General features: G+C 39.9%; 1 protein-coding gene across 1 annotated transcript; it reads right to left on the reverse strand.

Moving 5' to 3' along the window:
* Nucleotides 1-7954: 7954 nt before the first annotated feature.
* SDHAF3 (succinate dehydrogenase complex assembly factor 3) lies at nucleotides 7955-45605 on the reverse strand. Its single transcript, XM_054060443.1, has 2 exons — nucleotides 45428-45605; nucleotides 7955-11924 (listed from the first exon to the last, which is right to left on the reverse strand). The coding sequence occupies exons 1-2, from the start codon at nucleotides 45587-45589 to the stop codon at nucleotides 11721-11723; spliced, it is 366 nt and encodes a 121-aa protein (XP_053916418.1). The 5' UTR covers nucleotides 45590-45605; the 3' UTR covers nucleotides 7955-11720.
* Between the last annotated feature and the right edge of the window lie 26484 nt (nucleotides 45606-72089).

The raw sequence follows: 72089 nt of genomic DNA on the forward strand, positions 1-72089 counted from the left end.
GGCTGAGCAGCCAGAGTGAGACTGACCCCCTGCCACCTCCTTTTCTTGTGGTATGGGGACTGCCAGGGCAGAGCCAGGGGCTTTGGCGTAATGACATACATTCAAGAAGGAAAAGTAAGGCACAAAGGAAGAACTCGAATAAAACCTCTGTGGAACAGGAAGACTTCCATTTCAAGCCTTTCTGTCTTGCATCCCTTGGAGTCCTGTCCTGCAGTAAAAAGAGAAAATCACAGATAAATTGACCACAATTTCATAGCTCACTTCTGCTTTTGATGAAAACTCATCTTTTGTTTTTTCACCAACATTTATGCATGTGCCCAGGGAACAGGAATGCTACCTTTAACCAAATTAAATATTGTTCCTGCCTCTAGATGGACATTACAGATCCTTGCAATTTCTATCTTCCAGCAGAGGAGGCAAAGACAGAATTTGTCTGTGGCTTTTGGCATTTTTCTATACCAGCTGTGAGAAGGTGAGCGATGCTGCTACTCAGCTACCATCTGTTGCTGCTTTGACTGGAAGTCCAGGTTCAACCTCACATTGAGCCACTGATCCATCTCCACCATTGGCACAAGAAGTACCAGCCTCACTTCATGGCCACAGGTGAACTTTGCCACTTTCTCCCTTGTATCTGGGATTTATCGGAGGAAGACCACTTGCCCATGTCCTGGATTCCAGTTAGTAAATGGCGCTGCCAGCTGCAAATCTTAGTTCTACAGCACTGATGGGTTCCTTTTCCACTGATTATAAAGGGCATTTTTAGCATCTGAATTGCATGACACATCAATACACTTCACTGGAATATAGTACCTCTATAAATATTTCATAGAAAGTTGCCAAGTTCTATAAATTGTTTCATACAGGCTCTCCTGAATGCCATCAACGCATGGTGCACACCAGGGGCATTGCAAGGCCTGCGGTCCAGAGCCTCGAAGAAGGAGCTGTCTGTCCCATCTGTTGGCAAGGGGAAAAAACACACATAAACCCTTGCTCTGACAAGGTATTCACTAACACACCACCCTGAGGCTCTGTGACAGCTCTGAATTTTCACAGCATGCAATCTGGGCAGGATGACATGAAAAAACCTTTACATTTATGGCAGAGACTATGAGTCTAGTGACAAGCCCCATTCCTGGGGCTCAGAAAGCCTTCTCCTCCATGCTGGAAGAGGCCAACCAGGGATGGTACGGGGCAGGGGAGCACTGCGTGCTGCAGAATGCCATGAGAGTGGCTCTACACCCCCCACTTCCTCTGATATCTGTTTATCCCCACCTCTTACCATGTTCTTCAGGGGCAATCTCAGTGCCTGCCCCCTCTCCCCTGTTGAGCAGATGTGCTTTTATGCAACAGATGTCGGTATTTGCTCTGAGATAAGTTACAGATTTTTTCATTGGCACAGAGTGAGAACTGTTTCTCAAACAACAAAATAACCAGCCTGTTTTGGGTCTTATTGCCAATGTTCATTAAAACCTTAAATTTTTATTTAAAGATGTGGTGTTTTAAGGCTATTGTCATTAAAAAGTTAGTGTAGAGGCCTTATGCAGTGGTCTGAGGGTGAAAAAAAAAAAAATACCTTGGAAAGCTTTGATCTGTGACCTGCAAATGCCTGAGAAGAAGCTGCAATAACACGTGAGGTTCTGAGTTGATGGACAAACAGTTCACAGCAAACCAACATCTGAGCAGCCTGTCCACACTAAAGAGTTTGACTAATTTCCAGATAGGCTTACTCACAGCCCAGGACAGATGGATGGTACAAAGTTTCCTTTCTAATGCCCTCTGCAGCATATTGAAAAGAAGTGAGAAAAATCACACAAATTCCTTGGAGGCACCTACATGTTTGGACTGAGCGGACCTTTTGTGCGGAGCCCAGTGCAATAGGTCTCGAGTTTCCCAAAGCTTCAGATATTGCTGTAAAATTGCATCAATTTAATAACCTTAAGCAAGTTTGCAAACCTCACATAGGCTTGCTCACCTGCAAAGGGGCAGAGCTAAGAACTGTCTTTTTTCCAAGCCAGTCTTTCAGTTTTTCCATCCAAAAAAGCAAATAGTTCTGGTAAGAAATGCTACCTTGAGACTGGAAAAACCACAGTCAGAACAAACAGAGGTGGGACTGGATTGGGTTTGATGCAATTTTCAGTTTCTTCCATTTTTTTCCCCATTAAGGGAAAGGTAAAGGCAGGCTGTGGGCACCCCACTGCAGTCAACACATGCTTCACTGATATGTTGCATAGAGAAGAAGTGAACTCTTTGCAGTCCAAATCTCAGCCCCCTGAGGGCAATGGACAAGTCTCTGCAGCACAACATTAGGATTTCCCTCAGTCGCTTTCTGTGCTGTGCCAGAAGTGCTCTTCCCCACCATGCGGATGATGGAGATTGCTGCCCCAGAGCCCTGAAGCTGGTCACACTGCCCAAGGAGGTGCCGGGGGCAGGGACCATGGGGAACAGCCCTAGGGATGGGTCCCCCTCTCCCATATGGGGACACTCCCCAGCTCCCATCAGCACAAGCACTCTTCTGGGCCCTGGACGATGCTGCAAGGATGCCACATCTAGTGATACTTGATTTAGAAAGAAGCTAAATGAAAGTCAGAGCATGTGGTTTAGCTTTTAGTCACAGCTACAGGTCATGTCTCATGTTCCTGAAACAGTTATGCTATAGCAACACACTGTTAAGCATCATAGCTATTGGAAAATATCAAGTGAATCCCACAGGTAGCATCCATATTTCGTGTTTATAGTTCTCCTTAGCTCCCTTTAGTCAGGGAACAAAGTTTTGTTCTTACAAATGACTACACCATAATTAATTACAAAGTGATCAGTTTGTTCTAGTAGAGGGGGTTATGTGGTAATGCTGAGACCCAGAAGTGGTTATAAATCACACATAGTTTCATGTGACACATGCACAGAGCTGCACCAACATTTCACTACACATATTATGTTCAGGAATAGGCAATAACATTATTCATTTTACATCGCCGTCTTTTTTTCTGGAGCATTTTCAGATTTCTAACATCTTAGTTACTTACAGGAACTATTTCATAGTGGTCTTAAGAAATCTTTGTAACTATTCCTGACCTTCAAAAGAAATAGCTACAATTTTTAGGTCATCAGGTAGTTCTTGCAGTAACAAAGAGTGGAATTAAGCAGAGCGAAACATGAAGAACAGTGAAGCTGATCATCTGGGATTCCCATACCAAAGAGTAATTACAACTTTGTAGAATTAAACAAAACCACCACCACCACCCCTGAGCTTGATAGGAATAACCAAGAAAACAAGCTTGGTCAAGATGAAGTTACTTGGAAATTCATGCCATAGCTTAACTAACACAATTCACAGAAAGAGAGCAAAGCAGGTTTCAGCCTACAAATCTGGGATTTGCTCTCAGAAGCCCCTTTGACTCTCTGGTCACATGTCAGCTACAAAGATTCTTTGCAGGTAAGAGCGGAAGAGACAGCAGCTCCAGCTCACGTATGACCTGTTCTGCCTGGATTGCTCCACAGAGGAAGAGCACCATATTTCACAGCAAGAAGCAAGAACAACTGACTTCAAAGTAGTATCAATTTCTTAACTTACACTTGGTGTTTGATGACTCTCGGGGGTTTGAAAGACCTTCTGCACATCTCCCAGATCCCCGTTCCAGTTCTCTGGATATTTTCTCAGGAGCTGCTTTACTCTCCCTTCCTTTGAGATTGATTTCTATATGGACTTCTAGAGCTCATACAGTTTTTGAGAGAGGGGGAATTGTATTTTGGCCTATGAACTTGCTGCTATTGGTTTCAAAATAACTATCCACACTGTAGGATGTCAATAACATCTAAATAGCTTTTAGCTCTAACTCCAAGTACCCCCTTGACATTCCAGGTCAATATTTCTTCCTTGCTTTGACTCACTGCGTAGCTTCTAATGAATTTTTATTCCGATATCTAATAAAATCCCTACCATAGTTCCTGATTTGGGAGTCAGCTGTGGCTTTGCAGAGCTGATGTGAATAGAGAAGAAGTAGAGAAAATGGCGAAGATAATTCCATCTGATTTACTCGTCCTGGAGCATCTCCCCTTGGTAGGCTGTTGTTTCTGTTTAACACATTTAGATCACTGTCGGAAAGCACAGGGGTTCAGGTATGTCCTCAATCATGAGAACCAGAAGAGGCTGCTGATGAATCTGAACAGTTAGGAATGGGGTCGTGCAGCTGCCGTCTTTGCTCCTTCAGCACAGGACTTCAATGCTTATAAAGCAAACGGGGTGTTTCTCCACGATGCTCTGAAACCTGTTCAACCACTGTGTGGAGGGATGCCTTGTCCCTCCACTTCAGGACTTAAAATCCTGTGACATCAGAACAGCTTTAGTCTGGCAGAGTCTCCCTTTTTGGTGTGGATATGGTATTTTTTTCAAAGGGCAATCTATTATGCGTAAAGTGTGCCATTTTTTGAAGTTTCAGAGCGGCTTTCAAAACTAAAACAAATGTTTTTGCCTAAACAAATACCGACATAATCTATTTACTGTAGCAATGAGATCAGACACACTTCATGCTTTGATCTGCAATAGAGCAGGGTACAGACTTCATGCAGTGTTATCACACCCATACTCATCCTGTGCTCACATGCTTTTGTGCCTCACTACACAGCCATGCAGTTCCTGCAGCAGATTTTGCCTCAGGTAACGGACCAGTAAGGGAAGAACCTCATCCACAGCCATCTAGGAGAAGGTGAAGTCCCAATCCACATCATTGTCCAAAGACATGGATTATAGAGAAAATATGTCTAGGTCTTACTCTTAGGAAGCATCACACTGTTCTCTGAGCATCTGACTGACCTGAGTGCATGAGCTGAGGGGCTGGAGCAGTTGATTTAGACAAAGGACCTGCAACAGACCATTGCTCTTGTGTCCACTACGGCCCTAGCTTCTTCTCTAGCCTCTTTCTAGTTCCTTCTCTGCAAAAAGAGACTACCTTACCACAAAGACTCTTTTTCACTTTTCCTGTCATCTTTGTTTTCTTTTGTGATACTGCTGAGAGGTCATTCAAATTGTAATCTCATATATCAGAGTTCTCTCAGTGATATCTTTGTGTTCTTTTCTTTCTTTTCAGCATAAGATCAAGATGGGAAACAGAACTAAGTCATTACTACATAAACTCCAGTCTCCATAGCAACAATGAAAAGTGTTTTCCTTCCTCCGTTTTAGAATTCCAAACCTGGAGTCTCACCTGAGGCTTGGGCGATCGGCAAGAGGTTAAAATATTTCCTAACTTACTTGCTCATTGTGGAGTTTTAAAAGCAGGCTACTGGGGTGAGTAGCATGGGCCAAGTGAGATCCAAGGAGATTTCCTGAGCTCTAGGGTGAGAGATCAGGGCTTGGGAAGGATGGGTATGAAGCCGCAGCTTCACCTCTATAGGACTTGCATGCAGGAAAGCAAACTCATGTGACACAAAGCACTCAGGGCAAAGAAAATGATGGAGAAGACATAATCTACATGGTGTCATTCTTCCTCAGACTGACCATTCCAGCACTACAGGACCAAGAAGGCAATACTGTATTAACTGCCCTGAGAATATGGGGCTGTGTTGCTATATTCACACCAAAATCAAAGCAAAATGCCTTGTCCCCTATTAATGCTGTGAACACACGCCGCTGCAAGCCTGAGCTCAAGGAAGCTGAGAGCCACGGCCAACCTCCATCACCTGCAGCAACACAGTTCTGGTTCTTCACATGTAATCATGAAATGCTAAAACTGGTGAACAGACAGGCGAAAAGTTCAAGGCGCCTATGATGGGCAAGCTGAATTTCCCAGGATGGACTGGGGAACTTCCATAAGGAAGACTGGACCCCACAGTCCTGGCCAGCCTTTGGCACAAAAACCTCTGCCATGGCTTTGGCACTGTGTGACTGATCAGTGCTTGGCACAGGTCTCTATGGAGGAGAATACCTTAAAGAATCAAGAGGTGCTTGGATGACCTTTCTATTTGTAAAGCCATTTCTTCCTAAATTGTCTTCTTTCCCTGGCAGCCACTCTCCTGGGCAGCGGATGCCACAGCTGTGTGTGCCGTGCTCCTGCCCACACTGCTGCAGTAATACATGTTAGTCACACGTCATTAAGGCATTCAAGTAATTTGTGCAAAAAGGTTGTTGATTCCCTCTCTCTCATAACCCGAGCAAAGTCTCACCATATAAAAATCAGTAATTAATAGCACAATAAGACAGAGAACAAAAGTAATCTGTAACACAGATGCATCCAAACAAACCTTATTGTACCTCAATGCATGCAAAAATACACTTTTTTTGAAGCTGTTCTTCCAAATGAAAATATTAATTTGGAGTAGCTGAGCTGGACAGGAATCACATATTTTAACTCAAAAAAAGAAAAACCCACAGAACAGTGGAGTTTCACCACGTGTAAATGAAAGCCCCAAATGAGTTTTCTTTTTTCCTGTACCTGTAGTACATTCTGGGAGCACTGTACAATACCATCTTAAGCTGAAGTTTTCCAGTGGTAAAAGATTGCACAATTTTGCCCCAAGAGGCTAAGAAACTGTCTTTTTAAGATATTTAGGTCAGGTCCATTTTCCCACCACCCAGCAGCATGTATAAAATAACATTACAGAATCAAATAGAATTAAATAGAAATTCTCCAATCACTTCTAACTGGCATCTAACACGATATTCTTTTAACTTGGATCCCGATCAAAGGTGACTTCATTGATGACAGCATGGTATTGCTAACCTGTACTCGAGCAGTAGAGAGAATGTACTAGTACGGAATCCCTCTGTTAGCAGGAAATGTGATCTGTGATCTGCTGAATTGGTCTGCGGCTCCCTACTACTTCTCTACAGCACCCAAAAAGGGAAAATCCAGGCTCTTTTAGCAGCTCTCTTCAACCCCAGCCAGCTCACATGCCTAGGGGTGGGTGCTGGCAGTGCGCCTCTGGTTGGGCCACACACAGTTTAAACCCCAGTCTGGCTGGCAGAGCCCATAGGAAGGGTCTACTATGGTCAGGAATCCGCTCGGGTTACTCACGGATTCCTGACTGCACCATTCTATTTTTGATGTGGGTCTCTTGTACGAGGGAGGAGCATGGTCACTTTCAATTCTTCTGGCAGACTTTCTATGCTATAAATTCTGTGCATTATTCCACCATAGTAAATCTAAGTGATATCCTTACTTTTGTACAACCACAACAGAGTCCTGCCAGCTTACTTTCCTCTACGTATTTTACTGGGTTTACTGTCAAACTCTCAGGATAAACATATACCACTATTTTATATTCTCTACTCGTTGCTTTTTCCACTCAAAATGAGAAACAGGAACCTTTTGGGAAAAAAGGTAAATACGTTAGCTCACTTAACAGATGATTTAGATTTCACTTCATCCCTCTGGGAGCATAATTGGAATAAAACTGAAGGCTCACCTCTGTTAGCAATGGTGTTGCAAATAGTGGTATTCCAAGAAACTGCTTATTAGGGCTTTAAAGTAGTAATATACACTTGTCTCGCTGTTTGTCAGCGTTTATAACAAGTTGACAGATACGCACTTACTAAAGGTCATTTTATTAAATAAGAGATTCTTGTTTCATAGTCTCAAGTACTAGCTTTGAAATCGTTAAGAGTAGATTAAACATTGAACTCCCTAGCCACACATATACGTTGTGTAGGATCATGTATCACATAAATGGGCTTGTTGAAACACCTGACGCTTACTTGTAACGCAGTGCTACAAGCAGCAAAACCATTCAGTTCTTAGTCATTGGTATGTTGAATTTATATGTTGACTGCTAGCTCTCAGTTTCAATGAACAAAGAATACATTGTATTATACTTACACAAGGGTTGCATCCAAACAAAATTAAATTCTGGGCTCTTCACGTGCCTCAATCCGTAGACACAAACTACTGGAAAAGCTGGAAGGACTCAACACTATTGAGTCTGTTCCCAGGGCAGAACTGCTTAAAATGTTCCTGCCAAAGACAGTGGCTTTGCAGCAGGTAGGTAACCACAAACAAGAGTAGATCATTTACAAATGCAATTATTGTCACTTCTAACATCAGCCATTTGACTTGTGTCAGTCTTAACAGTGAATTTCTTGAAGTTGTTCAAAGGGGAAGACTTAGAGTACCACCATTCCTCACTGTGAGGTTCTTGGATAGCAAATGCTGGCAGGCACACCAAGCCAGGTTCAGCACAGGAACACAAATCAGTAAGAGGTGGGGCAGGCAGTTCTGGTACCAACCAAGACCTGCAACACCTGTGTTTCTGAATCTATACACTCGGGCAGGAAGGATTTGCCTTGAAACCTTTCCCAAAAGGACTGAAAATCAACAGTTAAGTAGGACAGCCCTAGAATGGGAGACAGCTTTTACAGTGATTCAGCTTTCATCCTTCCTCAAAGGTACATGGACACTCTTTGTTCATGCTTGGGGTGTATCAGTCTGCTGAGAGACTCAGCCCTCCGTCTGTCATTATTTTGACTATAGAGAGTAAAAATTGAAATAGATTATAATAGACAGGGCAAGATAGTGCTCCTTCACCAATTATTCAGTATTTCTACCCAGATGCCAATGAAAACTTGGCTACTGGCTGATTGGTGAATAACCAATCTCTCATAAATACATATCCAAGATTGAGAAATTCCACTAATAATTCAAAAAGAGTACATTAAGTCCAAGCAGCTGAGGAATTAAACTTCTCTATAAATTCTACTTTCAATATGGTAAGTTATTAATTTATTTTTAACTAAGAACAATCACATTCTAATTGCTCTGACTGGTCAGCGAGTTAAAAAATATAAACTCACATCATAGAAACAATAAAACATTGAAGGAATGACATTTTTAGTTGTTCCTTTTAAGATGTATAACTTCATACTTTGTATATCAAAACTGTGGTAATTTTTAATGAGACAGATTTCTGACAATTGTTTGCTTGTTGATGTGACTTTAGCTCATGCCTTTTCCAGTCTGAACTTCAGCTCTCTCCAACTCCTACCAGCTTTCAGGCAACCACATAATTGTTGCCACAGATAAGGTTTAACCAAATTAACCAATAAATTTTATCACTTTCTCTTAGCTCTAGAGAGCCAAGTGAATTCACAATCACCAAAATACAAAGGAAATTTCTTAATGGATAAGCTGAATGGAAATAGGTCTTTCAAGGTTGTAGGAGCCTTTCAGTGTTCAGTTGTATAACAGCAATGCATAGCAACTTGCACAGAATGCAGCTTAAAACTTTGTATTTATTTCTGAAGTGATCACAGCTATTTTTCGTTAGAAGGTGATTAGTACCTTTTTTCTAAGGAACAGTTCTGCCATTTGAAATTGCAAGCTGCTTGTATTTTTGAAGTAATTTTGAAGGATGCTTTCCTTTGTTCATTATCCACCAAACCTTGTCTAAAATTCCCCACAATAAAAGTATCCTATACCTAAATTTTTTTTTTTTAAATAATTAAAAAAGCATCTTTGTCTTTCAGCCTTTCTGTGGACAGGATGATATGCCCATTGTCCTCCTCAGCTTGTCATTATTTACACTTGTAAATAAAAAAAAAATCCCTATTGTGTGGTAGTACTGTTGTGATAAGGTTTCTGTGGGGCCACCCATGCCTGCGCCCTGCGTAAGCAGTGCTCGGATCAAAGCATGCCTTAACATTAGAACCATCTGTCTCAAAGCCAGCAAAGTTTAAAGATGTTTCATTCCCATTGTAGAATTCTGTTTAAGAATACAAACATCATATAAAACATGAGCTACCTGTCAGAATGAAAGAAAAAAGTTATTGGATTTACTAGCAAATGGGCTCTTGATGTAAAGATGTTCACCCTCACTTCCAACTCACTCTAGGTCTCATTACAAGTTTAAATTTTTCAGACCAAATAGCAATTTTTCATTATAAATTTCTTTAGCTTCTAGAAATGTGCATTATATAGGTCCATACATGAGTAGATAGGTGCAAAACAAGTATTCTAACTAGTTTCATTAAACAAACAAGTTTCATTAAATGTGTTGATAAAAATAACTTGTGCTCTAAATTGCAGTATTTGAAATAAATTTGAAGCAACTTAGATATTGATTGGAAAGCAGGCACACGTGTACCAGCAATCAAGGACTGGAAACAAACAGCTGTCAAACACCAAAACATTGCTTATGGTATTTAAAACTGAGTTGGTCTAGTAATGATAATTTCTGGTTACTCTATATCTGACGGAAGTGCAACAGAATACATTCTTATGCCCTCGACTTTGGAGCTGGATTAGTTTTGTACAGTTTTGAGGTTTAGAAAGAAAAAAAGCTTTAACTGCATACCAATTCAAGCTTCCTAAATGCATACCCTATGTACTTTCCACTTTGATGTTGGAGAAAGACCCAAGTACGCAGCAGGCCAGAAGGGAGCTGCTGTTCCTTCCAGCTGTGGAGGCTGCAGCAGAGGAAGATGTACTAAAGCAACTGTAAGCTGCAGGGGAGTCTTAAAATCAACCTTTTAACAGAAATTAACATCCTGCAACCTAAAGTCCTAGCAAAGAATTGGGAAGAGAGGTAAGGGAGAGGGAAGCAGACTGCTCCCCAACTTGCCCCCAGTTTGGATCCAGGAGCATCGCTTAGGCAAACAGCACGTTGCTACAACTTGAGACAGATGGAAACATGCTTACTTGTCAAAGCTGTTATCGCCCCAGAAGAAAGAAATTATGATGTCTTGAACATGATGTGGGTAACATACAAGGAAAGGTTCAGAAATAGAACAAAACTAATAATATAAAACTAGGTTTGGAATAGGAAATTAAAGCTGTCTTCTGCACAGAAATTGAGGTGGTTTTTATTATAAGATAAAAAAAAAAAAAAGGATCTTTCTTTAGTCACAATAGTATTACAATAGGCATGGATTGTCCTGATGAAGAGTTAACCTATTACCCATAAATCACTGACGTTTGTTATACAGTACTATGAACAGGATAATTTCTGTGATTGAAGGGTTTACAACTTCTGGCCTATGTAAGATATTAAATAATATGGGATGCCAAGCTTTTCAAGAGTCTTTGAATTCCAAATACAGCACAATCAACTAATGGTTTTTATTTTTTTTTTCATTTTAGAGACTAATAACAATCTGAGTCTAGATTTGAAAAAATGCAGAATTTTCTTCATAAGCCAGTGGTTCCTTCAAGGTCAATTTAATAATGAACTAAGTCTTTTATTTTAAAAGTACTTTTCACAATAAAGCTCAAGAAGAAAACCAACTTTCAATTTCAACAACAGCATGTGTTTCTAAAACTTCTAATTTCTTCCCATTGAAATGAGCTCACTCTAGTAATGTACTTTTGTTCTTTTTCTACTGAAGTCACATCAGAAAACCAATACTAATTACATCTTCTCCATTAAGGCCATTCTCATCTTCAGCCTTCATCCATTACAGTGATATACAAATAGAAAGACATTTTGCTCTATAGGTGCTAAGATGAAAACAAAACAACTTTATTTCAAAAATTTCATTTTACTTTTACCAAATCCTTTAAGTCTCCACCTTCCATTAGGAGAAAAAAAATACTGCAATTAACATAAAATTGTTGTGATTATTCCATTCTAAGATTTATTCTTGCATAGAAAGCCAAACAGCCAGAGAGACATCTGTTTCAGACAAGTTATGTCATCAGCAGTGCCCATTATTTCACAGAAACCACATTCAAGTCCAACTGGAAAAGGCAATTTCAAAATGCTTTTGTATGAATTAAAATAATTTGTAGAACCTTTTAAGTTTTGTGTCCTGAGTCTTTAGAAACTGTGATGTTTTTATTAAGTTTGGTAGTCTCATCCATCAGTTCCTTCAGCTGTCCGATCTGTTCATCACGGAAGTCATTAAGTTTTTCTTCAGTGAGCTGAATTCCATACATAGTCTTTTCTCTCAAGTTTTCTTTGCCCTCGTTAATTTGTTGCTGTATCAGTGCTGCATAGTTCTAATGAGGAAGAAATATAAAGGTCATGACTAATGCAGGATTCAGGTCAACTTTTTTTAATACCATTTTAGTGTAATGACATGCTCTTACTCAACCTTCTACAACAGTCTATCAATAACAAAGAACAAAAAAAATCCACTTTTTGTAAGACAAGTTATTAAGACATTTCTAGTATGTAAGTCAATTTTAAGTAGCTAGTTTAAAATGTGTATCACATATAGAATCACAGATTCAGAGACTGGTTTGGCTTGGAAGGGACATTAAAGATCATTCAGTTCCAACCCCCCTCCCTGCCATGGGCAGGGATGTGTTCACCACCAGACCAGACTGCTCAAGGCCTCATCCAGCCTGGCCTTGAACACTTCTAGGGAGGGGTCATCACAACTTCCCTGGGCAACCTGTTCCAGACAGGTACTGGAAGGCTGCTATAAAGTCTCCCTGGAGCCTTCTCTTCTCCAGGCTGAACAACTCCAGCTCTCTCAGACTGGGAGGTTACCAGTAACTTCCCTCATAGCAGAAGTGCTCCAGCTCTCTGATCATCTTTGTGGCCCTGCTCTAGACCTGTTCCAACCGTACCATATCCTTCTTATGTTGGGAGGTTCCAGAACTGGACACAGTACTCCAGGTGGGGTCTCACGAGAGCAGAACAGAGGGGACAAATGCCCTCCCTCGCCCTGCTGCCCACACTTCATTTGATGCACCCCAGGATACAGTTGGCCTTCTGGGCTGCAAATGCACACTGCTGGCTCATGTCGAGCCTCTCATCAACCAGTAATATACACAGATTAATTTAATTCCATCATATCATGTACTACTACTGAAAATAAAACAAACTGCAATTATAGATCAAATATATTTATGTAGTTATAACTGTTAAAATACGTTTACTATCTAAGAGCATATTAATAGGCTACACTTGTTTAACTGGTACATCTGGAAAGGTATTATTCATGAAGAAATGTATTAGAAAAAGCAATCTATAATTAGACAACATCCTACAGCCTCTCTGCCTAACCACTCTCAGCATTTCTGGGAATTAATAATATAATTTGCACTGGACTGCTCCAAAAGAAGTAGGAATTCAGCAACTGTGAGACTTCTATCACTCTGCCAATTTTGGAAGAAATTAGTTAGCAAAATAAAAAGTTGGGGGAGAGCAAGAAGGGGCTTCAAGGACAGACACTACCATACTGCATGCTCATTCCCTGAAGGAAAAAAAAAAAAGGATAACCTCCTTTCTGTACTGTCCCAAACACAAGTTTATTCAGACTCAACTTTCAATCCTGTTGTAGCAGAAAGCATTTGGACCATGTTTATTTAAATAACAGCATTTACATCAGTGGATGGGCAAAACCGATGGTACATATTACATCAATACTAGGTTGAGGGCCGTTACAAAGCAAAACTTTCTCAAGGGCAGAAAGTGGCCGATGGGTCACACCAGGATTGTGGACACAGTTGGAAAACTACTTTCTCACTACTTTGGAGCAATCTTTGACCATTATGACTTTTCTGAATTACAAGATTCAAGGGTTTAGTAAGGACAGCAGTTCTGTAAATTTAATTTGGCTAGTGGTTCTGCCAGTGACACCACTGCGTTCAAAGCTCGTCAGCACGCACACTGTGCACTCCCTGGCTCCCTCTGCCCAGCTCCAGCACCGCGGCAGCAGCTCTCGAAAAAGCTGTAGCGAGTGAATTTGTCAAAAGCCTCACGGCATGCATAATTCTGGAAGTCAGTGAACCTGCTCAGATGTTTAAAAGTTAAGCGCTCATTTTAACACTGGGTTAGAGGGAACCTAAACTTTCGTGTTTTCTTAAGAACAAGACAAAACAAACTCCACTACTAAGAAATTAATTTGAAAAGTTATTTTTATTGGAGAAAATATAGGCTTCTCTCCTACTACAGTAAAGTATCTTTTAAAACACTCTTGAAGTTTCAAGCACAACTCTGAATATAGTGTAAGAAACGGAACTAAAAAAAAACCAAACAACTATATTCTAAATAAATAATAACTGTGTTACATGGTAAGATTTTTTTTAAAAAAGTAAAGGATCAAATACCAAGAGTATTCCAAAGCATAGGATTACAGCAACAATACAGAAGGATTATTTTAATTTCCAATTTTCAGCTAAAATGAGCCTCATTATTGCATACTGAATTGTTAAGCCAAGCATTAGAAAACATACTAAAACCATTACTTCAGCTGTATGTCTAATATCCAGAGAAGTGGGTGAGAAGGATGGATGTTATTCATGAGCATGTGATAAATTTCAAAACAACAGCATTTACTAGCATAAATATCCTACATTGTTTACCGACTATGTCAAGCTTTACTAAACTCAGCAGAATCTTACCAGTTCTGCTGCAAACCTTGATTCGCAGATTCTTAAAGAGATAGATAAAAGAAACCAGGGCAAACAAAAGCAAATTTTTAATACAGACTCTGAACTAAACTGATTCCTTATTTCTAATTGAGACATCTGTCATGGTACAATGTTGTGTTAAAGTTACCTATTAAAAAAATCACAAGAGTTTCATAACACTGACCCATATCACCTCTCTCAGTTTTACATTTAATGGGCATTCAAAGAACAGTGACGCTACAGCTAATTCCTACAGTTATCCTATACATTAGAGGTACTACCTTACGGTAGAGTTGGTCTAAGGTTTAGAAGAAGATCTAGTTCTGGTTACTGAACTATCAAACAGTAACAACAGGGTAAAGAAACGATGATGAGTTAAAAGGTCTTCAAATTTGAGACTTAGAGAATTTTTTATCAAGGCAGGTGGACAAATGTGATCTCTGAAGCTGTCTGCAGATCAGCAACACACTGACAAGTTACACATCAACTATTCTACTTCATTCTACCAGTCAGTATTGAATCCAGACTCCAAAACCAGAAATCTTCATTGCACCAAACAAGAACATTCACAGTATGTAATTCAGAAACAAGACTGAAAGCAAGCAATGTGAAACTCTCCACGTCTTATCAAGAGTCCTGATGAAATGTACAAACCCTTCGAACGCCTGCATACCATGTCCCACTAGTGCAGATTCCACAGGGGGGGAAAATGTCCTCCCCACCGCTAATGATCAGGGAGCAGCCTGGGGCTCCTGCTACAGGCGTGGGCTGGGGTACCTAGAAATAACATAAGTCCACCTAAAGACTAGTTACAGCTTCATAATTTTTTTTGACAAGAAGATATTCTTTTCTAAAAATATCAAATTAAAAAAAAAAGTAGAAAGTCTGCAATATATATGGGGGTTTTTTTAATCTAGCATCGAATCATCACATTTCACAAAACATCAGCATTAAAGAATCCAGATCTCAGAAGTTGTGGTCCTCGATGAAGATGCAACACCCACTCTCACAGATGCCCTGCATCCAGACACACAACAATGGATGGCATTTCCCTGTTCTTCGATGCCAGGTATTCTGCTTCACAGCACTCTAACACGCTCCCATCTGGGCATGTCCCTGCTGGCTCTTTTTCCCCTCTCATTTCTAGCCGAATCAATGTTTTGTATATGCCAGAAAGCCTCAATAGTTGCAATGTCACATTGATTTGTAATGTGAACAAAAATTCAGAACTGGCCCTTGAGAACACGCTGGGTTTTGGTTGGTTCATGACAGAAAATGGAACTTTCTCATCTCATTTTACCAAAAGGTAGTGATGCACTAAAGAAAACATGTTTCAGCCTTTACAAAAGCACTGGAAGAAGATCAACTATATGGCATATCTAATTTTCTCTGTCTGTGATGCCAGATGAGGAATAAACAAAGCTTGGGATATTTGTATTAGTTAACACATTACAGTTCCCTCAGAAATTCATACTGTTACTATGTGATCCGTAATTTGTGAAAAGGTACTACATAATTTGGTGGTATATAGTCCTGTAATCTAAAATTCAGCTTCTATAAAGAAAATGCGCCATTTTGCTAACTGCACATGAACTTTATTATGTTGAATTCCAGAGTTCACCAATAGGTTTAAAAGAGGAATGAAAAAAATAACTAACATTTGTTCTTTCAACAACATACCTTTCACCACAAAATATAGTGATCACACTCCCTCTCAGGCAATAAGTAGGAGCAGCACGTTTGTGTGAGCTCTTCTTTTCATTAGAATTTAATAGACACAAGTTAACCACGGCCTAGTGCCACCTTCCCTACCAGCAGAACTGCTCAGCTTTCCCAAACAAAGAAAATTACTTTACTTCTGCCTTTCATTTTATTTTACATATAACTGTATCTTCCAAATGCATCAAAACTCCTTTGTCAATCATGACACAACTCCCTGGCAGATTTTTCAAGGGCATCTTACTCTAATTACGGTTCACATTCTGCTTGTGAAACCAGAGACAGGAGACATAAACAGAAGCCAACTAAACTTGCACTCTCACAGAATCAGGCTCAGTGTACAGGGGATGGCAGGGGCACACAGCTGTTCTCCTCCCTCGCACGGATGGTCAAGTGTGGCAGGCTTGAGCAATAACCTCTGCACTTCAGCGGCTTTTCAGGTTGGGTGGTTGTTTCTCTGTGAGTTGCTCTTACTGCAACAATCCCCTGCCTACACCAGCTGTACATTCTGGGCACCAACATGAAAAAAAACAAACAAAAGCCAAACCACCGGCTGAATGGCAAAAGCCTTTGCCCCTTGTCTGTGACTGCCACCAGAAATAGAGAGGATTAAAATCAAGCCCAAGTGAAGATAACGTCTCCTGGCCATTTACCATTAAAAGATGGCTGATTTATCCAGTATCAATCCCAGCATGTTGGCCAGCTGTAACACAGACACCCTCAGAATCCCACCCTGCCCAGTATGGTTTAAAGAAGGGTAACAGTCTGAGGTGCAGACTGGCCAAATCCCTGCATTGCCAACAGCACGTGCAACCACAAAGACTCCTCCATATAGCCAATGTAGAGGCAGATGCCGCACCTGAATGTTCTGATGCACTCCTTAGAGATGCTGGTTCTGCCCACAGACCATGCTGCATGCAAGCTGAATCCAGCCATTAGGCTCTCTTGAAGTCCTATTATACTATTATTGAACCTCCAAGTGATTTCTACAAAAACACAGAAGGTATTTACTGAAATCAATAACCATAGGGTTTTTATTTAAATTCTCTAACTGAAGAGAACGCACAGTTTTCCTCTGCTCTGTGATTCATAAGCATTCACAGAATGCACAAATCATCAACAGGGGAAAGGGATGTGTGACATTTGAGGTTTTAAAACACCACATATTACTGAGAGGGTGTCAGCCTTGTTGTTTTCAAAGTTACGAAAGGACTAAATACAAAATTGAAGCAAAAACCACACAACCAAAAACCCACTCCCTGACTGCCAGATGTACAGGCTCCTACCTGGTCTAGTGCATGATAACAGACACTTATCTCATATGAGAATAAAACATGCTGATAGACATTTATGATTTAATCTTAAGACTAAGTGGGTTAAGAGTCCATTTGCCCATTTTCACTGCAAAATGGTAACCATAATTTCTATTTTCTGTTTTCTTTGGTGTCCTCAACATATACAATGCTACATTTTGAGCAATCATTCAAAAACTCTCTGTAAGATTCATTTAGATACAAAAAGTCAGGACCGATATGTCTGTTTACAGAAACTACCTGTACAAAAATACTTTCTTGACAAATTTTCTCTTAAGAAGAGGTCTAAAATTTTAGTTTCCCTTAAGCAGTTAAACTATAAAGCTGATGTATTCATCCATTTCAAAAAGATTATCTCCACCTGCAATGAAGTTAATGATAACAAAGCAAAACAGCAACATTACTGGGGTCAAAACAGAAACCACTACTCTGAAACACGTTAAACAAACAGGGTATAGTCAGGCACTGAAAAATGCTATGAAATTATTTTAAATTGATTTTTCTCGGGCCGACATCAAAAGAACACGCATGGTCTGACAGACCACCCTCATTGCTCCTTGGAAGCTAACTTAAAATTGCAGCATTTCAAATTCTTCTGCTACTACTAGAAGGAAAATCAAACACACGCTGCTAGGACAGTAGCATGAAGAAACGACTGTGAACTAACAGCAAAGCAAGGAACAATCCGTTCTTATTATTGTGCAGGGGTATGTTCAATGAGTTATTTTATGCACATTCACACAGGATTCTGCAACTGATTTATTGTATTTTCTACTTCAAAACGGTTTTTTTTTTTACTAAACTGAGCATCACCAAAATATGAAATCTTTATAGAAGTGATTTTTAAATGGGAAATACACCTCAAGAAATTCAAGAGCATCTTCACGTATTTCACCTGAAGCTGTAAGTATACTTAGAAATATAATAACAAACCCAGGAAAACTCTACCGCACTTATGCTCAGCTTAATATACAATTTCAGGGGATATTTTTGTACACTCATGTATGTTAAGCCATAGCAACTTAAACTTCACCCTGTAAGACCACTTAAAATAGCCCATAAATATTTTTTTAATTGTATGAAATACAATTACTCCCAACTATATTGCCTAATCTGAATAAACAGCTATGTGAAGCCACACATCCTCTACACGAACAATGTATTATCAGACATTGCATTACCTTTGTTTTCGTAAAGGACACACCACGATCTCTTTAAAAAATGTCAATATACTACAAAGGGCGGTGAGTAAGCCTTCCTCCTGCTTTTGAAAATATCCGTCAAATGGTATTTGAAAGATACCAGGTAATGACATACAGCTGGCATTATTGGAGTTTCTTATGTGCAAAATTAAAACAGTAATTGATGGGAAAAGTGCAACAGAAGGAAGATGGAAAAATCACTCTGAGGCACCCAGCACTGCAGAAGACCTCTGGGGAATAAAGATGTGCAGCTCCTACTACAAATCCTGATAGAAGATGAAAAAAACAACTTCTCTTCTGGCATTTAAATCACCTGAGCATGCATTACACGTGTAACAGCAAAGCAGAGGCAACTCTTAGCAAGAGGAACTTGCATGAACTTGCATTCAGCACTGGCTTAACAGTGCTCCTGCTGAAAGTCTGAAGGATCTAGGGTGAGGGGTTACTGTGGAGTGGTTTTGCTAAACAAAAATAGTTATTGACTGCAGTGTGTGAGCACTAAAGAGAATTATTATTCTCTTTCTGAAAATACTACAAGATTTACATGTAACCTTGGAAAACACCAACATCCAAAAGGTATAAGGCCAAATGTTTCATTCCACAGACATCCCAGCCCTGGCACAGCAGGGGCTCTAAGGCTTGCGCTCTAAGGCAACAGTAAGGCTTCTAACTCTGCACTGTCCTCCAGTTAAATAAAGCATTACAAACAAATTGATCACCGTAAATATATGGATACACTACAATTTAACAGGCATATACAAGAAAAAATAGCAACAAACTCATTTATGACAGAAACCAATGTTTTCCCTCCTGTAGCATCTCCTTCATTACCAACACAACAGCACAGAATCCATCAATAAAATGTTTAATAGCTACTAAGAGAGTCACTGTTTGCAAAGTAACACTAAGTTTTCTGGTTTCAAAACCAGGAAAATGTTTCCAGCAGGGACATGTTATAGAAAGCCATAGGACAGCCCTTCTACAGGGTGGTCTGGGCTAGGGTAGCCATAGCTGCAGAGTCAGAGACCAGAGACAGTGCTGCAGTCAGCAAAGATTGCAACAATAGAGGTAAGCAAGCAAATGCCTTGGAAGTCCTGTGTTCACCACTGCTTTCTTTGAGGTACCAGTGAAATAATATTCTAATCCCCTTTACATTTACATGCAAATCTCTGTTGCTCAAACTAAACACACAGCTCTCTGACTTGAGTGAAGCGCTAGGGCTGCTAACAGACAGGATACCTGTGACAGTGCTACAGGCTACAGATTTAATTAGCTGTTCTGTTGAAACATTTATCTGTATTCCATGAAAACAGTTTTGTTATAAATGCTGCTGTTCTGAGATCTGCTTACCACCTTCTGACAGCTCTTAGACATAAAGAATAAGATGCTTTAAACAAGCTAAAAAATCTGCCACTTCCATTAAATTTCAAATTTCAGCCATTCTTGATATTTTCCATTAACAATAGAAGGGTGCAGTTAAGCAGATGTTAGGATGTAACACATTAAGTAAGTACATTTTATTCAGAGGTTTGTTATGTATAAAAACATGACCACTTAAAAAATGGACTGAGTAGTTTATATGACCAGTCATAAGAACACTATACTGAAACTTTAAGCACATATAAGTAAGAATCAAAAAGGGTCTCAGGAGTACTTTATTTTTATTAAAGCTGAAACACTATTCACTCTATCTAAAAAGAAAAAGCACTGAGAAATTAAAAGAAAGCACATTTTCATACAAATTTTTAAAAACTTCAGATTATGCGAAAGCACAAAAATAATTTTTTCAAAGCATTTTCTTCTAATCCATTAACAGTGCAAACTGCATTCCCTCCAGAATGAGACCCCTCATCTTTCCCTGTGCATCACCACCTCCTGAGCAGGACAGATAAGGAACGCCCAAAGGGGAAAAAAATCCCAGAGCAGGCTAAACCTGAATAGGTAACTCACAGTCCCTGTCTCTGCCCCTGTGCTGAGGCAGCCACTAGAGAGGCACTCCAGAAAAGGAAGAAAAAGCAGGGACACCAAAGCAGCACACTGAATTCATTTAATCATAAATGCAAAATACAAAAGGTACAAAAATTACATGGTATTGCCAGAGGCCAAGCTGGATCCTCAAGTACCCTTCAAGACCACAAGTATGGAGAACCCATCTCACTATGGGATACATCTCCTTCTCCCAAACAATGCAGGTAAGATAAAATCCTCCCTTTTCTAACAGATATACTCAATTGTAATCAATAAGGAACTCTGAAAACAAGCTCTTTGAAGAGCAGCTTGTATAAACTGGTTTGTATTTGAGTCCTTTATTAGATGGAAAGATTTGTAGAGGCCATTTCAAGCCAAGGGGATAGTCTAGCACTCGTGATGGGATCATCTACATCTAAATGTTACATGTCTAAGAGAAGCTAGAGATGCAGGTTTCTGAAAACAGAAACATCTGTTTTCCACTTAAGGTGATGACTGGATACACTTGTCCTCCACAGATGTGTCTCTCCTCACTGCGACAGCAACTACATGTATCTCTCTCTCACTGGCTGCAGATGACTGCCTTCAATTAACTTCCTTTCTTTCTTATGGTAAAAGGAAAGTATTCATTAGTTGTTTTGTTTCACATTTTTCTACTTACAAAAGGCAACAAAAATACCATTTCTCTTTGAATGAATCTATAATCCCTCCCCTGGAGTTTGTTTTCTCTTTGCATAATCCTGCTGAAGTCAAAATCGGTAGCACCCTGAAGTGAACCACACGATGAAAAACAAATTGCGATTACTTTTCATCCTTAGAAAATTCTGAATAACATATATTTTAATTTCTGAGGATGAAAGACTATGTCACCATTTCTAATTACAACACACAGAGGTAAAATAGACTTCTCCAGGACGAAGTCCCTGGGTCATAAAAAATGGCAACAACTGTAAAACTTAAAGGTTTTCTAAAGTTGATCTGAATGGAAACTCCACAAGAACTTTAGCAATATCATTTTTCCAGGAGATGCAAGAAGGATGCCAGAATATGTGATTATAGATCAGATTTCAGGGTAGACATCACAGTAACACAACGATGTACACATTATGACTAGAAAGAACTGTTACCATATAAGTAGTTTGGGTTTTGTTTGCTTGCTTGTTTGCAGTTTGGGAGAATGAAAAATTGTTCAGCTAAAGCGGAGCCAGGGAATATAATTATGTAATGCTTAGTACTCAACATGGAGAATTATTATTTGATCAGGAAGGTATAAATGGACTACTTTTTTTGAACACAGTTTACTAATACTGTTAAACTGGAAGAAATCACATTTATTTAGAGGAATATGAAAAAAGCTCAAGAACTAACTCATCTTTCTTTATAGATTAAATAACAAGTTATTTTAATGTCCGTTTTTCATGTAAGACTTATGAGATCATAATTTGAGGTGAAAGTGGGAAGTTTGTGGCCTGACTGTAAAGGCAAACATTTATCAATGTTAATAAGACCAAAATGGAGTACAGCAGCATTAAAGTACATCAGAGTGGCTTTACTATAATTTGTGGAAAAACAAGCTGTGATTAATTATTTCTTTCTAGATGCACAATACTTACATCAGTATTGTGCATCAGGGTCATAACCTTGGTCAGCAAAAGCTTTTTGCACCATCAGGAAACAACTATAGCCTCTAGGATCCTCTCCACTTAGGTCAATAAGCTTCATCTCAGGCCTTAAACAGAAAGCTTGAGCTCATTCTAGGAAAGAAGAAAGAAAAAAAAAAACCAACAGAACATACTTGAAGGAAAAACAACATTTAGGAAAAAAAATAAAATTACTAATGAACAAAAGAGATGGTCATACAAACGGCTTCCAATGGCTTAACAAGACCCTGTGATGGCCCTCTTCCCTTGCACAGGCTGTATCATTTAACTCATGAACTCCATTGAAAAAAAGACTTTTTTTTAACGAAATCACAAAAAAAACTATTCTCTTAAGTACATATCAGTATTTAAGAGTCTTTTAGACTGGTAATGGAGACAAGAATACTTGAAGGAGAAATATATTAAAAACCCCATTAGAACCTAATATAGTTAACAAGTCAAGAATAAAACGTGGAAAATATTCAGTTTGGACCCTTATCTGCTAAAAATGATGAAATTACACTGTTACTAATACCAAACGGTAAGACTGCTGTGACTGGACAAACCAGCTACAGATCAGAAAAGTTAAACTTCTTTCTAGAACATTGTTTCATATTTTCATTCAAATTGCTGAGGATTTGTAAGATAATTATTTCTTGATTCAGTTCCTGGTTTGCTTTGACATTTCATGCTGTGCCTGGCAGCTCTTTGGCTAATACAAAAATTGTCCTGTGCACTTTTGTCTACTACTGATGTTTTTGTCTGGCAAATATTATCCTACTGTCCCACAGAAAATTCAGGGGTTTATCACATGCTGTTAATTTAAAGCAGGGGAAGGGATAAGACTGGAAAGGATAGTATGAGATCATTTTTAGGAACTTATACTTCCTCAATGCATTTGTTGTACTGTAATATTTCTATTTAAATATTACGGTAGGAAATCTTGGCAAAGTACTTCACTGCAGATAATTCTCGGACAAACATCAACAATAGGTAAGTACAGGCATTTTACCTAAAAAAAAACCTCTAAAAACTCTTTCAGCAACACAATCACACAACTGTAATTAAAGCACTCAATACAAACATCAATTACAGACTCCCGTACCAATTCTCTAAATAGAGGACAAGCATCTTAAATTTGTGAGTATTTGTTTCAGAAGTACTACTTCCAGATTTTAAAGGAAGCCAACGACTTCATATCTAGATATTTGCAAAAGGAAAATAAACTGTTTCCAAGACAACCGCATTAGTTTCCAGACTGCCAGATACTAAGAACATGCAAAAGATTACATATCTCAGATGATGAAACTTGATGATGCATGTTCTTCTACTCAATTTATACTCAATGAAGCATTTAAGCATACATATATATCCAAAAGAGATTAAGTATTCTTATTTTTCTGTTATTCATAGTCCTATGGGCTCATTAGAGCCAAAACCTTTAACTAATGCAGTAAAACAAAAATTTAAGCCATAAATAGTATTTTGTATTGATTTCACTAACACTGCAAATAACCATTCTGCTGAGGATGCATTGAATTTTATATTTTAATGGACCTATAGAAGAATAATGTCCTTAAAGGAATTAAGTAAAAGTCATGGAAAATATTTAATAAACCGAGCAGAAGGTTATTAGTGTAAAAGTCAGATCCATCCCTCAGGACAAACAGACAGAAACCTCCCCAGTTTTAAGTGAACGTATTCTATGTTCCCTGTTCCAATACAATACATGGCATACTAATTTAGCAAAAGAAAATTTGTTAGCAGAAAACACTGTCAAAGTGTCACTGATTTTCCCAGTCAGTGTTAGCATCGTCCCTCTACTAACAGGGGAGAGAGACAAGCCCTACCTGGGTGCTTATGGAGACATTAAAACCAGGCGAGCAAGGAGTCATTAAATTTTATCTACCTGCTTCTTCTTCATAAAGCACTACCTAGGAGACTAGTCACCAATAAAGGAAAGCCTAAATATAGATGGACTTATATGATTTAAAAAATAAAAAAAATATCGCCACAGGGAAATATAGGTGATTCCTTGTAAGGATGTTACTTAAAGAAGTACAATGTTCAGTTCGCTACTTTTGAAAGCCCTACTCTATAGAAATAATTGTGGTATCTGACCACAATCATTTGGCTATAATTCAGTTCTTCTTGCTTTTAAACAGCTCCAATATAGCATCTCTATGAAAATAAATGCAAACTGAGGTAACTGAGGTTTTCCTTAAGGCAACTAACAATATACTGGTATATATTTGTAAACTCACTCTATGATAAAGAAGACTCATTACTGCAATTAACACATACTTCATAATATTCAATAAGAGGCAAAAAAGATTCACTCTAATATTAGTCTCTGTGTCAGACCTAGTGCAAATTTTTAGTTCTTTTTGCTGCAGCAAAAGATGCTAAATAACATTCAAGTTTTAGACTAGACATACCCTTTGCAAGCACATAAATGTAACCCTGTCAAATGACGTTAAATTGCCTTAGAAGTTTTCCATATCTTCCAACAAATGGAACAAATCACAACACTTCCTTATTTAGTTTTATTGCTCTCAAAAATACAACAGAAGATTCCTTACTCCATTTGATTTTCCTGAAGTACTGTGATATAACACATATGCAACCAGAAGGTCCTCTGATATAATAGTGCAGGCAAAAATGGTGATATTAAAAGTTCCCATTCTAAACGTAATTCTAAAATTGTACTGATTTTTTTATTAGTTTATTAAGGTCAAAAAACTCTAAAGTCTACAAATCTATGTTTCTTACCAGGGGTATTAACTTGCAGGTTTTTGTATGATCTCTGAACTACTTCAGAAGTAGCCATAGAAGTTAACTGAAGAAAACAAATTAGTCATCAGTATGTTCATGAGCTTCTATAAAGGAGCATGCACCTCTCCATCTGACTATGTCATAGCCTTTAAGTCGGGAAAAAACCCAAAACTTCTGTAATCATCTGGAAGTCACTATTTATTTAGCCCTTTATCCAATGGCTCTGGTATTTAAGAGGAATTTTATAGCATCTGTCACAATACAGTAAGTATGGGCTGGGCTATCACAGAAGACTGGGGGGATTAAGTACAAAAGGAAAGAGGAAAATTCACTGATATGCTGAACAAGATTCAAAATTCAATTAAGTACTGTAGACACACCTAATTTGAAAGCACTTTTGAAAATATCTATCAAATATACTGTATTGTTCTAGGTGAGATCAAATACATATGAAATTCAAGCCTGAACACATTCTCATGTAATCTCTATACAACAAATACTTCAAAACTTACACACCTAAATCTTGTCCTTTTCCTTCTTTTTGTTTCTACTAATGTAGGAGTAGTATTACAAGTGGCTTGCTTTGAATTAGCAAATAACAGAGAAAACTGGGTAGGGAAATAATAAAGTGATGGAAATCAAGTCAGTCAAATAGCTTAGAGTTTTATGTACCTCACCATGAAATGAACACTCAATTAGCAAAAACTTTAAATGTTCACAACAAAAATCCAGGTTGCCTAATTATTCCTAAAAATCCTCACACACTTAGAATCTCTCCTTTTTCTCTGTGCAACCAAAGGCTGTCTGCTCCAAGGAAGAAGACATGCTGAACCAGAACAGAAGTTAATCTACCTCAATAATTCAAAGGAAAGCATCTTAAAAAGAATGTGAAAGCACCAGAACCAGGAAAATATCAAGGCAACCTTTCAGAAACACAAATGTGCCACGTTACGACTGGTCAGGCTGGCTTAGTTCGGCACCCTAGCTGCCAGCTTCCCAAGTGCTTTCACAGCTGAGTACCGTGGTCTTCAGCTTCAGGTAAAGTATTAACATTTGGAGCAAAATCAGCCTGCCTGGATAGAAGATATCAAGAACGAAAAGTGCAGCGTATTTGTTCTGTTGAACAAAAACACTGCGATATACTACCTCTTTTCTGAGTTAAGTGGTACCATTTAATCATTTTGGTATGGCACACCTCCATCTGCTCAGATGCTTTCTCCACACTAAGACAATGATACTTCTATTAGTGTTGATGTCAAACTGCTGCATTGTTGTTTACACTGTATTAAGAAACAACTCATTTTTCTATTGTGCATGATCAGGAAAATAAGAGTTTTCAAAGTGACTACATAATAACTTCTAGAAAATAAGTTCTTTCTGCTTGCCATCCATTGATGATGCAAATCAATAGGTTGCCTCGAGGTTTCTACCAGTCAGAGAATACTAAAACTATTCAAGAGGTTTCATTTGTGTTTCAAGAGTTTTCAACATTAAACAAATTATCTCACTTTACATGGCTTTGAAATGCCTCTGAACTTGTTTAAGCAATGCAATGCTATATGAACAATAAAAACTCAAATTATTTTTAGTTGTTTATACATCTTAATGAACTTTGTTTGCTATTCAACAAGAATATGGAACAGAAAGTCTTCTGTACACTTGCCCACAAGTAGGCAGTTACATGAGAATCAGGATGACTTCTTGTCTCACTCTACATTTTGCAGGATGGCCTTTAGAGCTACCTATTTAAGATAAACTCCCAATCAAGCTACTCTGCTCTTTAATTCAGTGGCAGGACACACTGCAGACTTAGACCAAGAGAGTAAATAGGAAAAACTCTCAAGTTGCCCAAAGACAACAGCAGAATAATCTATTTACATCACTTGCCACGCAGCAATGCTTCCCCTTAAACCACACTGACGGTACATCAGTGATGGGTCTTCACAAACAGAGCTTTATTTTAGTCTTAAGAGGGGGCTGATGTATTGGGTTTGCGCGGCATGGGCTACAGGGGTGGCTTCTGTGAGAAGCTCCTAGAAGCTTCTCCTGTGTCTGATAAAGCCAATGCCAGCTGGCTTCAAGATGGACCCACAGCTGGTCAAGCCCAAGCCCATCAATGACAGTGGTGGCACCTCTGCAATAAGATGTTGAGAAAGCAAAAAAGTTGCTGTGCAACAGCAACTGCAGCTAAAGAGAGAGGAGTGAAAATATGTGAGAGAAACAACCTTGTAGACACCAAGGTCAGTGAAGGAGGGGCCAGAGGTGATTCAGGCATCAGAGCAGAGATTCCCCTGCAACCCAGGTTGAAGGCCATGGTGAGGCAGGCTGTCCCCTGAAGCCCATGGCAGTCCACAGAGGAGCAGATATCCACCTGCAGCCCCTGGAGAGCCCATATCAGAGCAGGTGGATGCTCCAAGGAAGCTGTGACCCTATGGGAAGCCTGTGCTGGAGCAGGCTGCTGGCAATATCTGTGGATCCGTGGAGAGAGAAGCTCACACTGGAGCAGACTTGCTGCAGAATTTGTGACTCCACAGGGGATCCACACTAGAACAGCCTATTCCTGAAAGATGCACTCCATGGGAGGGACCCATGCTGGAGCAGTTTGTGAAGAACTGCAGCCCGCTCGAAGGACTTATGTTGGAGCAGTTTTGGGAGGACCGTTTCCTGTGGGAGGGACCCTGGAGCAGAGGAAGAGTGAGAGGAGTCCTCCCCCTGAGGAGGAAAGAGCAGCAGAAACAACATGTGACTAACTGACCACAACTCCCATTCCCCATGCCCCTGCACCACTGGTGGGGAGGAGGTAGAAAATTCAGGAGTGAAGTTGAGCCCGGGAAGAAGGGAGGAGTGTGGGGAAGGTGGTTTTAAGATTTGAGTTTATTTCTCATTACTCTACTCTGATTTAATTGGCAATAAATTAATTTTCTCGAGTCAAGTCTATTTCACCCATGATGGTAAGTTGTGAGTGATCTCCCTGTCCTTATCGCCACCCATGAGCCTTTGGTTATATTTTCTCATCTCTGTCCAGCTGAGGAGAGGAAAACATGAATATAACCATGTTTTGCTGTCCTGTGGAATGTTTTATGTGCCTCTGAAAACAATCTTGCTTGCTAAATGGTGCAGAGTAGAGGGGGAATCCTCCAAGTCCAAATTGCACCAAAATCCATTGCATTTATGAAGCCTCCAACCCAGGGGAGACCTTAAACCAGTCAAAGTAAGTCTGTCTAGTGGTATGGTAGGAACTCCTTCTGCTCAACAGTAACATGAACAAGCAGCAGGTGACACTCGGAGCACTGGCCCTGCACAGAACAATAACTGGCCCTTCCCATCAGGTTGCAAGGGCTCATCTGCCATCCCAAAATGTGGCCTGTTCCTTCCACAGAAAAGATAGGTTTATAGTTGTTTACACCAAAGCCCACTTGTGGGCTGCCTGCTGAACTGTCCCTATGGGCAAGCCATTGAAGGCATCTGCACGGGATGGTCCCAGGGCCAGGGCCAGGCATGGCTTTAGTGTCCTGACCACACTCTGTCTTCCAGCTCACCTCGGCTCCCTGTGGATCAGTAACCCGCAGACACCTGCAGTACTGTAAATTCAACCATGAAGTCCACCTGCTGTTACCTTGCAGGACTAACCTTTACTATTGACTCCTGCCCTAGAAAGCCAGAACAAATCATCACTTATCTTCTCTATGTCAAAACATAATGCTTTAACATGAACTTTTAATCTCTTAAAAGAGGAAAACAAGACTGTACACCAATGGGGCGGAAGCAATAGGATCATTTGTACTCTACTGTATTTATTTATGAGAAAAATACAACAGATCTCATCTTCACTGAACTGCTTGCTACATCCACTACAGCAGTGATTTTACAAGTAAGAGCTTAGCAAAACATCTTCGTTTGTAGAATGCAGCTTAGTAATGCTTTATTTCATCAGGTGGGTGGAGAATTTCCCTGGGAAAGTTCTGCCACAATTGCTGTCAAAAATTATCATACCTATTTGAAACACCTCTCAGATCCTATCTTCCCTCAAAAATGCTGCCTACAAGCAATCTAATCACAACAGAAAACAAACAAAAAGGTTCCATTACTGAGGAAAAAGGAACCATTTGGCAAGTAACTTGGGTACATGTGCCAGTGACAGAGGCATCACTGTATCAAAAGCTTTAATCAACGAATGGGATATGCTAAATAGTACAATGGATCATGAAAACTTCATCTCACACACCAAACACCTGAAGATGGAAAAAAAGACAAAGCCAAACAAAACAAATGCAAAGTGCTCATTCACACTAAATCCATTACACACTGTTGCATGTCTTTTCCAAGACTAGGAAATAAATTCAAGTGAAGCACTGTTAGATACAATTTAGCTAACACATCCTAAAATTGTAATGCCATAAAAGACTGGAACCAAGTCTTTTGGATATCATGGATTTGATTTTCAAAAGCAAAATATGCACAAAGTCTTACATTTAATTTATTCCCATCTATACTTGCTACAGTGCATTAAAAGCTTATATTAGTGCAAATAAGAGCACAATCAATCCATTAAAACCAACACAATAAAAAAGAATAACAGTGAGAAAAGCATTCACATCCAGTATATCAGTTTCCGAGCCCTTGCTAACTGCCAGAAGAGTCTTTGCATCACAGTTATATTTCATATTGTCTAGCACACTAACCCTCGTTTCAACCACACGTGTAGTGTATGTGGCTGATTTGTGCCTCAATATAAAATTCAGCTAAAGTAAACTGAAACATACTAAAAATTGTTGAAAGTTAAACATACAGCCAACATCATATCTACCAAGTCATATTTATGTATTAACTAAACAGATGATTTAGGCTAACCCAACATACTATGATTTTCAATTCTTCGAGACATATTACTCTTGGACTGAAAACAAGTGATTAGATGGACTGCAAAGGATATCAAATTTCGTCAGTGACCACGTATTTTCAGAGCACCCAGTTAGCACTTGTACGTCTGTACCATTTAGTCATGACTGTCAATTTAAATCACGACTTTCTGACTTTTATCACTGTAATTAATTTTGTCTGAACACCAGAAACTTTGGGAATTTTCTCAGCTAACATTTGAGGACTATACTGTAAGTCAAATCTTTTCTCCAAATCCTCTACAGCAAAAACCACAAAGACTTGGACCAAATGAGGCCCCAAGCAACCTACTCTCAGATGGCCCTGCTCTGAGTAAGTGGCTAGACCACGCAACCTGCAGAGGTCCCTTCTAGCCAAGGTCTTCCAGGTTACCTCTGCTTTATTACTCTATTCATGCAAAAGCCAAGATTAGTTCAAGTTATATTTTAATAACTATTCCCAAGTAAAAAAATATTTAAAATACAAATCTATGGACAAAATCTGACATTAAGTTTTGAGGATCACCAGATTTAATTTTTTTTAAATTTTCCAATACTGAATATATTGCACTATAACAAATGGCTTTTTCCACCCCTCCCCTCAAAGTAAACCAGCTACAAATTTCACTTTAAGACAGACAAGTTCATATACCTAAAAGACGAGTAACAGAATATTATCACCATTCAATATTTAGCTGATCTGTTCAAACCGTATGGAGAAAATGAGCATTTGCTGTACGCAAATATAAGCTAGTTTCCATCCTACTCTTTCATAACAAACACAAAACTTCATTGGCAGTTCTCAGAAAAGAAACACAGACTGCATTTATTATTTTCCTTACTAAACTGAACAGTCATTGAAGCTTTATTTGTACAACATGCAAGTGAAAGTAAGAACAAAACCTCCTCTCCACTTGAAACCCAATATACATTATGCAACAGCAACCAAAAATTATCCAAACAAGATTTAAATAAAGTACATCTTAAAGATACCAGTTCACCAAATTAGGCCCAAAACAAAATCAGAAATGCCCTAATCCACAAACTGGCATTATCCAAACAGAAACAAAGTGAATTTTCTGTCTGCTTGTCCTTGGGTTTAGTCAGGCTTCTTTGGACTGCTCTTCACTCATACAACACCTTCTTACAGGCACTGTGTGTGATAAACTTCACAATGTGACAGTTTCAGCCACTGCAGCCTATGAAAACTCAAACTTGGCCCATGACATTTCAGAAGTGGGTCAGTAAAAGGCAATGACGAGAAAGCTGGCTTACTTGGTTTATCAGTGCAAAGGGCAAGTATAAATGACAGCGGAAAGTATTTTCTCAAGAGGACACTGAAGAGGTTAACATAAGTGAATGCTCTCACTGAACTGAAGCAGAAATTAAATTTTACAGAAATAGAATTCAAATAACATTTTTCAGGTCTAGGATGCAGAGTAACACAACTCATGTCTGGCAAACCCTTCTGGCCTGAAAGACAGCAAGGGTTTGGGTTTTTTTTGCTTTCTTTTTCTTTCTGGAATACATTTGATTCTTCCACAGAGTGGAACATTCACAATTGCCACTGTACAGACACAGTGCCCAGTTTTGAGATGTTATTTCATAAAAGCCTAGAGAGTCTCCCCTTATTTTGCAAAATCAGAAATAGAATAACATTACACAGTTCGGAATTTGTTGCTTAAAACAGCTCAGATCTGATCACAGGTTCCAGAGATGACAACTATTGATTTGCATAAAGTTAGATAAATTTAATGATTGAGTTCTTCAATCACAAAATTCAGAGTCCTTCCTCTTAAGCAAATACTATGATATGTGAACGACTTTACCTTTATACTTCAGACACATGATCTGCTCTAATCCTGCAAGTTCTTGAGCTGCCTTTCTATCAAAACTCAAACTATAGAACCTAAACTACAGTTCAAAGGAGCCCTTTCTTAGGAAACATGCAGGAATACAATGATACTGGCACAGATGTTTTTTTTCAGTTCATTCTCCAGGGTTCAAATGGCAGCCCCAGATAATCACAGGATTCCCAGCAACGATAAGAAAGTGGTCCACAATATTTTTAGAGTGGGAGGGGGCAGAAATATATATTTATTTCTTGTTAACAGATCTTCTCTCATCAGGAACATAAAACTAAACCCTTTAGAACAACAGACACAGGTAGATGTGTGTGAAAATGAACAATGCATTAGCCATACCGGGAAGACTTCCATAACTGGCAAACCGGATCCATACAGACGGAAGGTGGTAGGGCTGGAAGAATGGCATCCATCACCTCAGACCATGGTCTGCTGGTCCAGCAGTATTTACCAATTTTCAAAATAGTCTTCTACTGCAGATGTCTACAGAGGCCAAGAGAGGCCTCTCCCACATCCAAAACATCAGACGTTGAAAAGATCATTGTTTCAAGTTTGCAGATAGCAGTATGCCATTATTCACATCCCAGGACACCAAATCCTGGAAAATTTTGGAAAGACAGGATCCTGTCTTTCCAAAATTTAGATAAGACAAACAACAGAGTATTCTTCCCCAGAATTCCCTTGTCTATTTTCACTGCATGGCTTCTCAGTTTCTTCTTGGTAGACACACTTACAACTTGTCCAGTTGTTGTTCAATGTGCCTAAAGGTTTTACAGGGACTTGTCCTATTTCAAGTCATTGAGACTTGGGCTTTTAAGTCACCTGCCTCACTACAACCTTTCAGCAATCCCAATACAGCCACCTTTCAACCACTCAAAATCCTTCCATAAAGAATCTTCCTGCATCCTAAAAGATTGCTGGATCATCCTCTATTCAACCAAAATACTGCTCTACACAAAACTTTAAAGAGCAAAGACAATTTACTCTATGTACTACCACTGCTGCCACCCTGGGGTTTAATGCACCAGCAGGCAAAAAAACTTTAAACAGCTCCATTGTAAAATATAAATATTTAATTGTTTATAGAATAGGTTGTTGTTCTCAAGGAAAACAAAGATAATCGCAGGCAAACTGCCACCAGTGTTTCTAAAACCAAAGGTCTACCACAAATATTTTCCTCTGCCTGGTCAAGTTTGGGAAACTTGGGGAGTGGCATCTGCTGGCAGACAGGCCCTCCACAAAAATCAGATTCACCATTAAAATAAAAAAGAAAGAAAGAAAACGGAAGGAAAATCAGAGTTCACATTCACAAAGCAACTTTTACTTGATTCTTGACTGATAGAATGATGATGTCTTCCTTAACAGTGTAACTCATTTCAGTTATAGTGATGGTACTGAACTGTCCATGAACCAGAATGACACTGCCAGCACTGCCTCTGAAATTTCTTTTCACTAGTCAATCAGCAGCAGAACTAGTGGGAGAAAAACCCACAGCTACACAAGATCTCATCTTTGTAAACCACTAAAGATGTAATATATCCTTGTTATTTAATTAAAACTCTTCACATCATGGATCTCTTACATATCTTACAATGACTCACTGTAATGGATGTTAAAAAGCTTGCTAGCATGCTTCACTCTGAACAACCAACTGAATTTAAAAATTCAAGAAGCCCAGAAAACAACTGAATTATTGTGATTTGACACACACTTTCAAATTAATTCTAAGCATTAAATCAAATTTAAACTACTGCCAATGAAGTACATGGACAGAACAAGAAATTTCAATGTGAACCAGAATATCCTTCATTTTGGAGCAACTTGATTGTACTATAGCCTAAAGCTGACCTATGCTTTCCACGAAGTGTTATTCTTATAAGCCATAATTCCTGTAACTGCAGCAGACTATGGCTTTTTGGCCTAAAATATCATGGTGGATGACTGATACGTGCCTGTTTGTTTTGGAAGGGACAGAAAAAAGAGAAAGATGTTCAGCTTAAATGTTTCACTCATGTCCAGGAATGGACGTACATATAAATATGCTTTTATGCTACATTCTCATTTTTAAACAAAACTTCCTACTCTTGACAGCACCATGCAATACCAACATACTTTGCAACAGCATCTAAAATGTGTCATTATTAACAATACAATTCTTTTTTGGTGAAAAAGTATGCATATTGGGCTATCACTACACACTTAAAAAAATATAGTCACTTTAAAACTCAACAGATCCCATATGAAAAAAATATAACAATAAAATACAATTTTTAAAAAGATAGTTTTGTGTCTGCACACAGAGGTTTCATCTCCTCTGGGCATCCTCTACCGCCGGCTGCCGTGCCTGATCAGAATTTTGTGGCTCTTAGCTGCCAGGTTAGTTATACGAAACAAGAGCAGAAAGGTTCTGTGATAATTATCTCCCTTCTTGATATCATACTAGCGAGCAAAGGTGGGCTTTTATGTTATGTAACTGTGGCTAAACAGCTCGTTTCCAACTACCATTATCCAATGTTGATCTGAAACATCAACAATCATCTAATTGTTAGACTTCTCGAAATTAAGGGAGGCTGCTGTTGGTAAACACAAGCTATGCTCACAGAAAGACTCAGCCCTGGTGTTCTCATTGCTCCACTGCGGATCTGGTCACAGCACTTCCTGACTCCCTTCCAGCACGATGACATTAGAAGCCTACGGGTGGAAAGTAGGGAGCTACTGTGCGCATCTCAGTGCAGAGCCCAAGACGTAGCCTAGGCACGACCACTGATGGAGGTACTAAAGGTATTTCATTGGGCCAAGAATGTTTGCTGGAAAATTTACATTACTGATCTAGATAACAAGATGAGAACTTGGAAAGAAAGACTAGAATGGGGAAAAATAAAGAAGAAAATACGGCGTGTCAAAAATATAAGCGTGTTAAGGAGTACAGGAAGAAGAAAGTATTTAATCTGATAAATGTGCCAGAGAAAAGTCTGAAGGGGAATGAATGAAACAAAGCTATCATGGTGGACAATTTAATCACAAAACTACAAGAAAAAGACTTTTAAGAACTCCAAGAATTTTCCAACTGCAGGAAAAAAGGGACCTTTACTATGCTGATATCTGTTGAAAAACGTAGAGTCATACTCTGGCAGTTTATAAATGTGATTTCTAGAATGTGATTAGGATATTATTTAATATTTTTAAATATTAAAAAAAATAAATATCACAGGCGCTAGCACAGGGTGTTTCTCCATTGCAGGTTTAACTCATCTACAAATCCAACTGTGAGAATCAATTTGAGTAAAATTATCACAAAATGAGAGATCAGCACTCTAAAAAGGGAAGAGTGAAAGAGGAATATAAGAGATCTCTTTGCAGAGAGATCAGATATATTTCTCCAACTGAGAAAAAAAAATACGGCTTCAGTAAAGCAACTTCAGCACCACTGGGGAACCAGAAGGGATAACAGTTTTGTAGGCGCTCTGTTCCCTGCTAGGGTATCAAAGACCAGCCATGTTAAACACTGCAAACTACTGGTGTAGCTGCTGCATTTTGATACTGCGGTAGCAAACCTCCAATGCAAATCAAAACCAGAAAGCACATTATGAAAATACTATGGCTAAACCAGGTGGAAATCATGGTAAAGTTTTTTAATTAAAAAGCCTTATCAAAATCTGCAGCAGGAAGTAAAAGAATCTCAAGATGTTTTTTAATAAATAATTCAACAATAATTGAATCTGTGGAAATTCTAGTTTATATTAGGAAATTCAATATCCTACTTGTTTCTAGTACAGGTATAAGCCTTCTCAATTTAAGTATTTGCTGCCATCATGTGTACACTTCGCAAACTGCAATCTTATGAGGGATACTTTTATTGAGTCAAAAATCAGCTATCAGACTACACAAGGGCATTACAGACTTCAGTTAGGCGACGAAGTTTCAAAGACTGGTAATGTAATAGGAATTCCTCCCTCAATACAGATTGTATACATCAAACAGTATACAAACTCAATTCAATTACAAAGACCACATGCTTCCACTATGGAATTATAAAAAGTAAGAAACTGATTATAAGCTAAATGGTACTTGGTGATCCACAAAAAAAAACCAGTTCCTCTGGTTCACTCTATGCAGATATCAATACCACCAACACAATTCAATACCTTCGTTCATGATATCTCAAAATAAGGGAAAAAAAAACGGTGTTGGGAGACTTCAAACTCTTCCACCAGGCTGCTTTTGGCACAGTCAGAAAAAGAAAAAAAAAAAAAGAAAAAAAAAGAAAAGAAAAAAAGAAAAAAGAAAAAAAAGAAAAGCATGTTGTAGTGACCTAATGATCTGTTCATTTCCTCTAAATTATAGAAGAGAGTAGTTCAGAAGCAAGAAAATTTAGTAGAAAATAGTATAAAACTAGTGTATCAATTTTACATCATCCAGGAATTCCCACAGACCTAAGGAAAATGTATCTATATTTCAGTATCTTGAAAGATGGGTGCAAGATCAATTTCGAAGGTATTCTACAGATTCACCTAGGTATTGCAGAGAAGTAGAAAGTGCATCATCATGCTCTTTTCTGTCTCAGTCTTTTCTCATTAATATCCCTGAAATAAAAGAAAAGGATCATATTAACAGAACTCAAGCTCCCCGCTAAGCCTAGAAACTAACATTCAGTAAGTCTACTAGTATCATTTCTAACTTTTTTAGTATAACGAACATTTCATTAGAAATATCTCATTCAAAAATGCAGTTCGGAACCAGAAGCTTTGAGAGACAGAAATAAAAATATTTCAGCAGAAATTCTCTGCTCATTTCCTTCCCAGGAGTGAGGTGTACAAACAGCAGGATATCAATCAGAAGATGTATGGCTGTAGATACAGTCAGCCCCAGTGTTAAAACAGCCAAAGCTCTTAGCATTACAAAAGACAGTTAAATAAACAGGAAGATTGATAGAGATGCTACTAAATACAAGATTCTGAGGTCAAAATCTAAGGCTCACCTTCTTGCAAAAAACATATTTGATTAACTGACTTTAGTATTAGTGAACTGCATTAAAAAGCTTTCATCCTTTAATGGGTCCAAACATATCAGTGTTTCCTAAGCACAGCTCCATATTCAGATGTGATACACGCATCTAGGGCTTTAAAAATCCTCCAATTTGTGTAATGCTACCTGTGCAGACACCTCACATTATGCTGAAAGAAGAATAAAAAATAAAACAATTCCAAAACAATTATTCAGATGTGCTCCAGATTCCATTTTAATTAACAGAAAACATCAATTTTGTGTCTACACAGGACAGAAAAGCACATCTACGCAGTATGCGCAATCACAGCACTCATAATGTTATTGCAGCAATTACAAAATATGGTACTTGATAGCACTTGTGGAAAGTTGGCAGTGTTTATGGTGTTGATAGTGGAGATGCATTGAAAACACAGTAAAACCTACCATGCTTCCAAAACACTACAGGCTGGCAATATTCACACAAGTACCAAACATATGCTAGAAGGAAAGTGTCAATAAAACACAAACAAGCAGAAATCCTTATAAATTCCCAATTCTATTTCATACTCAAATTGCCTGTTTGACCTACAGCATTGTCTAAAAATACAAAAAAATCAAAAGATTTGAGATCAGTTACCTCAATATTATCGTCCTCACAAAACCTAACTTCTAAATTCTACTGTAAAGTGCTTTAAATAGTAAAAATGGACAGCGCTGAAACATCAAGTTGGGGCAAAGCAATAAGAATAAGCATCTCCTCTTTTTTCAAGTCTAAGAGGAAACAAAAAAATTAACAAGATTCCTACTCGCATACATAAAACTTGAAGACAACATTTTAAGACATCCACTTTCTTTCTGCAACCTGTACCGAGTTAAACTTTTTGAAATGGCTGTCAAGGCACACTGAAATAGTGGAATCAGCTAATTAGCAGCAAATAAGATAAACTGTTGGATTCAAAGAGTACTCTGGAATCTAAATGCGAATCGCCGAAATAACAGATTACTGAGCACAACAGCTCTAACAAAAAAATCTAAGTGCCCTGAGAATTATGTGCTGTTACGTATATAATTTATGTATAAAAACGGCCTTGATTTCCTACGTTTCAAACACCTACAGGAGCACTACAGTATGTTAGCTGGCATGCTTATGCATATGCTGTTTCTCATATGGCTTGGACAGAATTTTATATCACCACTAGATGGAAACCTGAATTACCTTTTAAATTGACAAATGCTTCATTGCTGGTTCTGCTTCTACTGTGTCCGACCATTCCTGTTTTCTTATTTAAAGACCTAACCATACACTGGCTGTCACAAATCTGTACTCATTAGGAAAGTATCAACGAGCAGGCATACACAAAAATTCTTTGAATTTCTTTGAATATGAGAGCATTAACATAAATATGCCCTGCTCATTTCCCAAGGCAGTGCTACTCAATACAAGGAATAAACCATTACACCTGTTAGGGATTTGCCCAGTTCTATAGCAATATAAACTTCTCAACCTAAGTTATAAGAATTGCTGTGCTCTGCCAACAGGTTTCAGTTGAGATTTAATTAATGCCACGCTTTAAATATAGAAAGCATGTTATATACTTTACAAATACATGCAACAATCAAATAATCTGAGATTTATAAACCTATTTGCACACCACACATTTACACAAAGCTCCACCACTTTAGGAATTTATCCTGTAACACATTATAACCAGAGGTGACTGGCACACACAAGTGACTGACATTACTGTCTGATGGGACCCAAATGACTGAGATACTATTTCCTGCTGTGTCAAAACAATTATAAATTAAAACTTCCACTAGCAGACAGGCACAGTTCTCAGGACAGCCATCTGACTAGGTACATGCAATCATACATATGATAATACAGAGATAATTGGCATAGTGGTACAGTGGAAGCATTGAGAGTGCTGAGGCCAGAAAATTTTAATTTGGAAAATACAGTAAAGATCTAAAGATTTAAACAAAACATTTGCCTTTAAGTCTTATTTTCCACCAACCTCAGACCAACAGTTAAACCAGAGAAGTTAATCAAATGCTATCTCACAGCAATATGTACACAGAAAAAAAAAAAAAAATCAAGAAATGACTGGCCTTCAAAGTGGGCAGATGAATCTGAAAGAGAATGATGCTGCTCTCCGGATAAGTAGTACCAGAATGCCCCTTCCCATAACAGGTGTGCACTGTGCACAAGCCAGCAGATATCCACCAGGTTACCCCACGTCCCTCTGCATGAGAAAGCTCCCAGACCACTTGCATTCTCCGTGGAAGAGTGGACATCAGTTCCTGCTTCTAAACTCAAATTTGAAGGAGCACTGAAGGGATGAAATAATATCAAAAGGATGTTATTACCATGAAATTCTGCTATACGAATCCAAGTGGTCAACCTTGCCTCTTTACATTTTTGGTCCAAGGGACAATTGCACATGAATGCTGGTTTACAGAATTCACTAAATCATGGGTGCACCAGGGCGAACTGCCATTGTACACAGGTAGACTTCAAATGTTACAGCTAAGCAGGCCGCCGTGGACACCAAGTCAGAGCATCAGGCTGATTTCCTGTGGCTGGTCATACTTGAATCTCACATGCTCCTCAATTTATAAGCCACAACTCTGCAGCGCTTGGAAAAGAGAGAAATTCTTTCCTGCCTTCTGAAAAATATCAAAGAAAATAGAGGAAATTGTCTCCAATTTAGTTCTTACAAATTAATACCCAGTGAACACCCTAAGTGGGGGCTAAATATGTAAGTCTCAGTAGGAATTTACTCTTAATAAGAAGGTTTTCATCCAGGCAGCCATAAAAATCACCAAAAGTAAATTCCAATGTATCCGGTAATGTTACAATGAAATACTACTCTTAAATCCTATTTCACAACTTTTATTAAAGTCATAAAATGGCAAAATCCTTAAAAACATACTTCACTTCCAAAAAATTTATTTCTTTGTCAGGCAAAGAAAAGATTACTTATATAACGCACTTCACTGAAACCAAGAGCAGAACACAGAAAGTCAGCGGCAGTTTTAGACTTATGCAACCCATATATTTGCTGAAAGATTATACAAAGGGCAACCCACATGTCCCACTCCCGACTGATCCAGTCTGACTCCAGTACTGGGCACAGCACCCTCTTACACCCAGCCAGCTTGCTTTGGATATTTGCTCTTCAAATACTCCTTTCAACATCTCAATGCATTTTTTAATGTCAGAACCTTAAAAAGAAATCAAGAAGGGGGAGAGAAGGTCACACTAGCCCAAAGAATTAGGAAGCAAAAAATTCTATAAGTTTACTTAGTCACCAGCAGACAGAGATGTATCAGGACAACTAAGTCATGAGATCATCCCACAATCATACCAGCACACTAAATAATGCAAGTGACATGGGCAACTGAAAACAAATTAGATGAATGACAATTATTTGCATCATATCTGGTATCACACTGATGCAAAAAAGAAGCCACTCTTGAGAGGCTACGTGATCAGGTATCCCAGACAGAGAGATAAGCTTCTGCCTTAATTTTACCAATATAATGCCTAGATTTCTTATCAGGAATGAAAAAAATGTCACCTTTCTTCTGAGTACAGCAGCAGATGCCAGCTCCCAAATCGGTCTCTGTTCATTTGAAAGCTTATAAAAAAGGCTTTCAGAGTGAAGGGTGGCCAAAGCATTTCAAAGGCAATTTATTCAATATATTAGCCATGAGAAAATGTCAGGTAATTCTACAGAATGATTCTCCTCATCTCAAGACAGTACAGGCCTTCCCACCTACAGAGTCAGGCTTTTCAAACAAGCTAAGTATGAAATGCCTGCTTTCAAAATTAAAAAAATTAACCTAAATGATGTAAAACAAATGATTACTGAAACTACTCCGCTGAACATTCTACATCATATCATTTGTATCCTGGAGTAAAGTAATCAATATTATCTTAATATTACCTACTCTTCAGTATGCATTTTCATCAGCTACCATACAATTTAGAAGACTTGAACTAATTCACATATTATATCTGTCAACATTAATTCAATAGCATTCCAAGGTAATAATCACTATCAATCTAATTATATCAGCCACCTCTTGTAAATAAGTACCAATTATTTTAATTAAAATATTAAATATTTAGAAAATAGAAAGGAACGTATATTAATAATTTATATACTTAATTTGAATCTATCTGAACAACCTTAATTCCTGAACAACAAAGCTTGCTTTCTTTGTATCGTCCTTTAATACTTTCCAGCGGGTTTCAAGACACAAAACATCAAACATAAACAACAGGAAAAATGCTAAATTTACATTTTTCTACTTTTATATAAACATATATGTACTTGAAGTCTATTTTTATCAGTCTTGTTCACTTAAGAACTCTTCCAAGAATATTCAAAGGATAGTTTCCCTATTTTATTAACACACAAAGCTCAGTTTATGTTTCCCATAAAACGACATTAGCCACCTACATGGTTGAGTTCTAACACTGAACCTGTCAGCTGCTGTGCATGGCAAACGAGGGGATCCCTTCCTATCTCCTTTACGTTATATGAACCCTTCGCATACTAAGATAACACTATTTAGGAGCCTTTTTACCTCTTTTTTCCCCATTTCTTCTAAGTTAATCTTAGAAATCTCCCTTTAGTGTTCCACTTGTGCTTTTGTGGACTGTAAGGATATTCAAAATGTCTGTACCCCTCTCTGAGAATCAGGCTGAGCATTCAGGTCCTGCACTGAGATTTGGCATCTTCCCAAAAGCCACAGAACAGAATTTAATGTTAAAGAATTATGGCAATATTAGAAGCTATAGTTGCTCAAATGCCCTGGAAAATTAAGATTCCTTTAACTATTCTTTTTTAGAGCTTTTAAGAGTAAAATGCTAGAGGTTTTTCACTATGTTTCACAACACATAGAGGCAATTTGCTCAGCTTGTTTTCCTGGATAAACAGTCAATGTGTCCAGTTCCCTCAAATCAGCATGATTTAAATCCCAAGGGGGGAAAAAAAATAATTTACCACAACTATAATGCAACTGAAATGCCAGGCCTGTTAAATGAACAATTAGCAAATACGAATCAAACTGGAGGACAAGAAAGCTACCACAAACACAGACTATGAACTAGTATATTCAAGCACACAGAGAAGGCCTGACTATCTACAAAAGAGCCTTAAGAGTTATAGCAAAAGACAAGTAGATTCATGTTAAAACAAGACATCCTTGGAAATTTTCATTCAAAAAGCAGGGGGTGGGAGGGGCTTATTAAGATTACGTTTCAAACTGAAGTCCTCATTCAGAGTCAAGCAACATCAATGCAAGCATTATATCTACGATCTTTACCCTCTGGTGAACACACATTAAGATATATTATTTTAATATAAAATTATGAATATTATTTGCCTGTAATACAGGACATTATGACACTCTGTATCAGACACCCTGCATGCAATAAAAGACATAAGAAAAGGCCTTTTCCAGATGGAAGCTGAACACTGACAGCCCTAAAGTACATATCGTAAGGTATACCTGTACCTTAATGAACTAGCAAATCAGGAAGAAAAGTGCTTGACATGCAGCATGTCAAAACACTATTAAAAGAGTTACAACTTTGCATTTTCCCAACAAAAAAATGGTTAAAACTTAACAGGGAATAGAAACATCATTTATTGTTAATGTTGTAGTGATGGGGGGGGGTATGATATGTTGGGATGAAAAAATAGAGATAGAGGCAGGAAGTAGAGCCATGAAGTACATGAACTTAATGAGTTCATGTACATGAAGTAGCAAATCACAGCATTATGCATTGATAACTGTGTGGTTCACACGCCCTTCGAGAACTAGGTGCTTCGCAGGTACACTGATGTGTTCTGCAAGAACCGTTCTAGAGCATCCAGCCTATTTCTGATTTAGGGAGAGTCCTACTGCCCAGGAAGACTCCAACATCAACCATAGCATCTTCCTCTGCTACCTAATCCAAGTTACCTACTGTTTCGCTTCCTCAGTTATGCAGTTCAAGTCTTCAAGTGGGTGGGAACCACAGCATATTGGAAGACAAAGAGTCCTACAGGCCATAAAGGAGACAGTCTGATTTAAATTCTACCCTAGAAACAAATTACTATTTGGGGGAGAAAAAATCCCAGAACAAAATAAAAATTGAAGATGAGCCCCATTAATGCGATAATACCTCATAGTCTTGTTAGCAGACAGACATATTTGCAAAGTTCTTTATACACACACACTCAAAACAGTTATTAAATTAGTTTCCTTTCCTTGAACACATCAGAGCTAACAGCACTAAATGGCAGGTTTCAAAATCTGACTTCTTTTCCTTGTACTCTATTTTTTTCCCAGTTTTCCGTATAATCTACTTTTAAAACATTTTAAAACTGAGAAACATTTTCACTATTTATTTACTTCACAGAAACGGTTAAAGATATTTCAATGTAAAGATTTTCTTCCTGTTTGAAAACTATTTTAGCACTGCAAATAGTAAGCTATAACTTATCTTTTTAGCTCATGTTAAAAATGGAAGCAGCAATGCATAAACATTTTGGCAACATCAAGTAAACAGCAATAGAGAATTACAATAGCATCAGGCACTGGAAAGGCAGATATAAATTTTTCTGGATTCAGGATCTATCAGTTGGCAAGAGGCAACTGAAATACATTTACTCCTTTCCTCTGAAGAGAATACCAGGCAGTGTTCTCCTTGCTGGTTCCTGACATCTCAGCACAAGAGCAGTGAATCAGCTCTCCCTGCCAATCAATACCCTTCTGCCAGTAAACCAGAAAGCACTGGATACTTCCTCTGCTAACCAGCTTCCAGGGCAGAGCAGACTACAATTTTCCTCCACAGAAAGGAAAACCATCTGAGATTCAAAAATACTACTAAAGCAGTAGTTCAATGAGCACGAAAATTAATGAGAAGCTCATCTATAGAAGTCTCTTGCTTTTGTTTTCACTTTAATTGAGGGGTTTTCCTCTGTGAAGCATCTGTAACATTTGCCTGTCATGTGGATTTTTTGAGGTCTATTAATATACCAGCATCTGCTGGAATTCAGGCATGTGGGGAAAGCACCTCAGGAGGCTCTCTCCTCTGCTGTTCATCCTCATTGCTTGTAAGTGATCTGCTTTTCTGCCGTGGCTGAATGAAGTCCCGGGGGAGGGGGACAAGTAGAGAAGTGGTGTTCACATAAGACTTGTTTCCTTAGGAAACACTCGGAAAAAACATCACTCAAAAATGTAATATAAGTTCATGGGGAAGCTATGTACATTATGTATTTAGCTAGTTATAATTATACACAATTAGCAATGTAGTTATATATAATAGTATAAATTATCTTATAAATAGTATAAATCATTGTATAAAAATATATATTTAATATATAACGCTGACAGAGTTGGGATTGTTCAGCCTAGAGAAGAGAACGCTCCAGGGAGACCTTACAGCAACCCCCCAGTACTTAAAGGGGGCCTACAGGAAAGCTGAGGTGGGGCTCTTTATCAGGGCGTGCAGTGATAAGACGAGGGGTAACAAGTTTTAAGCTGAAATGGGAGAGATTTATATAAGATATAAGGAAGACCTCTTTTAGGCTCTATATTAAGAAGATAGTAGATATTAGATTTTAGATAAGACACTAGGAAGAAATTTTTTACTGCGAGGGTGGTGAGGCACTGGCACAGGTTGACCAGGGAAGTTGTGGATGCCTCATCCCTGGAAACAGAATCTCCAGATAGCATCACCAGGTTGGAAAAGACCTCTTGGATCATCGAGTCCAACTCTTCCTGCCTGCCACTAAACCATGTCCCTGAGCACCTCGTCTACCTCTCTTTTAAACACCTTCAGGGATGGTGATTCAACCACCTCCCTGGGCATCCTCTGCCAGTGCCAGATGACCCTTTCTGTGAATTTTTTTTTTCTGATATCCAGTCCTGGCACAGCTTGAGGCCATTCTGCCTTGTCCTATCACCTGACAAATGTTCAAGGCCAGGCTGGATGAGGCTTAGAGCAACCGGATCCAGTGGGAGGTGTTCCAGCCCATGGCAGGGGGGCTGAAAATGGAGAAGGCTCCGAGACCTTATAGCGACCTTCCAGTACCTGAAGGGACTACAAGAAAGCTGGGGAAGGACTGTTTAAAAAGGCTTGTAGTGATAGGAAGAGGAGCAATGGGTATAAACCGGAGAGGGGCAGATATAGACTAGACATAAGGAGGAATTTCCTCCCTATGAGAGTGATGAGGCTCTGGCACAGGTTGCCCAGGGTAGTTGTGGATGTCCCACCCCTGGAGATGTTCAAGAAGAGGTTGGACGGGGCCTTGGGCAGCCTGATCGAGCGGGAGGTGTCCCTGCCCATGGCAGGGGGTGGAACTGGACGATCTTTAAGTCCCTTCCAACCCAAAGTATTCTATGATTTTTAAGTCCCTTCCATCCCAAATTATTCTATGATTCTATGATCTTTAAGGTTCCTTCCAACCCAAACCCTTCCATGACTCTGTGATTCTATGATGTATTATTATAACTTATACAGATAATTTCGTGTCTCCGTGTTGTGCAGGCAGAGCCGATCACAAGGTTGCCGTGGTTCTGCCACGGCCATACGTGGACAAGGCAGGGAAACGAGAGCCCCGAGCCACGACCTGCCCAGGGACACAGGATCTTCGGGAACCGCGTCGGAACTCGCCCTCCCGGGAGCGGGCCAGCCCCCGCCGCCCGCTCCCCGCCTCCCTCCGCGGGACAGGCCGCCTGGGAGGCCGCAGGGCAGCGTACGGAGGCGGGTCCCGGCGCGGGCACTTGCCTCCCATTCGCGCAGGAAGCGCCGCGCCTCGGCGGGCCCCGCGGCCCGGTGCCTCCGGAACTCCTCCTTGGCGTAGCGATCGCCCAGCGCGCGCAGGGCGGGCGGCAGCGACCGGTGCAGCCGCAACACCCGCCGCAGCAGCGCGCGCGCGCCGTCCGACATGGCCGCGCGGGAGGGGGCGGGGGCTGAGGGGCGGGGGCGGTGGGGGCGTGGCCTCGGGGGGGCAGAGGGCAGAGTGATAGTTCGGGTCGGAAGGGGCCTTAAAGAGGATAGAATGGTTCGGGTTGGAAGGGACTTACAGATCATCCAGTTCCACCCCCGGCCATGGGCAGGGACACCTCCCACTCGATCAGGCTGCCCAAGGCCCCGTCCAGCCTGGCCTTGAACACCTCCAGGGGTGGGACATCCACAACTTCCCTGGGCAACCTGTGCCAGAGCCTCACCACTCTCATAGTGAAGAAATTCCTCCTTATGTCTCGTCTAAATCTGCCCCTCTCTCGTTTATACCCGTTGCTCCTCCTCCTGTCATTACAAGCCTTTTTAAACAATCCCTCCCCAGCTTTCTTGAAGCCCCTTCAGGTACTGGAAGGTCACTGTGAGGTCTCCTCAGAGTCTTCTCCAGGCTGAACACTATATACTAGTTTTAGACAAAGAACCATGTGAGTCATAAAATCATAGAATCATAGAATTGTTTGGGATGGAAATCCCCAAAGTAGTTTAGGTTGGATGTCCCCAAATAATATTTATTTTTTTAAGTTATCCAACCATGTCTGTACACTTCCTTCAGTTTATCTTTTGACCTTAGATAGCCACATCTCACAAGACAATTAAGCATATCAATAAATTATTGCAACTCCAAGAGAGTGTTTATTCTTTCAGGTTATTCGTCCAAGTCTGGACATTGTCTGGATATTATTTCTTGATACAAGACAGATTTATATTACAAGATAATTAAACATACAAACCATCTGCTGCAAAACTTACCAATTAAGTTTCACAGAGTACTGTGTCCAGTTCTGGAATCCTCAACATAAGAAGAATATGGAGCTATTGGAACAGGTCCAAAGGAGGGCTACAAGGATGATCAGAGGGCTGGAGCACCTCCCATACAAGGACAGTCTGAAAGAGCTGGGATCGTTCAGCCTGGGGAAGAGAAGGCTCCGAGGAGACATTATAGTCTTCCAGTACCTGAAGGCGGCTACAAGAAAGCTGGGAAGTGACTTTTTACAAGGCCGTGGAGTGATAGATTAAAGGCGAATGGCTTTAAATTGGAGGGGGGAAGATTAGGAAGAAGTTCTTCAGAATAAGGGGGGTGAGGCACTGGAACAGGCTGCTCAGGGAAGCCGTGGATCATAGCGTCATATAATCATAGAATTGTTTGGGTTAGAAGGGACCTTAAAGATCATTCAGTTCCAAACCCCCTGCCATGGGCAGGGACACATGGATGCTCATCCCTGGAGGTGTTCAAGGCCAGGTTGGATGGAGCCTTGGGCAGCCTGGTCTAGTGGGAGGTGTTCCTGCCCATGGCAGGAGGTTGGAACTGGATGATCTTTAAGGTCCCTTCCAACGCAAACTATTCTATGATTCTGCCCCTCTGCTCCTTTCCAGTGTGACCACACCTGGAATACTGTATCCAGCTCTGGAGTACTCAGCACAGGAAGGACATGAACGTGTTGGAGCAGGGCCAGAGGAGGGCCAGAAAAGTGGTCAAAAGCCTGGAACACCTGCCCTGTGAAGAGAGATTGAGAGAGTTGTGGTTGTTCACTCGGGAGAAAACTCCAAGGAGACCTTGTTGCAGCCTTCCAGTACCTGAAGGAGGCTTATAAGAAAGATGGGGGAAACTTTGTAGCAGAGACTGTAGCAAGAGGACAAGGGGTGATGGTTTTAGACCACAAGACGAGATGCTTATACTAGGTATTAGGAAGAAATTTTTTACACTGAGGGTGGTGAAACACTGGAACAGGTTGCCTAGAGAGGTTGTAGAGGTAAAAAGTTATTTGCTTTATCAGTTTTCCTTGGAGTGATGCAACTCTGCTGAATCATCCCAGGGTGTATTCATTTCCCCATCTCTGGAAACATTCAAGGTCAGGTTGGACAGGGCTCTGAGCAACTTGATCTAGCTGAAGATGTCCCTTCTGACTCCAGGGGTGTGAGGACTAGATGACCTTCATGCCTCCTTCCAACCCAAACCATTCTGTGATTCTGAACTAAATCTCTGCTTTTTTGATGAGAAAGCTATGTGGAATGAAATCCAAGCGTGCTTTTTTGCAAAGAATGCATCCATGCTGTGTGCATCCATGCAGTGTTACCAGGAAATTCAGTGGCAAAAGTTGCTTTTAAGATAGATGGAGAACAAATAAGCAATTTGGTTGAATTCAAAAAATGTGGGAATCACAGGGACCACAATAATAATAAACAAGCAGTTAATTTTTTTCAGTTGTGTTTTCACCACCAGAAGAAAGTACTGTGCAATTCATACCTGGGTATAATTTGCAACAAATTAATCAGTCCACTAAACCTGAGTTTCATACACTTAAATTTTATTTATCAGCATTTTTAAGCATAGGTGAGAGGCGAAAGGAGCTGCAGTAAAAAACCTTACTGCCTCTGTGGGGCTGCTTGGGGCTTTTTGCCACTGCCTTGCTCCCATAGAGCTTCCACTTTCCATTACCTTCCACCTACAGCTCAAGCTTCCACTCCCTAGTTCTCCAGAAAGTTTTTTCAGCTGTTTAGCATCACATCCAATCCACCTACACATCTTCAAATGTCAAAAGCCACGGATATTTGAAAAGAAGCAAAGAGTCTGAAAATCAGGCAGTGGCAGCAGCAGCAGCAAAAGTCCTTTCTCACCATGGATCCCTGTTTAAGCTCCTTCCAGCCAGTCAAACCATTGACTCTCTAAACATAAAGGGAACATTTCTATAGGTCCAGGGAGCATTAAGCTGTCCCAGGATACTCATAAATGTCATAAAGATGTACTGCCTCATCAAAAGCCCAAGTCAATTAAACAAGAGCAACAGAGAAAAGAGCAAACTACAGCCTAGGTAGCACACTGCTTTTCTTGATGCTTGTTTATTCCCCCAAGCATTTTGGTGATCGACAACTCAAGGTCCCAGGAGCACAAAAGTTACAGAAGTGAAAAAAAAAAAAAAAATTGTTAGAATTTCACTTTTTCTCACTGGCAGTTTCTAGTTTTCTTTGTGCACGTGATACTGCCAGGATGGGCGGAGGGACCCTGGCAGGGAAGGCCTGATCCTCAAGTTGCTTGGTTTTGCTATTTTTTCAAACTGTATTTTCTGCAAACAATTCTTTGAGGAAGGATTTCTGGACTTTATCCATTTTGTCTTTCTATCTTTATGCATCTTTATGCATCATGTCCTTCTGTCTTTACGCATCTGTGTCCTTCAATAAGTTCAAATTTTTAGAAGATTTTAGAAAAAAAATTTTTTTTAGAAAAAAAATTATTTGCCTTATCAGTTTTCCTTGCAGTGATGCAATTCTGCTGAATCACTCCAGGGTGCATTCATTCACAAAATTAATTTAATTTTTTTTTAATATAATAAGCATTGTACTTATGTTGCACATGCACAGCTTTCTCCTTGCTGCCTCCACACTGTATGGTTTTGTAGTAGTTCTTTTCCTTTAGTGACCTGCTTAAGCCCTCTACTGGGCACTTGTTTTGTGGCTTCAATACTAACCAGGATACATCAGCCGGATCTGTGACCTTTAACATTTTTTACACTTTGCCTTTCTGTCTGCAGAGACCAAAAGCCATTTTGCCCATCCAAGGGAAAAGTGATCCCTGCCCAGCAGAAGAGGAGGATTCGTGCAGCATATGTGCACCTCCAGGCTGCTTCAGCTGCAGCTCTTTTTGCCTTTCCTAGGCACTGCCCAAGGAGCAAGGAATTTGCTAGTAAATTCTCCATGGAGCAGAAGACAGAGCTGTAGGCTCAGCAAGCTGTTTGAAAACAGATTAAGTCATCGGTCTTTTCCTGTTAACACTTTTTATACCCCAAAGGCTATAAAAGGAATATATCTCTCGAAGTGCTCTGCTCTGTCAAGGAATATGAAGAGGATGCAGAGGCAGATGAATGCCATTTCCATTGTGTATGGGCACAAAAGGACTCACTGTCAGAACTCGTTAAGATATAATGAGATATTGGGGGTATCATTCCTGTATAATGACCTCTCAGTCATCAGTACTCAAAATACCTATGTCACAGCTTAAGACCAGACATAATTTCAGCTAACGTGCATGAGTGCAACTCTTCCACTTGCCTCTTGCGGACACCTGCCCATGCTTCCAGGCAGCACTGCCTTTGTGCAGGGCACTGGGGCATTCATGCTGCCATCCCCACTGCTCCACAACCTGGAAGCGCTTCATAGCTTGCACCAAAGAAAGAAGCACCTCAGGAAAGAGATTCATCCAGCCCCTTCTGGGCAAGTGAAGGCACAGCTGGTAGAAGGGTGTGATGGGGTATATGATTTAGATATCCCGTAAAGGATTCTTCTGTAGCCAACCAGGTTATGAGCACTGGCTCAGTGTTAGTTATGCTGAAATTGAAACAGATCCTACAAAGATGCTAGAGTATCTCTGTGCCATACCCCACAGTACCCTTGGATTTTGGGAGGCAGTATCAACTTTGCCATAGGCAGCACAAAGCCAGACAGAGTGGCTTAGCCAATATACTAGATCTTTATTTATGTGGGTAGGTCTCCGTGAGTACGATCTCAGTCTTTTCCCAAGCATACACAAGTAATTTCTGTTAAAGCATAGATGCAAAGCAATCTAGTTGCTTGATCATCTTTTGAGCTACAGCACATCGATAAAAAATAGAAGACAGATTTTGACCCTGTGAATCTGCCAGAGTGGCCATGTTCTTTGCTACAGTCCGAACTTCAAGTCTAGAAAGTCTGGAGGAGCATTTCCATGTTTAGATCTTTCTTTTATCAGTAATGTGTTGACTAAAGAAGATGAAGTATTTATTGGACTGTTACAATTGCTGTAATTTTTAAAATTATCAAGAGCATTCTTAGAGAAGTCCTGTTTGTGAATCAAAATAAATGATTAAATATAGAATGCAATGACATGATATTCCTTTCCAGAATCTTTGATACTCCTGACAAAGCTAAATTGTGTTGTCATCTATTAAAAAAATAGGATAATCTGCAATCTTATTCTCTAAACTGTAGGTAAATGTGAAAGTACGGTCTAATTTCCTCCTATGAAAAACAGCATACAGTCCTGTGCCACTTTTCCTGTTTCTGCGTTGTGCAGATCACAACAAATCTGTACCTCTCATTTCAGAACTATGAAGTTTTTAATAAACTCCCTGAATATTCAAATAGATTCAAGATAGTTTCTTTTTGCATACTATTCCAGACCAAAGCAGTCTTTTCTGATTCAGAAGCCGAGCCAAAGATCTGTTATGGTGGCACAAATTGCCTGATAAATATTCTGCGGCATTTTCCAGTGTGCCTCATAAAGTAAAAAGATGTGGAATTATCCCTTCGTCGTGGGAAACAATTGCAAAATGAATAATTTCAAAAATTATTTAGAAAAAGCTACGGGTGACTGGAGATTCACAGGGTGATTCTGCCTTTGTCGAAGTGGAGTAGAGCTTCATGCTTGATTCAACAGGAGCAAGATCAGTCCTAGCACGGGACAGTCTGCTTCAAAACCCACAGAAAATTTGGATAATCAAGCAAGTATACATGGATGCTGTTAAAAAAAATGGACCGGCTCTTTCCTCTGGGCTTGGGGAAATACAGGCTGGTGAAGGTATCACATATTTGCTGTTGGTTGCAGAGGTATTTGCCTGTCCATGTCTGGCCCAGGAGCAACCAGCATTTCTCCCACCACAGGTTGTGCTTGGTGTGACCCAGGCTGATCAGCAAGGCACAGTAGTGACAGCAGGACAGAAGGTTTTCAGTCGTAAGCTCCATTTCAGTGAGGAAAAAAGATGCCATAATAAATGTTGGTTGGTGTAACTCATTAGGGTGAGTTCAGGCACTCATGTGTGCATCTCATAATAGGATGAAACCAAATAGTAGAAAGCACTTTTTATGAAATAAATAAAGTATATGACAATTTTGGGAGGAAGACATAGGCAGCTGTTTCTGGACTTCAGTCAATCACATGCTTGGCGTGTTGATAGCTTTGGACATTAAGAGGGAGCTCTGCTTTGATTCAACTTACGCTTGAGCTGCTCATTCATTGCAGGATTTCTTGTTCTTTCATCTGAAGCAGATGATCTGTATCATCCAAAACACATTTTTTTGACAGTCAAAAGAAGCAATTCCTGCGGAAGCTCTGCTTCCCTCCTGCAGACTTGAAAGATGCCAAGAGTACTGGAAATCTTCAGAGACTTTTGCTGCCAAACTCTATCAAGTTTCTGCTTGAACATGTGTGAGCTTAGCTGTGTGAGCAGAGCTTTGCAGCGAGCCAAATGTAGGCAGCTTCACACTGAAGGAATGCCAGACTCGTACATGGACCCTCCTGATCACCATCTCCCCACCTTCCCCCCCCAACTCTCCTCTCCCTAATCCAGTGCCAGGTTTTGAAGCAGAGGCACCGGCACTGCCCGGGTAAGCACTTGTGAAATAAAGAGAGAGGAGTTGAGAAGAACTTGTTGAGGGTTTTCTCTAATCTCGTTCTCAGAAACATCTACTATTCAGCTGAAATTTTCTAAAATAATCCAACTCAGTGAACTGATCCAGAATTAAAATTTTGGGTAGAATGATTAAAGAGCCATAAAATTCAGTGTAAGGACAGGTAAGATATTTTCAGGGGAAAAAGCTACACCTTCAAATGAAGGTAGGCAATGGTACCAAGTCAGACTGTGAGCTGGAAATCTTTCTTGTCCTTAGGCTGTTGTTTTTGATATTCAAAGTAAACACCCAAAAGATTGCCTAGATTACAGAACAATTTTTCTACTTTCATAAATTCAAACAGAAATTGAAAATGTCCATATTTAAAATCACAGTGTGTCTTCTTTCATGAACAATCTTTTCAGTGAATATACTACTAATTCACTTGGTTACCCTGCCACATATGTAATTCTGTTCAACTGCATTAAATTTCTATAAAAGATGTGATGTTCTCCTGTTAATTAAAAGGTACAGTTTGAAAGTGCATGCTTTGCTATTTCAGGTATGATATAAGGTCTGCTTCCTTCATGGGTAAAGCTTTGTTTTCTTGGTCTACTTAGTAAGCCATTGTAAAACTCGAAGCCATGCAAAGATACTTACAAAAATCCATTAAAATTCCTTCCCAGAGAATACAAAATAGCACAGAACTTGTTACGTTGATGTTTGTAACAAACTGGGTAAACAGAACAAGGGAGAAGATGGCCAAACTAAATAAACTAATATTTTGAAAAGCTGCAGGAAAGGCCATATATGTGTAAATGCCAAACAATAGCTCTACCTCGGAGCATTGGGAAGGAAGCACAAGTGAACCCCTTCTGAGAAATGTCGTCCAAGGATTCTAGGAGCTCCAGATGACACACTGGCAGGCCCCAAAGTCTGAATTCAGCGAATAAAACTAGCTAGGCTACACCACTTTTAAGCTTTTAGACCAGCTTTGCATTAACCCCGGGGGAATTTAAAACACAACATAAACATGTGTTTAAACTAAGTTAGAAGAAAGCTTGTTGTCCTGTCTCCTGTTTTAATTAAATACGTTTTATATGAAAAGCATAGCTTACGAATGCAAGCTATGTGGTTTCTCTAGTAGTATTGCAGCTGTAAGTAAACACACTACAGTATTATTTTGTTTGCTTTCTTTCCTAATTAAGTTTTAAAAGTTTCCTCAGCTCTCTGTGTGGCTGCTTCAGTTTTGGCAGCAGTACTGTGGCAAAGGGGACTGGGAAGAATATGCTTTCTCTTTCTCCCTCACTTCACTGAGTAAACCAATCTTAGAGCAATTGGGAATCCTTTCTCTTCTTTTAAGATACGTAGCTGACCGACTAAATGCCACAAGAGAAGTATGAGCCCTCTGGGTCATACCAGTGTGAGCACCCCTACCCTCCCACTGGGGCAAAAACAAAGCCTTTGTCTGCAGGGATCATGTACTTCAGAGCAGAAACCAGAGCTGAGCTGCAAAATTTGAAGACAAACATGAATTCTGCTGTCCTTTGAGGGTGTTTTGATTTCTCATTCTACCTTCCTCGGAGGCTATGCATTTTCAGGTTGAAGGCTTTGCCATAAAACTGTTCATGTTTAAGAAATCCGGATCATTGTCTGCTGTTTAAAAAGCAGCATACATAATCCAACATCATTCATCATTTTGGCATAAACAATATGCTATCAGCACAGCACTTTTTCCATCTCAGGCTCTTCCTAGCCCTTTGATAGCGCTCTGAATGCATCCAGTCTGTCCAGGACAATTTAACATACTGTCCAGGTACAGAAATACTTAACTGACCTCACATCAAAACACTTGGCCTCACCTTTGATGTGAAGTGTTGGATAGGCATCTCTTGCCTCTATCCAGTTTCTGATTTTGTAATCAAGCAGGAAAACAAATCTGACACGAAACTGTGTAGCTCTGTAACTGTTCATGTCTGTTTGTTGTGTTCCCTGCCCTGAAAGTCCACACCGCACTGCAGGCTGGGGGGTGTCTGGATGGTTACTCATCCTGGCTTTATTATTTACTGGATCTGGTAATATTTGGGGTTACATTTCTTGGTAGTCAGGATTTTCCTTTGTGGTTTCTTGATATAACATCACGTATTAATGGTTGAGATTCAGGATGGAACTATAGGATACCACATGAAAAAAGGTAGCTTTAACATAAATACTTGAGGTTCCTTGAACCCGTTTCATCCAACAGCACTATCACTGTTCATCAATTCCTTTCTCCTCCCCCTTCCCAAACGACCTGAAGGCAGGATTGGTAGTGATCAAAAGACATGCTGCATTTCTTAGTATTGAAATGATCGCGTCTGTGAAATATGGGTTTTAATAATGAGTTTCTTGCTGTTTGCTTTGTGAACTATAGCTTTGCACCTCTCCCAAACCAAAACAAAAGTTATTTACAAGGTGGCACAAGAATCGTGTTCAGATTGAGAAACAAGTAAGTTAGCAATCACAAACTCCTCGATGATTTGTGAAAGCAGCATTTGGTTCTTTACTTCTTTGAGACTCGATTTTACACTGAGATGCTGAATGATGATTTGTTCTTGTATGCTGTGGAGCAGTAGTAGCTCCAGATGCTACAGAAAGCCCTTAAATTACAAAAGTAAGCTGAAGAAAAGAAAAAATATCAACTGCTTTGGTCTAACATATTAGGTAGTAGGATGGTCAAAGTTTCTTCAAAAGGAAAAGGTTGAAGACATTCTTCTGATAGTAATTACAAAGTGTCATAGCATCATTTATTCACCCTTTTTTCACAATATATAAATGATAACATTTTTATATTAATTAATAAGGTAGAAAAAATAATGTCTATTTGAAAATCCTTGACAACAAGTCTTGAAAACATAGTGTTTAAGGTGCAATGATGTACTTCAGGAGTTTATGGGGAAAACAGCATTCAGTAGAACAGCTGATTTTTCTTTGAGCTCAAAAATTCAAACATTTGCTGCACGATGTTGAGAAACTGGAGAATCCCATCCAGGTCTAGGATACAGTCTGTGCTTCAAATGTCAAGTTGTTTGAGAAATGGATATTCAAAATGAAGCCCACCTTCTAAAAATATCCAAGCATTAGTAACTGGAAGTCTTGCTATGTTTGTAGCATCATTTTATAATTTTTACGCCTAGGGGAGCACAAGCATACCATGAGCTGAGCTGTACTGGAGGGGATTAATAATAGTGATAGTGATAGTGAAAGTGATAGTAAAAATGATAATTTGGAATTCTTCAAAAGGACAAGAATTATATCCCTTCTGTTGTTTGGCTTCATATAACAAAACTGTGTTCTTCACAGAGGGCTTTGCTGTGACTCATTTACTGTCTTCCTGTGCTCTGTTTTCAAAGTTATGCCCTGGGAGCACAATTTCTTATTTAAAACCTGGATTTCAAAGTGCTCTAAAATCCACAGGCATTTCCAACGTGTTTTGAAAATTGTTATACTTCATGAGAGCCAGGGGCAACATTACCCATGCAGGTCTGAAGTCAGTTGGTCTAGCAGGTCTTCAGGTATTATCACTTCTTTTCAACCTCTTTCCTGGGAAGGAAAACCTTTAACATGCTCTGAAATCCACTGGGATTTGATGATTGTCTTGAAAACTCAGTCGCGACAAAGACTGCAGGACAGTTCATGTTACAAATTCCCTCCTTATGGACCTGCTTACAGCAATTCCTGATCCTTGATTTTTTGATAAATAGCTCAGAGAAATCTGAAGGTATGAAGCACATGAAACGTGTATATATTATCGTCTGATCCTGAGCTCAGCTCTTCAGCTTACCAGCCTGGTGTGACTGAAATTTGCTAGACAGCAAACACATTTAACACTACAGATTGATTAGAAAAAGTGCAAAACATAGTAAAAAAGTTGCTTTTCTGATTCTAGAATGCAAATCCTTATTACTGTTGGCGAACGTTTTTGATTCCTGGTCACCTATTGTCTCTATGATACATGCGTGTTGTACAAGCAAAAGAATAAACTTTCCATAGATACACCACACCAGTAGTATGTGCACCTATATGTGCGTATGCTTATTTTTGTTTATCTATATACATATACATACACACAGATGCCCCTTGCAGCACACACACGTGTGCCCATATACACATGCACGAGTAAATACATGCGAAACTCTTTTGTTACTGTAGCAGTCTGAAGTAATGTACCAAAACCGTATTTCCCTGCTTTACTTTGTAATCAATTTTTTTAAGGTTTTTAATATGGTGACTTTTTTTTTCCTCTGGTAACTCATCCCAGTACTTCCCACAATATAAACTGTACCGTGCGCATGTGTGCTGGGCACTCACCAACTGCTTTGCATGCTTGTATTTCAAAACATGCCTTCAGCTACATCAAGATTGCCTGTAAGTACTGCATCTCTGTTCAATAGATGGGAAACTGGAGAAACTGTGACATCATGCAAAGCCAGCATTCAGTAAGACAGTGGCAGAGATAGGACAATAACTTAAGACATTCCTGGGACTCAGTCCAGTGCTTTAGTCAATAGTTCATATTGTCTTTGAGGTTTGCACAATTTCGTATTAATCCGCACTGTATTAATGTGATGGCTTTTATTTAAAACTTTCTGGACAATGCCTCATCATCATGTGATGAGATACCCATACAAAACCAATGTAAAGTCTATCTAAAGTTTAACAAAATCTTTCTATATACACTGCAGAGGCAATCTCAACAAAGGGAAAACACAGTTGTTGAGATTCAAAGTCTTAACCCTAAAATGAACTGAAAGATGTTCCTGCACCAGAGCTGCAAATTCCCCTAGCAGCTAAAGACCTGAAAGATACTTATTGTCTGTGATTGACATCAAGAAACAGAACTATATGTTAAGGTGAGATTTACACAGTCATTAAAGAAGGAAAATAAAGCAGCATTGCAAAAAAACACTGAGGTTTCCCCCTTACACTTCAGCAGGTACAAAATATTCTTCTGGCTCTTTAATTGCAATTTGCAAGGGGTCTAAACTGAGCCATTCAGTTTCTGTGAGTAACAACCCCGTCCTAGCCTTCTTATTGGCATTTAGTCCTATGCCACCCACATTGAACTCCAAATCTGGATCCAAGGATTGCTGAGCTGTGGAAACTGTATTTGTATAATTCTGCCAGTAACCACCCATATAACCTCAGAAGAATCAAAGAGAACTAAAGATATGCTGAAACATTCAAAAGTCATTTGAACCGCACCTACCAGGAGATGCTCACAGGTTTATGGATATGCATCCTATTCTGTTCTCTTGTTAATTTTCTCAGAGTGGAGAGGGGTGGGGAAGGGTCAAAGAAGGTTGTATTCCATCCATCTCACCTCCAGGTAGTGGTAAGTCAAATCTCAGCTCTGTGCCATACTGCAGGACCAGAGCAATGCAGCTAAGCATTGCCACAGGGGGAAAAAAAAAAAAAAAAAGGATGTTTAAAAGGACATGAGGCCTAAAAGCTGCTGAGAATAATTAGCATGGCTATGCTGTTTACCCATTCCACAGTTGCTCATTCACTACCTAGCAATCATCCCTTCCTCAGTGGGAAAGTGTCTCCTTTTTGCCTGCTTCCTAAAGGAAAAGGACAGATTTACCCAGGGCTAACAAGAGGTCAAGGCAAGAGCAGAGCATCCTCAGCATCCTCACCTCCCTCTCCTGGCTTCACTCTTCATCTGGGGACTCCCCGTGTCCAGTTTTGCCTGTCCCAGAGAAGTTCTGCCTCTGGGCTTGGCAGAAGTTGTTGTAAGGCTGGAAAGAGTGTCTTCATCACTTCTGGTATCTGAGTTCATTGACCTGACGACAGCAGAGGCTGTGTGCTCCTGAAAAGCAGATTATTTCAGGATGTCTCAGAGTGAGTGCCCAAAGGTGAAGAATAATGCCAGCTCATTTATGAAATGTGTCTGGATGGAGAATGCAGCTTTGTGTGTGCAGAACTCTCTGGTTCATCTCTACACATATATGCGAAGACACATATTTATGCATCCATATATGCAAGCAGACCTCTGTAATGAAAACAAGGAAACAAGAATTGATGTAAAAAACCCTTCCTCACTCTGTTTAACTGGTAATAGCAGAGATCTGGCACACATGAGGACAAATGTTCTTCAATCTGTATTTTAACTAGGGTGCTTAACCCTTCCACCTTAATTTTCTGAGACTTTATAAATGTTTTTCAAGTATTTAACTGCCTCTCTGTATTTCCTCATCCTCCTAACTCAGACAAACAAAATGAATTGATTCTTTTCAAGCATAAGTAACGATTTTCTCATCATTTTCTCTCCCTGACTCCCATGTACAAGCATAAGGCTTCATTGTCTGGGATGCATTGGCTGATTGGAAGATGTTTATTTGTAACACAGATATACCAAAATCCCCTCTATCCACTGGAAATGATAAACATAGAAATAGCTCCACGAGACTTTGGTTTGCTAAAAAAAACTGTGTTTACAATTACTATCTTTAGGTCCCAGTTTGACGTCAGAATGTCCCTTTAAACAAATAGCCCAGGCAATGCAATGCTTTTTGGAGGGGGAGCTAAGGTTACCACTGACTTTTCTCTTGCTTGTCAAGAGATTCAGCAGATTTTTGGGGTTTGGAAGAAAAAAAAAAACACCCTTTATTATCTGAAAAAATATTTTTTCTGAACAGTTCCTATGTAACAAAGTTCATGGTAAAAGTCAAATGAGGAAAGAAACTAACTGGCTGGACTCAGGAAACTGATTGGTTATTACCCAGACTTCTTGTGGAACACACACGTGGACATATACACAAATGTGCCCCCACCTGCCAGCGTGAAAGGCAGAAGGTTTATATTAGCACTACACAGGGACACAAGTGTCACACGTACAGTTCCCAGGCTGCATCTTAGTTTGTTACTGCAGTAAGAAAACCAACAACATAGAAGACCACTTGCAGAAGTCATGAGTGGCATGGTAATGTAGGACAGAAGCCCTGAAATCTGCAACTGATTTTTTTTAATTCATTATTAGGTGTCACTATGTTTAACACAAAAGTTCACATCCCATAATAGCTCTGTTTAAAGAAGTTACACCTATCAGAAAAATATGGAAGACATTTTCTTGCTCTTGACTTTCTTTTTCTCAATACAATATAGCCATTCAGAACCAAAACCCAGGATGTTGTATCCAAACAAGCAGCTTTGCAGATACACACATTCCTGTTTTGTCCTGCATCCCCAGTGCTGCCAGTCAGGAATCAAATGCCAACTCTGGCACTCTGAAATTATTTGAGAAATGAAATCCAGCCTACATTTGTCCCATTGCTCACATCCCTACATCCTCTGCAGGGGATGTCTAAATCCTGTGCAGAAGGATCCATCTGCTGTATATGGTCTGCTAAGAACTTTCTTTAATATTTTGACTGTCAGATTATTTTTATCACACATTTCCTTTTTATTGGTATGAGGAAGACATTTATAGATCTGTGAAATGGCAGATTGAACTAGTAACACCTCTTTTCTTTTTTCCTGTTTTGCTTTTTCTTATTCTGTCTCCTCCCTCTCCCTCCCTCCCCTTTTCTTTTCTTCCTTGCAAAGAGCCCTGTGAAAAGCCCATTGTTGAGCAGTGGGGTTGTGACATTAGGGTCAAATCCTTACCCCTTTGCTCACATTCCCTCTCCTCCTCTGTAAGGGATAAAAACTAAGTGAGAGAGTAACCCGCAAAATGCTACAGAGCTTTGGACGACTCACAGACGTTATAACCAGAGCCTACTTTGAGCAGATTCATGACTCCTGCTAATATCAACACACAATGGTACTCAAGTCTCCATGGATGAGGGTGGCTGCTTTTAATGCAGGACTTTATATCAATGCATTGCTCACATTTGCTTCTCTTACTTCTGTGCACAATATTCAACGTTTCTGGACAGCCTTGATTTTCTTCTCACCACCTAGAAGCCGGTAAAGCTCTGGACTGGATCTGGAGCATGCTGTATGCCTCAGCTCTGGATTTATTTACTTCCATGAACTGGAGCAAAAGCGTTCCTTTCCACACAGTATCTTCCACTTCTGATGCTGATACCATAGCTGTGTAACATTGCTGACCAGCGTCACTGATAGAGTAAGTTGGCACAGCCTATCCATTTTACTAGCAATTACGATTTTTGGAGGTGCTGGTTCTGCTGAACTGTATCATTTTGTTGAGGCAACAGAACTAAAAATTATAAGACCAGAGCAGATGGAAGACAAGAGATTTTAAAATTATACACTTTGAACATAAAAAGTGAGAGCTGGTAGGAAAATTAGAATATTCTCTCTGCTATCATTAGCATTCACATTTTCAGAAACAGACATGTTTTGATTGCCTCCTTTATTTATTTTTAATAACACTATTTGCAAAAGAAATACCTTGCTGCTGGAGCACCTTGCATTTGGGGTTGATTAGGTATAATTTTCTGCACAAAACTTACATAGATTGCATCATGTTAAGATAAAAATGCACTAGTAGCAGTGCAGTGCAGGAATGAGGACTGTGTCATTTTAGGATATCAGAAACCCTTGTTTACATGTATCCCTTTTTTTCAAGAGCAGAGGAGGTGCCTTTGTGCACTTTGGATCTCATTTCTGGATTTGAACTGGTTACACCCAGTATAAGTTGCTTTAACTCCTTTTTTCATCTGACAGCCTCTACTGAAGACAACAGGGAAGCTTTGCACCATCAGAGGATTTGGCGAGCGTTTTGCTTGTTTGTTTTCCAACTAACAATAAACAAGTGGCACATAAGTAAAATACCTTATATTTTCTATTTCGTAATTTCCATTGTATTACAAGAGATAGCTGTAGATGTTCCTCTCATTTATCATCCCACCTCTCAGAAGGATGGCATTCCCTTTCCTTGCAGAGTCGAATCTGCAGCGTCTCCTGCAAACAATCCCACAGCCCTCTGCATTGGCCAGCAGATGTCATTGTGTTTCCACTGCAAGAGCAGGTCCAATATATTCAACCGGCTGCAACTGCATGTCCAGTCCTGCAAACAATGCTGTTGACTTGTTAGGGCTTTTTCTACCCTGCAGCAAAATATTTGTTAAAGATGCTTAGCCAGAAAAGAGTGAAAATTAAGTTCCAAGCATTTGATAGCTGTGACTAACTAGCCAGAATACCCTCAGTCTCAGCTAATGTAGTGCCAATGGTGTTATACAAACACGGCTTACTCAATAGGACACAAATCAATGTTAATAAACCATTACAAAAGATGCCAACAGAAGAGGACAGAAATAATGCCTGATGGATCAGCCAGCTTCTTTAAGTAACCAGTTTGCCTTGCTGTGAGGTAATGTGCTCTTCAGCACTCAAGAAGACAAGGGTTGAGGATTTATACTTCCAAACTTTTTCGACCTTCAGAGTGTAATGAGAAATGGCTGCAGCCAGTTATGTTTCAGCTATTTTATCCTGGACTATGTTAAGAGCTTCCTAATTTTCATGATATAATAATATTTGTGATGTAATTACAAAGTTCCATTTGAGGCCAAAATATGGTAGCAATAGAGAAGCAAACACTTGGCAGCCATCCCAGAGGTAGGGATTTCCAGAAAATCTGACATATTTATCAGCAAAAACTCAGGAGACATCATTTTAGGTTTTATTTTTAACCATCGTTCCACAAACTTAATGAATGTAAATTAGCTTTGATATCTAAAAAGCTACATTCTCAATTACAGCTCATTTCCCAAGCTAAAGAAGAAGCATGAGATGAACGGAGGGTGAAGTCAGCTTGCAACATCCGGAAATGGCATGTAGGGCCAAATTCCTTGCTGGCAGCAACCAGTGAGGCTCCGCTGGCTCTAACAACACAGAAGACCCTTGACAGATTCAGCAGAGAACTGGCCTTTTGCAATGTGTTTTGAGTCCCAGGGGCCAGCCACAAAACTGAGTGAAGTCAATGGAAATCTTTTGCTTGCTGGCAATGGCCTGCGGATGAAGCCATGAATCAGGTTTTCTGGAGGCTGGGCACAGCACATCTGTCTCGGGGTGAGGCAGCTGAAAGGCGTGGGCTTGGATTTGAAAGGACAAGCTCCATCTCATGAGTCTGTCTTTGCTCAGGAACTTTACTAGCTCAGCAACAACCCGAGATGATGCTGTGATTAATGGTGTTCTTCCCTTGCAATGCCTAAGGGGAGCTACAAGGAGAGCAACTCATCCCTTTTCCTTGCTCAGAGAAATGCCAAAACCTCTTTCTGGACTTGCAGACTTTTGCAACAGGAGGAATCACACAATGGTTTGAGTTGGAAGGGGCCTCTAAAGATCATAAAGTTCAATGTCCCTGCCACAGACAGGAACATCTTTCACTAGATCAGGTTGCTCAAAGCCCCACACAACCTGACCTTGAACACTTCCAGTGATGGGGCATCCACAACTATGGATGGAAACTGTCTGGGTATGAGACACATGCAGTAGCTAAAGACCTTGTAACTGGAGACCTCTTTGGCTCTCTAGACCACCAAACCCTTCCACTGAATGAGCAGATGAATGCCCAGTGGGCCCACGTGTACTGCAGTGGTTTCCTTTAGGCTGTAAGACACATGGGGCATGTTTAAGGTTCACAGCAGCATCACCTGCTTTTTCACAGATAAACTCACTTGCAAATACACAAGCCATCAGCACTGCAGAATTTAATTTCATATTTAATGATATTCCAATGTCATGTCTCACAAAAAATAGCTGTGTGACAAAATATCAGCCTGGCTACTGGTGACATACCCATGTCCCACATATCACTACACTCAATGTCATACATCCTACTGCCGCTCACTCTCCAAAGCATGTTGAGGAAACTCTGCCCTGCTCAACTGAGACCGCGCATAGGCTCCTGACCTCCCAGTGCTATGCTTCCAAACTTTCACATTTAGTTGAGATTTCTGATGGGAATAAGATAATTTAGAATTGCCCTCAGGTAACTCTTTTGATTCATATCAGCTGACCTGTAAAATTAGAATAAGAAACATGCCACTGCTGTCTTGAAAAGCTGTTTTGCCAGCTCACTGCTTCCCTAACCAATTCCTCTCACTCCTGCTTCCAGTCCCATGCAGCCGGGGCTTGCTGGCATGTTTAACTAAGGATTTAGCTGACTAAAAGTGCATCAGGACTTTTCTGCTTTCAGGTACACACTAGTTTCAGGCAACCTACTACTTTGATATAGTGTGATGCTGTCAAACACACAAAATGTAAAGGAGAAGCAAATAGAGTCTTGATTTCTATCTGCCTGAGGACATCCACACACAGATGGAGACAGTGGTGTATTCACTGGTGGGATGGATGTGGGAGCCCGAAGAGCTGACTTAAATCTGGACTCCAGCAAGTCTCCTCTGTCTCATTTTTCCATCTCAAACAGGGAGGTAATGCTATTCATTATCTCGTTTTACCTGAGGAAAAATGTTATCAAGATTAGTAAGGCATTTACATACTACAGAGACTAGAAAATTCCCGCTCCTGCAAAAGATCATGAAGAAATGACTGACTCTACTTGTTGTATCAAATTGAGGTAACCATGGGAGAGGATCACTAATTTAAAAATTGACAGTAAAAATACTGATCTATCTCACTTCCTAAGCATGCCCCTGGATATTCTCACCAACGTAGATGTTCCAGCTACAAAAAAAATAAATATTAGTGGTTGATGATGTATTTAAAGTCTGTGCTAGAACACACTTCCATAAAGGAGTTGAGGGAAAACTTTTGGAATATTGTACATGTTGATAAATCCAAGGTTTGTTGTATTTGGAGCTGCTACTTCCTTAATATTCTTCAATCTTTAATGTAGTTGCACATGAGCTTCTGTATCTTTCCTTGCTCGGAGCAGATCATGGGAACAGTTGGGTGCACGTCAAGGTTTTGCAGCAGGGTTCTGGGAACCAGAGCCACCCTCTGCGATGGTCAGGGAGATGTGTGTGATCCTAAGGTAGCCCCACTGCTGGCCTGAATGGATGTCACTGCAAGAGCATCTCCAGTGGTACCAATTCCTCCTCATCACAGAAGCCTCAGAGAGGTACCTGGCCTAGTCTCGTCACTTGTGATTCCTCTGTGCACCCAAGCTTGTCCAGCCATGAATCTATAAGATATAGCACTAAGAGGCACAAAAAGATGTGTTGGTTCATTGGATTTTTTTTTTATTTTATTTTCTGCCATGGCATCTTTCTTCAGTTCCCTTTTTTTGCCCCTTTGGGTGCAACTAGGCTCTCCTAACTTAAACTGCTTAAACATCAGGCAGCAAGTTCCGATTCACTTCACTAGGATCCTTCTACAGTTGGGACCACCACGTCCCAACAAAATCTCATCGCATCTTAAGAGGCAGGTCTGACACTGAAAGATCAACCCCTCTTTGGTTCCTTCTGCTGCCTGTGATGACAGTTGAGGCACCTGAGCACCTCACTGCCCAGCTCAGGCATTTGACTTCTGAGGGGCCGTAGAACAATGGACCGAGTCCTGGTGAGTTTGGGTGGTGCTGCGCCCATCTTTGCTAGTCATAACAGCAGGCTGTGCACCCACCAGGCTCCACACTCTCTAGTCTCAGGGTAGAATTACATATTCCTCGAATCTCTTGGCCAACCTTAAAAGAAAGAAAATATCAAACTTTGCAACAGCTGAAAATTCAAGCAAGAAAACCTGATCATGTCAATGCATAATAATTACTCTTCAGCAGGGTAATTTTGCATTCTAACTGTTCTTAGTACAGTATCATCACAAAACTCTCTTGATGTGCTCAGTGTGGAAAGTCAGTTGAGATGCTATAATGATGTCGAAATGAAATGCTGTCAGCGTGGATCCATAAAATGACATAACGGTGTCAGAAATGAAAGGGAATCATATCAGAGTGTGTTCCAGCACCACTCAAAAATTTGTGAGGGGAAAGGGTGCCACAATTTGGGGACAATGTTTGTTATGACAGAAATGCTCAAACATCTTAAAAGGGAAACTGCGTTTGCCAGCAGCATCACATTTTAACCTAACAGATTTATCAAGAAGTTGTGCTGATTTCCTCCATAAATATCTCTGTGAGTGGAACGGTGCTTTGCATTGCAGAAAGTGGTTCTTAAGTAGTTGTAACTCCAGGTTTTTTCTGAAACAGAATGGGAAGGTTCATTGCATTGTCAGCTTAAATAAATGGTCATCTCTTTTCTGAAAGAAGGAAAAAGGAAACACTTCTCATCCAGTTCTCCTCCTTGAAGAAACCTACATCCCTGTGTCTGTCACATCATCCTAAAGAAAGCAGTCTCTAGGCATCACAGCGAGGAAAAATCTATCCCTGTATCTATGTTTTCTACTTTGTAATGGTTACAAGCACCTAGAAATTCCAACACTCCTGGAGGAAGGATCTGTATTTTGCATTGGTTCACCTCCCTAACTCATAACATCATGCTAAGCGACAAAATCTGATGCAGAAGAAGAAGAAGGGGTGGGAAGGGGCTCGCTTCCAAGGTGGCCTGTTTTCATTGACTGGTGGCTACAGGAGTTGATAAGCGGTTGCCTTTGCTGTTTTTTTTTTTCTCTTCCCTTTACCTATTAAACTGCCTTTATCTTGACCCAGGAGTTTTCTTGCTTTTGCTCAGTGCGAGGATTGAGTGAGCAGCAGCATGTGTGCTTAGCTGCTGGCCAGGGCTGGCACTGCTGCATAAAATACAGACCTCTCAAGATCCAGTAATACTTTGCATTTTCCTTAGTAAGTCTGTGATATAGGCTTTGCTGAGCTATTTCATAACCAAAGCTACTTCTAAATACCTCTAAAAGTCCTCTTTAAAGCCAAGTGCTGCAGAGGGTGAAATAGCACGCTGTGTGGGCAAGCAGCCAGCCTCAAATGCTGGAGTACACAGACACAAAACTTTAGCTGATTGCTCCTGTCCCTACCCAGTCCAATGACTAAGGCTAAAGCACATCACAGTAAGCTGAGTATTTGCAAAGACTCAGCACTGACCTGCCTTGGCTTCTGGGAAAGCCCGTGGTAAACCTCCTCTGGCACCAATAGTAGCAGCCTGGCTCCAAAACACTTTTGACTTGATTTGCCGATGATAATGAATTTGCCATGATGTTTACTATGGTGTCTGAGGTTTAATTACCCTCATTATTAAAAAGGAGTATCACTTCTGTTTCGTGTACTCTAACTTCAGCTTCTCCTGGGGCAATGCTACACTTGTCCCTGTGTTTGAACACCCATTCATAGTGCCAGGCATGCCAGGGGATGCTCTCGTTACCTAGTAGTTTGAAGAGTCAAACATTAAACTCAAGGCACACAAAGCAAGATCTCCTTTATCTGCAGGTTCCCAGTGGAACTCCTGGATTACATGCAGTTATAATGCTAAATACTCAGACTGTACCATAAATGGTCTGGAAAGTGCTCCTGACAAGTTAAATGAATACAGCTTGCAGGGCTTACATTAGCATCCACTAATGTCCTGAATTCTTGAGTTAGACAGTATTTTTGGTAGAAGCAATAGATCAGGTATGTAGCCACTCAGCTGTCTCACAATGTCTCTCCTAAGAAAATGTAACCCCAACTCGAGACATATCTATTGTTCTCCACCTCAGCAATGGAAGCTGAGGGTGCTGGCCTAGACTTCAGACCTGGATTTTAGGTGGCTAAAATAAGGCAAGCTGCTTACCATTGAGAAAGACCACGTTAATGAAGCTTACCAACCAGACTGCATCCAATGTTCACGGTAAAACCGTCTAGCAAAACAAAAGAGGTTGCCTACAATTCCAGCTACTGTGGTTTCAACTATCTGCTTCAGCGGCTTAAGTTCCATTTGTTAGTGTATTCAGGCAAGGTAGGTTTTGCTTGCTTGTTTTCAGCCAAGGTTGTCTTTTAACAAAAACTGTAAATTCGATTACTCGAAAATGCTACATGACTTGATTTGAGAGGTTTTTATCTTCAACTCTCCATACTGAAGAAAAAGACAAAATAGTATGGAAGTCTGAAAAGTCCATATTGATGATTTACAACCCATTTTTTGCCGTGATTACAAAACTTCTTACATTCTCTTCATACAGTTCATTTCTAAACAGATATTCAAGCAGATTAACATTCAAGGAATCTCTGAAAGTGCCGCTAATTTTGACTAAATAATATTTTTTCAGATATTCGCTCTTTTGAAAAAGTATTTCCTTTTTACTAGGAATAGCTCATTAGGCTTTCACTTGCATAAAATACGCTCCGCAAACTAGTTAATAAAATGTAAAATAATGTTCCACATTATGGTTAAATGAAGATATAATTTAAATTCTATCTATTAAAATTTTGATTTCTTTGAGGAGTGTTGAATACTCTTTTTTCATCTGTATAAACGGGATTTTCACTCAAAGGAACTCTCCAAGATTCTGTACATTCATATATTTAAAAAGTAAGTCTATTACTATGTCAAATGTGTCTCACTGTCTAAAGCTATTGACTTTTCCATTCTATTGCTTTAATTTTCCACTACTCTTGTACGTTGGAATACTCCAGGTGGGTGCTGCGTGTGCTTCTGATTATGCTGTGTTACACAGCAGGGAAACCTCTTATCTCAGACTGGTTGCCTGGCTGAGAAAAAAACACATTTAAGGTAGTAAACACAGCTGTGGAAGAAGTATTTTCTATTTCCTTGCTGTTTGTTTTAATGTACTAAAGTGACATAATTATGGAAGCTTGCAAAAATGCCAAAATGTAAAACACAATAATAATTTTGTCTATGTGTTTCTGTTGTATTCTATTTGTCTTCAGAAATAGCTTTAAACAATCCAAGAAAATCTTCAGAAACATCTTTCTGCTTTACAGTCTCTTTCGCCCTGGTAAATAAAACACAGAATTTCAGAGAAAAGGAATTTAAAAGTAATCTCGTGGTTACACTGGTATTAAGCAGTGTTCAAATCTTGTTCTTGCCATTTTCCATACCAGCTTGGAACTTCTGGCTTGTAGATTTGTAATTCTATTGTTTTCTTTTTGACTCTGTGCAAACACTTTAAAGATAGGAAATTTGCAGATCTGTGGAAAAAAAAAGAATAGAGGTTTTGTAAATCTAACCACCGCGACTTCATTTGAAGAAAATGAAATCTGAACTCTGAAAGAGGACAATGCCTTTTTTTTTCCCCAGCTTGCAAAGAAATAGAGTAATGCAATCCCTTTTATTTCCTATTTAAATGAGGCTGAAGCGTTTTCATCTGTGGCGTGTAAAGTCTGCACTGCAAAGAATAAATTTGGAGCACACACATTGTAAGTATTTGCCAAGAGCACCGGGCTTAGATTGGTTGAGTAAACAGCACTATAATATTACAATTATCAAAACAAAATGTGCAGAAATATGTGATTGTCACTTTTTTTTTTTTTCAGCACTATATTACTTTCTGAAGTCCTAGTGGGAAAAGATTAAACGTGAAGCCCTCAGTAAGGTGCTCTGCTCCCGTCAAGCTGCAGCCGTTCTCCACCAGCTATCATTTAATGAAAAGAAGAACCAGATTTTAATAAGGATATTCAGTCCAAACTCTGACCACAAATGCCCAAAGCCATCTCCCTTGAAATCATATGTAAGATAACACTAACGATGTCCTGGCCACTTTGGTCTATGGAATATTTTGTCTTTTATATGACAATGTGTAAGCACACAAAGGGCTGCATAAAGTTCTTTTGACTGTGGCTGGAAAGACTCTCATTGGCACCAGCGCGCCTTTGGATCACACTGTACCATCCTTTCACTCCATCCACAACTATTATTTCGTTGCCCAGAATTGTTGTAATATGACTGCCTCCCTTCATAATCTCTGCATTTTATCTAGCTTCTATTCCAAAGCCAGGGAGGATAATTGTCATCTCTTGTATAACACAGCAAAAAGGCCGAGGACAGGCTTCAGGGCAATGGCTTTCTCTGCCCTCCTCTCTACACATACCATCCCCAGACTGTAAATATGTTGAGGCAAAGAGCAACAGCGAGTTTGATGAAGATTTCCCATCTGCCTAAAATCAGTGCCAGAGGAAGAAAGCGTCCAACCAGTCACAGCAGAGTTCTCCAGCAAAGCAGGATGGAGGTGAAAGAGGGCAAGTGAAAGCCTCTAAAGCAAAGGAACCAAAATGAGTAGGACAGCTACAGCTCTGTGGTTCCAAGCAGCGAACTGCAACAGGGAGCATGGGCACACAAAACATCCATCTACCCCCACTGAATCCAACAAGGCATCCTTTCCGTTTATTTTAGTGGGACCTGGATCAGGTTGGTGGTTTGTATCACGTGGGTTCCCCATGGAGCAGCGAAAGGAATAGGCAGCCACATGCACCTCATTTTAAAGAGCTCTAGGGTTAACCGCCGGTCATTCAAGTGATCAAAAATCCTAAATCCAAACCCAGGCATCGTCATATGGCCACCATTTCTAATAAAGAAGGATTCTGAAATCAGGGTGACAGCACATTAACCACGAGCACTTTATTTTGCAGTGCATAAGGAAAAAAGGGAAAATTTTTATGAAACTGGCAAAAAGATTTGCTCAGATTTCTGGCACAACTCAAGCCATACAGTCTCATTTGGTCATGTCTGCATCATTCTTTCATTCCCTACTTCATCCAAAGATCTCACTTGGAAAGGGAGGTATTTTCATGAAGAAGTACAAGTCATGCAGAAGTCATCATAACCCTTTTGTTTTTATTTTTTTCCAAAGTTCAATTTACCTTGAAGAAGAAAGAAGCAAAAAGATAAGAAGTCTTATGTCTAATCCAAATTTATTTGCAACTAAATATCTTTAATGAAAATTCTTTTCCTTATGTAAGTATTCACCCAGGTGGTTCTTCTCTTCAAAATACATGCCTGCCTCACAGTCTCTTAAGAAAAGCATCTTATTTCTCAGTAGCAAACCAAGATATTTTCCTAATAATAAAAGAACTAGCAGGCTCGCAGAGGGACAAATGATAGAGCCCCATGAGGTATTTTTTCAGTCACTGACTAGGGAACATCATGATGAAGAAATCTGAGCTGAAGAAGAAAATAACCTCCATTTTTCCAATAAATGAAGATCTTCACAGGAATGTAAAATGAGTCTTAAAGCCGAGCATCCTGATGCGTCTTGCAGCAGGGCCTCTTTCAAGGACAAAGATGTAATTCAAACATGGAGACGAGAAAAAGAAGAAAAGTATTTTTCTCTACGCTTATGAATATGATTGTGACCTTACAGAGCCCCTCGAAGAGGCAGCACTGACAACGCAGCCAGTGACATCCAGCTTCCCTGCAGGGCTGCTCGCAGCTGCAGGCTGGATTGAAAAAGATGAAGGAAGAGAAGGTTCCCCTGTGCTGCACAGGAAAGTTTTAGGCTACCAAGTTTGCATTATGGCAGCATACTTTTTAGCAAAAGATGTAAAAGCTAAGGCAAAAGAATAAATAGAATAATACAGCCCTGGAACTGCAGTCATGGGGAAAGTTCAGTATATACTTAATTAAAAAATAATAAGGCTAATCTGTAACTGGGGGACTGAAAGTGAAGCTGGTTTTATGACAAATGCAAGTTATTATTTTGTAGATATTATCTACTGCTGGCTAACGTATAAACTGTCAGTGAGTACATATTGATAAACTTAATAGTCGAGGCCAGACTGTCCAACCTAAGTAATAAGGACAGAATGATATGACGAGAGATGTGCTTTTGCTATTTCGATCTTCAAACCACCTGGCCCCTTGTTGTTTGTCATTTGTCATATTCACTGCTCAAGCAGCCTAATTTGAGTTGTGGTTTGTTTCTGCATTGATTTGTATGGTTTAATGCCGCCTTATTTGAGCTGATTGCACGGGCGTGCTAACCTCGCACTAACTTAGCATTAGCTAAACAGGAGTTTCCAAGAGCTTTTCCTAATGCTGCCATTGTCCGCAGATCCTTCAAGGTCTTAAATTTGGCTGACCTCTGTAGATAACAACATATTAGATCATTATTAAAAGAGCAAAAGGAAAATTGCAAGCTTAATTCACAGGGTTTGTCAGGAAAATCCATGTTTCACAAGGGCCCCTGCGGGCGAGCTTCCCGGAGCCCCTCGCCAGGAGCCCTGCCCTGCCCCACTCTGCTGAAAACACACCAAAGGGCCTGAAGAGCTACGCCTCAAATTCTTTGATCGGTCATCTTTTAACAGGGATGTCAGAGATCTGGGAAAGCATTCCTGCGGCATTGGGATGCAAAGGGATTTATCTGACATCTGAAGTCCTGCAGAGAGGCAGCAGCCCTGCTCCTATCTGAGAGGCTGAGAAGTGAGTTATGGCTGAAGGAGATGTGACAGGTGGGAGAGAATAAGCAGAGGGAATGGCCCTACTGGAAATGAATCAACCTTCTTCCTTGAGGAGCAACTGCCTGTGGCTACTCAGAGCTAAAAGCTGCAGTAATAAATTTTAAGGCCTGAAAAGATCATTACAGCCATCCAGCCCAGCTGCCCGCTCATCAAGAACGCTGGATTTCCTGAAGCTGTTCCCTCCTGCCCTTCCTGCTGCCATGGCTGAGGTCCTTTCCTCCTCTGCTTTTGGTCAGAGGCCTTTTTCCTGTGCCAACACCACCACTGCTCCGATTGCTGTGCCAGACCTCTGCAGCAGCAAGTGCAAATATTTTCTCAGGAGCGTTTCTGGCAGAGAAATCTCTTACACCCAGCTCTCAGCGGTGCCGGCTCATGCTCTGCATCGGAGCAACACCTCTGGGAGCAGTTCTGCCAATGCGGCTCCATGTCTGTGCTCAAACATCTGTTGTGGAAACCTCAAGTAACTGTGCCGGGAGTCGTGCTCCTGCAGATTTTGCTGCTGATCAAAACTGTTGATCTGAAAATGGCTCCACCTGGTTTGTGTCATCTTTCTTGGAAACCACCAGGCCTCACATCAATCAAAGTACCTACAGATCCTGGGATAGTAACACCCATCTATCCAGGGAAAAGGCAGGTAGAAGGACAACTCAGTTGGGAGCTCCTAGTCCGTCTCATGTGAACGGAGGTCCAAAAAGGAAGGGAATGGGTGAATTCATTAAGATTTCCCATTCTGGAGGAGCAGGCCATGACTAGACTGTGACTCCAAGCAATGTCTTCCCTTGGAAAGGTCGTGATGCATCAAAGACAAAT

The sequence above is a fragment of the Cuculus canorus genome, chromosome 2, assembly GCF_017976375.1.
Source record: "Cuculus canorus isolate bCucCan1 chromosome 2, bCucCan1.pri, whole genome shotgun sequence".
In the NCBI taxonomy this organism is placed as follows: Eukaryota; Metazoa; Chordata; class Aves; order Cuculiformes; family Cuculidae; genus Cuculus; species Cuculus canorus.

Coding starts and splice junctions, on each gene's coding strand:
- SDHAF3 (XM_054060443.1), bottom strand. CDS start 45,589: ATGTCGGACGGCGCGCGCGCGCTGCTGCGGCGGGTGTTGCGGCTGCAC. Junction 11,925..45,427: donor GCTTCCTGCGCGAATGGGAG/GCAAGTGCCCGC, acceptor CTTCCTCATTAG/AACTATGCAGCACTGATACA.